The following is a 72089-nucleotide window of genomic DNA, read 5'->3' on the forward strand; positions in this document are numbered from 1 at the left end:
CCGGAAGAATCCTGATCAGGATTATCCTAATGCATTCTGAATGGAGAGAAATCCGTTCAGGATGCATCAGGATGTCTTCAGTTCCGGAACGGAACGTTATTTGGCGGAGAAAATACCGCAGCATGCTGCGCTTTTTGCTCCGGCCCAAAAAACTGAAGACTTGCCGTAAGGCCGGATCTGGAATGAATGCCCATTTAAAGGCATTGATCCGGATCCGGCCTTAAGCTAAACGTCGTTTCGGCGCATTGCCGGATACGACATTTAGCTTTTTTAGAGTGGTTACCATGGCTGCCGGGACGCTAAAGTCCCGGCAGCCATGGTAAAGTGTAGTGGGGAGCAGGGGAGCAGCATACTTACCGTCCGTGCGGCTCCCGGGGCGCTCCAGAGTGACGTCAGGGCGCCCCCAGGCGCATGGATGACGTGATCGCATGGCACGTCATCCATGCGCATGGGGCGCTCTGACGTCATTCTGGAGCGCCCCGGGAGCCGCACAGACTGTAAGTATACCGCTCCCCCGCTCCTACTATGGCAACCAGGACTTTAATAGCGTCATGGGTGCCATAGTAACACTGAAAGCATTTTGAAGACGGATCCCTCTTCAAATGCTTTAAGTACACTTGCGTTTTTCCGGATCCGGCGTGTAATTCCGGCAAGTGGAGTACACGCCGGATCCGGACAACGCAAGTGTGAAAGAGGCATAAGCCATAATCATCCAAATTATAACAAATAAAGGCTTGAAATATCTCGCTTTGCATGTAATGAGTCTATCTCATATATTAGTTTCACCTTTTTAAGTTGCATTACTGAAGTAAATGAACTTTGCCTGATATTCTAATTTTTCGAGTTTCACCTGTATTTGAATGCTATAGTTGATGATTTGCTGTTCTGGTTTGTTTAAATGGTTTGATTAATTAGCAAATCTGAATTTTAATAATAAATTGATAAATACATTCGTAAATGGCTTATTATTTCTAATGCATAGTTAAAAATAACAGGCCATCCCCTTTGGTAAAGTAGGATTGTATAATTACATTAAACTGATTGTATAAACCTATTGTATAAGTACATAATAATAATAATAACCTATCAGTGCACATGACTACATAAAGCAGGATGATCATGTAATAAGTCACCGCTCCTATGTAACCAGTCACCTAATTCTTTCTTAACCTGACAACAGATTGCATAAAGCTGCCCTAGTCTCAGCCTCAAATGAAACCAGAAACTCCTGCTCTGAAGTTCAAATCTCATTAAAAATGAGAAGATTAACTTTCAAAGGGGCGGGCCACCTTTTGCCAAAACCCCCCTCCTGACCAGACCTGCATAACGAAGCATACTTGCCTATGTCAGTGCTATAAGGGCTCATGCACACAAACGTACTTTCTTTCCGTGTCTGTTCCGGGGGGGTTTTGTGGACCGTATTTGGAACCATTCACTTCAATGGGTCCGCAAAAAAATGGAAGTTACTCCGTGTGCATTCCGTTTCCGTATGTCTGTATTTCCGTTCCACAAAAAAATAGAACATGTCCTATTATTGTCCGAATTATGGACAAAGATAGTACTGTTCTATGAAGGGCCAGCTGTTTTGTTCCGCAAAATACGGAATGCATACGGATGTCATCTGTATTTTTTGCAGATCCGGTTTTTATGGTTGTGTGCATGAGCCCTAAAAGTGAGTAAAGAAGGTCACCGTGTTAAAGCGGATGTTGACAACTAAGGACCCGAACGAGGCAGCCGAGGCCGGGAAGCAAAGAAGCCAGGACCCAGCGGTGAGGAGCAGGTAAGTATGCTTTCTTTGCAGGTCTTCCCAGGAGGTAGCATTCCCCAACCCCTTTTCGGTCACCAACTTTCACACCAGCGGTTTACCTTTCCGCTATTGAGATACGTCATATGATGTCTTGTCGTAATGTGTACAGGTGTGCTGGGGGTGTGTGTCTCGCCAGGTTTTTCAGTTTAACTGGGTGAGATAACTGAAATCCAGAAATGGTGCTGCTTCAGCAAGGCATAGCTTGCTGGAGATCGTTTTGTTTAAAGTTGTATGGGCTGGATTTCTTTGGACTGGGAGACAGGTTGGTAGTGGGAGTCTCTCAGCCCACACCCCCTAGTCCATTACAGGTTCCCTAGCCCCAGGTGAGACCAGCTGGGTTAATCAAGGAGGGATAAAACAACCCTCTGGGTAGGAGTCTGGGGAGAAAGAGGACTTGGAAGGAAGCGACCCTACAGAGAGGGAAGCCTGAGAGGCTTGTTGGGCAGCTAGACTGTACGGCTTAGTAAAGCCGGATCTCACCCCTGGACTTATGTTTGGTGAGCTGACCTGCTAAGGTTTGAAGCCTGAGACCTTGTGGATAAACTGCGCTTTAGAGGTTAGAGTCGGGGAGAAGACCTCTGTATTAGCTAGGGCCCAGATGGGCAGGTGTTTATTTTGGTTTGGATTTATTTACGATGATTTTTGATGGGTTTTTGTAAGGTTGATCGAATACAGAAATTCACTGTACATTTATGTCTTCCAAAAATCAGAACATTGTATCATATTTTGATAGTAACAATTCTGAATACCAATGTATAGGGAGTAATACATATGCACCGGACACAGTCCAACACTAAGGTACCACTCCTTTCATATGGAGCTATTTATGTATGTACCAATAAAACAAAAGGTAACCTCAACCATATAAAACAGAACATTCACGCTCAGCGTTTTAGTGAACTCTACTTGCTGCAAATGGGCGCAGAAGGAGAGGATAACCACACCTGCCATGCGGTTTCAAATCGAAGGTAAGTATGATTCATGTATGCAATAATTTTTCATAAACACAAGAGGTATTTACCATGTCCACGACTTCTTGTAGTTTTGGAATATTTGGGGTTTTCCAGTATCTTGTTAAGAATAGTTTCGTGGACAACAGGATGTGAGCTATAACGATACGGATATTGCTTGGGTAGCCTGCATATTGAGAAAAAGTAAGGCAATGTCTGGGGAGGGAGACATTTTGGATCGTTGTGCAGGACCAGAGAATGTAGAACAAAGTTCTTCTACCCCTACATCCTCTTCAACATAGATGGGGAGTTCCCGGCACCGCTCCGTTCTCCTGGTATAGGTTCCGGTATCTTCAGATTTTCGGCTCAACTGGGAGGAGCCTGCTCTAGCTCTCCTGCGCGTCTACTTCTCCGAGGCTGTAGCGCTGGCCAACTGCAGCGCTCAGATCATAGCCTGAGAGGTTTTTTTCTCCCTCAGGCTATGAGCTGAGCGCTGCGATTGGCCAGCGCTACAGCCTGGGAGAAGGAGACACCCAGGAGAACAAGAGCAGTCTCCTCCCAGTTGAGCCGAAAATCTGAAGATACCGGAGCCTATACCGGGAGAACGGAGCGGCGCCCAGGGATAATGGTAAGTGCAGGGAGATCCCTGGGCGCCGCTCTACATGTCTGTATACTTAGTTTAGATTTTTTATTGTAATGAAAGGTCCTCTTTAAGTCTGTAAAGAATTTAATCTTACTGATAACTTTTGTGCCTAAGTATTGGACACTCTCTTTTCGCAAATCTAAGTAAAATCTTGCTTGTAGATTCAGCAGTATATTAAAAGGCAAGGCTTGGGACTTTTTCTCATTCACTTTGTAGAGAGAGAAGTTGCCGAAGTATCACGTCATCCGCGTATAGTGATAGTTTATGTTCTCTGTCTCCAATTTTGATCCCTTTTACTTGGTCTGAGAGGTGAATGGCTTGGGCAAGGGGTTCAATTGACAGAACGAATATAAGAGAGGAAAGGGGACACCCTTGTCGGGTGCCATTAGTAATTGTGAATGCGGAGGATAGGGTGTTATTTATAAATACTTTTGCTGAGGGGTTACTATATAATGCTTTTATTGCTCCCAGGAAAGGACCGCATATTCCCATTTTCTGCATCACTGAGATGGCAAACGACCAATTAATACGGTCAAAAGCTTTTTCTGCGTCAAGAGTAACTAACACCGCCTCTACTTTGGACTTCTCTAGATAATCAACTACTGTATATTCATGACTCTACTAGTATTGCAAATGATTTGTCTTCCCTTGATAAAGCCTGATTGATCACAATCTATTAAAGTGGGTATGATGTGAGCTAAACGATTGGCCAATATTTTAGCATAAACTTTCAGGTCCGTATTAAGTAGCGAGATAGGCCTGAAATTTTGAGGAGAGTCTGGAGGTTTCCCTGGTTTTGGGATAGTGACAGTAATTGCTGAGAGCATCTCGGTTGGGACGGGAGGAGGATATTCTGAAATGTTCTAAAGTAGCAGTTTGATAGGCCGTTAGGTCCAAGAGCTTTGTGATTGGGAAGGGCTTTTATAATGTTTTGAAGTTCTATATTAGTGAGAGGGGCACTCAGTATCTGTAATTATTCTGCAGATATAGCCAGAAGGTGAAAGTTTCCTAGATATGAGTTGATTGCTTCTTTGGGATCGGGGGAGAGTCATGGGAAGGGTTTAAGTTATATAGTGAAGAATAATATTTCATGAAGCTATCTGCTATCCCTTGAGGGTCCATGATCTTGAAATTATCTTTAGATGATACAAACCGGATTCCAAAAAAGTTGGGACAAATCGTGAATAAAAACTGAATGCAATGATGTGGAGGTGCCAACTTCTAATATTTTATTCAGAATAGAACATAAATCATGGAACAAAAGTTTAAACTGAGACAATGTACCATTTTAAGGGGAAAATATGTTGAATCAGAATTTCATAGTGTCAACAAATCCCCAAAAAGTTGGGACAAGGCCATTTTCACCACTGTGTGGCATCTCCCCTTCTTCTTACAACACTCAACAGACGTCTGGGGACCGAGGAGACCAGTTTCTCAAGTTTAGAAATAGGAATGCTCTCCCATTCTTGTCTAATACAGGCCGCTAACTGTTCAATCGTCATGGGCCTTCTTTGTTGCACCTTCCTCTTTATGATGCGCCAAATGTTCTCTATAGGTGAAAGATCTGGACTGCAGACTGGCCATTTCAGTACCCGGATCCTTCTCCTACGCAGCCATGATGTTGTGATTGATGCAGAATGTGGTCTGGCATTATCTTGTTGAAAAATGCAGGGTCTTCCATGAAAGAGATGACGTCTGGATGGGAGCATATGTTGTTCTAGAACCTGAATATATTTTTCTGCATTGATGGTGCCTTTCCAGACATGCAAGCTGCCCATGCCACATGCACTCATGCAACCCCATACCATCAGAGATGCAGGCTTCTGAACTGAGCGTTGATAACAACTTGGGTTGTCCTTGTCCTCTTTGGTCCGGATGACATCGCGTCCCAGATTTCCAAAAAGAACTTTGAATCGTGACTCATCTGACCACAGAACAGTCTTCCATTTTGCCACACTCCATTTTAAATGATCCCTGGCCCAGTGAAAACGCCTGAGCTTGTGGATCTGGCTTAGAAATGGCTTCTTTGCACTGTAGAGTTTCAGCTGGCAACGGCGGATGGCACGGTGGATTGTGTTCACTGACAATGGTTTCTGGAAGTATTCCTGAGCCCATTCTGGGATTTCCTTTACAGTAGCATTCCTGTTTGTGGTGCAGTGTCGTTTAAGGGCCCGGAGATCACGGGCATCCAGTATGGTTTTACGGTCTTGACCCTTACGCACAGAGATTGTTCCAGATTCTCTGAATCTTCGGATGATGTTATGCACAGTTGATGATGATAGATGCAAAGTCTTTGCAATTTTTCACTGGGTAACACCTTTCTGATATTGCTCCACTATCTTTCTGCGCAACATTGTAGGAATTGGTGATCCTCTACCCATCTTGGCTTCTGAGAGACACTGCCACTCTGAGAAGCTCTTTTTATACCCAATCATGTTGCCAATTGACCTAATTAGTGTTAATTGGTCTTCCAGCTCTTCGTTATGCTCAAATTTACTTTTTCCAGCCTCTTATTGCTACTTGTCCCAACTTTTTTGGGATTTGTTGACACCGTGAAAATTTGAATGAACGTATTTTTCCATAAAAATTATACATTTACTCAGATTAAACGCTTGATCTGTCATCTACGTTCTATTACAAATAAAATATTGACATTTGCCATCTCCACATCATTGCATTCAGTTTTTATTCACAATTTGTTTAGTGTCCCAACTTTTTGGGAATCCGGTTTGTAGTATATAGGGTATTCTGGATTTTGTCCTCGGAGTCTTCACTCGTTGTTTCAGTAATTTGCCTACTTTATTGTTCTGGGAAAAATATTTTGCCTTAGTTTTTGGTAGATTTTGTTCATAGCTATAGAGAATGCAGTCTTTTAGTTGGAGCCTAAGGTCATTTGGTTGATCTGTATATAGAGGGGTAATCTTACCTATTGAGGCCAGCAGCTCTGAGATCCTCTTATCTCTTGCTTTCTGTGTCCCCATGTCCTAATTTTATTAAGATCCCCCCAATAAATGCTTTGTGGGCAGACCAAAGCGTGAATGGACAAGAAACTGATCCCTCATTCTGTTGGAAATATTCTCGAAGTGCTGATTCAAGCTCAGCTTTATATGTCGGGTGTAACATCAGGAAAGTATTGTTACGCCACAAGGAGGGCTGTGTGGGTGCATGGGATTGTTGAAATTATATTGTAATAGCTGCGTGGTCAGACCATTTAATCAAGCCTATGGTGGTTTCGGTAATTAAGGGAAGGAGGGACCTGGAGAGCAAAAACAGGTCTATACGGGAATAGGAGTGGTGTGCAGCGGATGGGGATGTTGAATTTGCCACACGTCAAACAACTCTTCCTCATGTGCCCATTTCCGAAGGGAGGGGACCGCATATCTAGGAGGGGATGAGGAGTCCAAGTCTGGGTTAGGGAGCAGGTTAAAGTCTTTGCTAAAAAACTGCTGGCCTTGTTTCACCTTATTAACCTTTTATTAGAAATTTTCTTCAAAAAGCTTAACTGGTGCGAGTTAGCAACATACAATGCCACAATGGTATAGTGAACATTATTAATAGAGTAAATCTGAATAATATACTTGCCTGTTACATCAACAATGCTCGATATAGAAGTAAAAGCAAGTGTGTCTCTGAATGCTAAAAGCACCCCTTTCTGTTTTTTTATTAAAATGTGATACAATAGCCGGGAATTTGGGGTGGTGAATTCTATGATTACCCTTTGCTAGTAAATTAGTTTCTTGTGCGCATACAATATCGCAATTGAGATCTAGAGCTTCTTTCCAAAGGAAAGCTCTTTTTTGAGGGCTTTTAAGTCCCCTCACATTCAGAGACACAAATTTAAGAATCATTGGAAACACAAAAGAGTGCTGAACGTTACTTAATCATTCTGCTTATAGCGAGCATTTTGTGACCACGTGCAGAAGTGAAGGATCATTTGGAGATTGCAAGTATTATCATACATTTGAGAGTTAGTGGGTATAAACTGAAAAGCAAAAAAAGGAACATAAAAGGAACTGGTAAAATCAGCAAAAACTGTAGAACCTAAGCAGCACACTGGGCTGCCGCAACCTATTGCGTAAAGTCAACTCTGAAATGCTAAGGAGCATGGCAGAATTTTCAATATTGCAGAATCTTCAATTACTACTACTACTAGCACCCTAGATGTGGGATTTGTAATCTTCAATGCTTAGTGCCTCTCCTAGATTCCATCAGATGCCAATCTTGGGAAAGGTGTTGTGGAATCAATTCCACCGAGCTAATGACATGCCTATTTCTATCTTAATTAATATATTCACCGGGAATCCCCAGCGGTAGGCAATTTTGTGATCTCGTAGAGCTAGAGTGACTGGAGCCATCTGGCGTTGTTGTTTCAGATTAGTAGCAGAGAGATCAGCGAATAACTTAATGGAATGGTATGGAGCTGGGAGAGTTCCCCTTTTTCTGGATGTCTCCAGAATTAGCTCTTTAACATGGAAGAAGTGTATCTGCGCCAGAACATCTCTTGAAACGGTGGTGGGAAAATGCAATGGCCTAGGATCTCTGAGCTCAATCAATGGTCCTATCTTGAGCTGTAAGAGATGGCAGCAGGGCTTGGAAAAGTGAACAGATATATTGCTTGAGGTCTCCATTAGGAATGTCTTCAGGAATACTCCTAAATTTAATATTATTCCCGCGGGATCTGTCCTCAAGGTCGTTTAGTTTAGCCTTCATTTTCTTTAGTTCTTCTAATTGAGCGTTGTGGGCATCATTATTGTGGGAAGATGCAAATTCTCCCATTTTTTTCTCTCAATGTGGGAGATCCTGTGAATAAGACCTTGTATGGTGGACTGTATAGGGGATATCATGGATTGTATGTCTGCATGGAAGGACTTGCTAACCTCTAGCCGCTTTTCTTTAAGTAAAGTACCTAAAGTAGGTTGACTAGATGTCTGAAACTGCTCCAGGTTTGGGGCTGGGTGAGGTGGTTTCGCGGAGACAGCATTTCCACTTACTATTATAAAAGGAACTGAGGATTCCTGAAGCCGCGGCCTCCATTTCTCCGGGCTATGGGTAGAGGGCAAAGATGGCGTCGACCACGTGGGTGAATTCGGTGACGCGGTACTTCTTTGCCTACCCGGACGAGATGCGCTGTGCTCGGGGAACCTTTGCTGTTGTCCTTATTTAGTCTGCGGGGAAGGCAGTAGGTCCGTCTCCGGTGTTGTAATCAGACTTCCAGCCATTGCCGGGGATCTGTTGTGTTACAGGGAGGCTGAGCTCTAGAAACTCGACATGGACGCCGGGGATAGAGGGTCCGAGACTTTGTTTTGCTTCTCCCTTTCAAAATAGAAATCCAGTTTGCTCTGCTGCTGCTGCTGGGATCTCTTCTCCCTGGTCATCATGTGGCTAGGTGGTTGTCTGTATCTTTGTATACTTCTCCTGAGAAGATTAGGGATAGTTTTAATGTCGCTGGGTGCTGGAGCTCTTACTTCAAGCAGCCATGCACCTCGGCTACCCTTGATTTGAATTTATGTTTGTGCTGGTGCTAAAGTGCCAAAATAAAGCACCATTTGGACTGTGGAGGAAGTCTGTGATTGTGACCCCCTGTGATAGAGCGATCCCTTACAGTCTTTAGAGGAGGAAAACGCTTCAGTTTTGTCCCCATTCATTGTCAATGGGAATAAAACTGAACTGAAGGGACCGGAGTGCACCAGAATGCATTGAATGAACGTTTCATTGTGTTCCCATGACGCACACAAAAGCACAGCAGGCAGCGTCCTGTGGGTCCTGGGATGCGGAGCAAGACGGATCTGTCATGACTCACAATGTAAGTCAATGGAGACAGATCAGTTTTCTCTTACACAAAAGAAAACTGATCTGTCCCCCATTGACGTACAATGGTTTTACAGGCGGATCTGTCATTGCTATGTTAAAGATAATAGAACCGGATCCGTTCATAACGGATGCAGACGGTTGTATTATCATGACTAAAGATAAGCGAAATTTGATTCGCAACTAATGCGAATTTCCTCGCCCTTGTAACAAATCACATTTTTCCTAAAATGGCGGCTGCACGTGTGAGGACTGAGGACATGGGGCAAGGAACTCTGGGAAGGCGAGATCACCCAGATTGATATGCATGCATGCAGCCACTATGTCATGTTTGTTTAATAACTGAATATGGCAGCAGTATATAACCCTGGAATTTCAAACGTCAAGATGCTGCAAGGCCTGAAATATTGTGTATTTTGCCCCAAAAAGGGTGTTTTATTAATAGAAGAATATAAGCCCTATATATACAGGGTGTATCTCACAAGGCCTGACCCACACTAGGCCTCAATTAAATTTGTTTGCCCAAAATGGCTGTATGGCTGTATTTCAAATACCTGAATAGAAGCCCTGTATTTACAGGGTGTATCTCGCATGCCCTGAAACAGACCAGACCTCAATTAAAGGGTTTCTACCACTTGCATATCACATATTTGGTGATCAGACACTAGCGATCCGCTAGTGTCTGATGTAGCTTACAAGCTAATTATTACCTTAATCCGTTCGGCCCATACCTCAAAAAAAGCACTTATATCTTTATGCAAATGAGCCTCTAGGTGCTATGCAGGCGTTTTTCCAGCACCTAGAGGCTCCGTCTACCTTGCAGTTTGCCGCCCATCGCCTCGCTCCAGCACGCCCATCTCTTACCGTATTCGATCCTCCCCCTGCTTCAGCCTTCAGAAATCCCGCGCCTGCGCCGTTCGTCGCGGCATTCGGAGGCATTCGGCGCAGGCGCAGTCAATGTCTGACCGCTCCGTGCTCAGACATTTCCACTGCGCCTGCGCCGATGTCATCGGCGCAGGCGCAGTGGAAAGTGTCTGAGCACGGAGCGGTCAGACATTGACTGCGCCTGCGCCGAATGCCGCGACGAACGGCGCAGGCGCAAGATTTCGGGAGGCAGAAGCAGGGGGAGGATCGAATAGAGTTGAAGATGGGCGTGCTGGAGCGAGGCGCTGGGCGGCAAACTGCAAGGTAGACGGAGCCTCTAGGTGCTGGAAAAACGCCTGCATAGCACCTAGAGGCTCATTTGCATAAAGATATAAGTGCTTTTTTTGAGGTATGGGCCGAACGGATTAAGGTAATAATTAGCTTGTAAGCTACATCAGACACTAGCGGATCGCTAGTGTCTGATCACCAAATATGTGATCTGCAAGTGGTAGAAACCCTTTAAAGATTTGTGCACCAAATGGCGGTATTTCAAATATCTGAATAAAACCCAAATATATAAAGGGTATATCTTACAATGACATATGCAGCAAAGGCTGCTTAATAATTTTTTTTTGCCCAAACGGGTGTTTGTTTAATAACTTAATTTGACAGCAATATATAACCCAGGAATTTCACACGTGCTGATGCTGCAAGGCCAGAAAAATAGTGGAATCTGGCTAAAAAGTGTGTTTTTAAAAACACAGAAAATGATGGCTGTATTTCTAGCTTAAATTGCACACGGACTAAGCCTACAAATGCACCAGGTGTTGTAAATTGCAAAAAAAAAATATTTTCAATGTCACAAAAGCTCAGATGCAGTGCTGGTACACTGAGCTTGCATAAAATGGCCCACCTAACTGACTTATAAAAGTTTTTTTTTTTTCTGTCACCGGGCTCAGGGCAGGATAAAAAAATTGTGTCCTGCACCCACACAACACAATGTATGTAGATGCTGTGTTAGATTCACGTTTTGAGCAAAGATTCTCTCCCTGAAATCGCCAGCAGCATCCTCTCCCTATACTAAGCACAGCAGAGTGATGGGCAGCGCTACGTGACTCCAGCTTATATAGAGGCTGGGTCACGTGCTACACTGGCCAATCACAGCCATGCCATTAGTAGGCATGGCTGTGATGGCTTCTAATGGCACAGAGTTAAAGGGGTTCTGCACTTTCAATTAACTGATGATCTATCCTCTGGATAGATCATCAGCTTCTGATCGGCCGGGGTCCGACACCCGGGACCCCTGCCGATCAGCTGTTTGAGAAGGCAGCGGCGCTCCAGGAGCCTTCTCACTGTTTACCGCCGGACCGCCCGCCCACTGACGTCACGACTTGTATCAACTAGAGTGGGCGCGGCTAAGCTCTGTTCACTTGAATGGAGCTTAGCCGCGCCCACTCTAGTTGATACAAGTCGTGACGTCAGTGGGCGGGCGGTCCGGCGGTAAACAGTGAGAAGGCAGCGGCGCTGCTGGAGCGCCGCTGCCTTCTCAAACAGCTGATCGGCGGGGGTCCCGGGTGTCGGACCCCCGCCGATCAGAAGCTGATGATCTATCCAGAGGATAGATCATCAGTTAATTGAAAGTGCAGAACCCCTTTAAACGCTTGTTGATTGGCTGCTCTGCAGCCTTTCAAAAAGCGCCAAGATATCACCGAACCCGAACTTTTACTGAAATGTTCGGGTTCCAAAAATCCTAAAGTTCGGTACGAAGGAAGGCTGCTTAGGCACTCCTCACAGCCGGCCAGTGGAAGTTTTTGTGGATGTATTTTGTGCAGCTTTTTGTGATGAACTGTGGTATTTGGCTCTGTTGGGGTGGTATAATGTGCCACAATATGGTATTGCTGGCTCTGCCTTCCATCAATTTCTACCTGACTACAAAACGGGGTCACTTTTAGTATTTTTTTCCAGGGCCACTTTAAGTTCCCAGTCCGCCCCTGTTCCCACCACATTGTATGCTACTGTAAATGGTGCCATTAGAAAGTGCATCTTGTCCCACAAACAACAAGCCCTCATATGGCTATGTCAGTGATGACTAACCTCTGCCACTCCAGTTGTGGTGAAACTACGACTCCCAGTATATCTGCATCTTGGGAGTTGTAGTTTTACCCAGCTGAAGTGTGAGAGGTTAGCCATCACAGGGCTATGTGAATGAAAATATAAAAAAAAGTTACACTAAACAAGCTACTAACCGTCACACAGGCGTTTTGGCTTTCCGTTTGTGAGATCCGTTCAAGGCTGTCACAAGCGGTCCAGAACGGATCAGTTTGCATTCTAATGTACTGTATTCTGAATGGAAAAGGATCCGCTCTGACTGCATCAGTTTGCCTCAGTTCCGTATCCATTCCGCTTTGGAGGCGGACACCACAACGCTGCTTGGTGTCCGTCTGATGAAACTGACACAATAGAAAACGGATCCTGACTTTCAATGGTGTTCAAGACGGATCCATCTTGGCTATGTTACAGATAATACAAATGGATCAGTTCTGAATGGATGCAGATGGTTGTATTATCTGAACGGATCAGCACAAAACGAGTGTGAAAGTAGCTTTAGATGAGCTCTTATAATGAAGTGGAACTGTTTGTGGGATGCTGGAAGATTTCAGCTCTGGAGCCTACCTAATTGTTAAGGCTACTTTCGCATTCAAAAAAATTATGAATGGAGATCGCATATTCGAAAAATACATCTATTTGTGCACTTCTATTAATTATTTATTGGCTGCAAATATGAGCTGAAGGTTTTTCAGGTTCGCCTGCCATTAAAATAAATGGGACCCGCCGCGAACTTGCGGTTCGCGAACATTTGATCAAGTTCGCGCGATCGCATTGATGAACCGTCCCGGCATATGTTCGTCCATCACTATCTGAAAATAAGCTATGATAAAGAGAGAGAAGCTGAGCTTATTAATATATAGGTTTATGTGATTTGGAGCAAGATATGTGAGTAAATACTTGCAGGACTCCTAGGAGAGACATTAAGGTTGGTTTCACACAGGCGTTGCGGGAAAAGGTGCAGGTGCGTTGCGGGAACATGCGCGTGAGAAAAATCGGCATGTTTGGTACCCAAACCCGAACTTCTTCACAGAAGTTCGGGTTTGGGATCGGTGTTCTGTAGATTGTATTATTTTCCCTTATAACATGGTTATAAGGGAAAATAATAGCATTCTGACTACAGGGGGAGGAGGGGATAAAAATACAGGGGTGCTGGAGCGGATAAAAAATATTAATAATTTAACTCACCTTAATCCACTTGCTCGCGCAGCCCAGCTTCTCTTCTGTCTTCTTGTTTGCTGTGTACAGGAAAAGGACCTGTGGTGACATCACTCCGGTCATCACATGGTTATTCACATGATCTTTTACCATGGTGATGGATCATGTGATGACCAGAGTAACGTCACCACAGGTCCTTTTAACCCCTCCAGCCCTATTGTACTATGCATTCTGTATTAAGAATGCTATTATTTTCCCTTATAACCATGTTATAAGGGAAAATAATACAATCTACACAACCCTGATCCCAAACCCGAACTTCTGTGAAGAAGTTCGGGTTTGGGTACCAAACATGCCGATTTTTCTCATGCGTGTGCAAAATGCATTACAATGTTTTGCAATTGCGCATGTTCCCGCAACGCACCCGCACCTTTTCCCGCAACGCCCGTGTGAAACCAGCCTAAGGCCTCTTTCAGACAGGTGTCCCAGAATTTGCTTCGGATGCGTTCCAGATGCATTGCAGGAAACTGGCGCGAGTGTGCACACAATTTCAGTCGGTTTTGACTTCGATTGCGTTGCGTTGTTCAATTTTTATCGCGCGGGTGCAATGCGTTTTAACATGGTTATAAATAATAGCATTCTTAAAGAGGACCTTTCACTAGAATAAAAAATCTAAACTAACTATACAGACATGGAGAGCGGCGCCCAGGGATCTCCCTGCACTTACTATTATCCCTGGGCACTGCTCCGTTCTCCCGGTATAGGCTCCGGTATCTTCAGATTTTCGGGTCAACTGGGAGGAGCCTGCGTCTCCTTCTCCCATGCTGCAGCGCTGGCCAATCGCAGCACTCAGCTCATAGCCTGAGAGGTTTTTTCTCCCTCAGGCTATGAGTTGAGCGCTGCGATTGGCCAGCGTTACAGCATGGGAGAAAAAGACGCCGGCAGGTTCAACTGGGTGTAGCCTAACATATAAAGATACCGGAGGCTATACCGGGAGAACGGAGCGGCGCCCAGGTATAACAGTAAGTGCAGGGGGATCCCTGGGTCGCCGCTCTCCATGTCTATATAGTTAGTTTCGATTTTTTATTCTAGTGAAAGGTCCTCTTTAATACAGAATACTTAGTAAAATGTTGCTTGAGGGGTTAAAAAATATAACAAATTAACTCACTTCATCCACTTGATCGCACAGCCGGATCTTCTTCTTTCTTCTTCTTTGAGGACCGGCAAAATGATTTGCTTCATTCAGCAGAACCTGTGCTGACCTCACCGCGCTCAACACGTGATACTTTAAAATTTAAAAATCTAAGGTCTTGTTCATATCTGTGTTGGAGGTTCCATCATGGCCTTAAAAAAAGCACATCATGCTGTGCCATTTTTTTTTCTGGTAAAGCACTGGGTTACCTGATGGAAACCCAACAAACCCCATTATAAGACTGGGCTGGAAAGGTAGTATGTGGGATTATGCTTCCCTTACTGCAAATTATAATAATATAACTAGTCACCAAGGAGGTCTTTTACCTGATAAAGGACTAAGACGGAAGCCAAGTGCATCTATACCGTTTACAGAGCTCCCTGCTGACCTCTATTATTTTTATATGTATAATATATATATATATATATATATATATATATATATATATATATGTATATATAATTCATAGTCGATTTCGTTTTGATGCTGTATGGAGAACTGGAGGCTACATTCATTTCACCTGAAGTCGGAATCCGCACGACTATGTTCTGAAGTCTCTCAACACAAATTATACTACATATCCTACAAGGCTGTGAGGTATATTATACAGGTCCTTCTCCAAAAATTAGCATATTGTGATAAAGTTCATTATTTTCTGTACTGTACTGATAAACATTAGACTTTCATATATTTTAGATTCATTACACACCAACTGAAGTAGTTCAAGCCTTTTATTGTTTTAATATTGATGATTTTGGCATACAGCTCATGAAAACCCAAATTTCCTATCTCAAAAAATTAGCATATTTCATCCGACCAATAAAAGAAAAGTGTTTTTAATACAAAAAAAGTCAACCTTCAAATAATTATGTTCAGTTATGCACTCAATACTTGGTCGGGAATCCTTTTGCAGAAATAACTGCTTCAATGCGGCGTGGCATGGAGGCAATCAGCCTGTGGCACTGCTGAGGTGTTATGGAGGCCCAGGATGCTTCGATAGCGGCCTTAAGCTCATCCAGAGTGTTGGGTCTTGCGTCTCTCAACTTTCTCTTCCCAATATCCCACAGATTCTCTATGGGGTTCAGGTCAGGAGAGTTGGCAGGCCAATTGAGCACAGTAATACCATGGTCAGTAAACCATTTACCAGTGGTTTTGGCACTGTGAGCAGGTGCCAGGTCGTGCTGAAAAATGACATCTTCATCTCCATAAAGCTTTTCAGCAGATGGAAGCATGAAGTGCTCCAAAATCTCCTGATAGCTAGCTGCATTGACCCTGCCCTTGATAAAACACAGTGGACCAACACCATCACTGACTGTGGGTACTTGACACTGGACTTCAGGCATTTTGGCATTTCCCTCTTCCCAGTCTTCCTCCAGACTCTGGCACCTTGATTTCCAAATGACATGCAAAATTTGCTTTCATCCGAAAAAAGAACTTTGGACCACTGAGCAACAGTCCAGTGCTGCTTCTCTGTAGCCCAGGTCAGGCGCTTCTGCCGCTGTTTCTGGTTCAAAAGTGGCTTGACCTGGGGAATGCGGCACCTGTAGCCCATTTCCTGCACACGCCTGTACACGGTGGCTCTGGATGTTTCTACTCCAGACTCAGTCCACTGCTTCCGCAGGTCCCCCAAGGTCTGGAATCGGTCCTTCTCCACAATCTTCCTCAGGGTCCGGTCACCTCTTCTCGTTGTGTAGCGTTTTCTGCCACACTTTTTCCTTCCCACAGACTTCCCACTGAGGTGCCTTGATACAGCACTCTGGGAACAGCCTATTCGTTCAGAAATTTCTTTCTGTGTCTTACCCTCTTGCTTGAGGGTGTCAATGATGGCCTTCTGGACAGCAGTCAGGTCGGCAGTCTTACCCATGATTGCGGTTTTGAGTAATGAACCAGGCTGGGAGTTTTTAAAAGCCTCAGGAATCTTTTGCAGGTGTTTAGAGTTAATTAGTTTATTCAGATGATTAGGTTAATAGCTCATTTAGAGAACCTTTTCATGATATGCTAATTTTTTGAGATAGGAAATTTGGGTTTTCATGAGCTGTATGCCAAAATCATCAATATTAAAACAATAAAAGGCTTGAACTACTTCAGTTGGTGTGTAATGAATCTAAAATATATGAAAGTCTAATGTTTATCAGTACATTACAGAAAATAATGAACTTTATCACAATATGCTAATTTTTTTAGAAGGACCTGTATATGAAGTACCAGACTGTGAGGTATATTATATATGAAGTACCAGGCTGTGAGGTATATTATATATGAAGTACCAGACTGTGAGGTATATTATATATGAAGTACCAGGCTGTGAGGTATATTATATATGAAGTACCAGACTGTGAGGTATATTATATATGAAGTACCAGGCTGTGAGGTATATTATATATGAAGTACCAGACTGTGAGGTATATTATATATGAAGTCTACCAGGCTGTGAGGTATATTATATATGAAGTACCAGCCTGTGAGGTATATTATATATGAAGTCTACCAGGCTGTAAGGTATATTATATATGAAGTACCAGACTGTGAGGTATATTATATATGAAGTACCAGACTGTGAGGTATATTATATATGAAGTCTAACGGGCTGTGAGGTATATTATATATGAAGTATCAGGCTGTGAGGTATATTATATATGAAGTCTACCAGCCTGTGAGGTATATTATATATGAAGTCTACCAGGCTGTGAGGTATATTATATATGAAGTACCAGACTGTGAGGTATATTATTTATGAAGTCTACCAGACTGTGAGGTATATTATATATGAAGTACCAGACTGTGAGGTATATTATGTATGAAGTACCAGACTGTGAGGTATATTATATATGAAGTCTACCGGGCTGTGAGGTATATTATATATGAAGTATCAGGCTGTGAGGTATATTATATATGAAGTCTACCAGCCTGTGAGGTATATTATATATGAAGTATCAGGCTGTGAGGTATATTATATATGAAGTACCAGACTGTGAGGTATATTATATATGAAGTCTACCAGCCTGTGAGGTATATTATATATGAAGTACCAGGCTGTGAGGTATATTATATATGAAGTCTACCAGACTGTGAGGTATATTATATATGAAGTACCAGGCTGTGAGGTATATTATATATGAAGTACCAGACTGTGAGGTATATTATATATGAAGTATCAGGCTGTGAGGTATATTATATATGAAGTACCAGGCTGTGAGGTATATTATATATGAAGTATCAGGCTGTGAGGTATAGTATATATGAAGTCTACCAGACTGTGAGGTATATTATATATGAAGTATCAGGCTGTGAGGTATATTATATATGAAGTACCAGGCTGTGAGGTATATTATATATGAAGTACCAGGCTGTGAGGTATATTATATATGAAGTATCAGGCTGTGAGGTATATTATATATGAAGTCTACCAGACTGTGAGGTATATTATATATGAAGTATCAGGCTGTGAGGTATATTATATATGAAGTATCAGACTGTGAGGTATATTATATATGAAGTCTACCAGGCTGGGAGGTATATTATATATGAAGTACCAGGCTGTGAGGTATATTATATATGAAGTATCAGACTGTGAGGTATATTATATATGAAGTATCAGGCTGTGAGGTATATTATATATGAAGTACCAGGCTGTGAGGTATATTATATATGAAGTACCAGGCTGTGAGGTATATTATATATGAAGTATCAGGCTGTGAGGTATATTATATATGAAGTCTACCAGACTGTGAGGTATATTATAAATGAAGTATCAGGCTGTGAGGTATATTATATATGAAGTATCAGACTGTGAGGTATATTATATATGAAGTCTACCAGGCTGGGAGGTATATTATATATGAAGTAGCAGGCTGTGAGGTATATTATATATGAAGTATCAGACTGTGAGGTATATTATATATGAAGTCTACCAGGCTGTGAGGTATATTATATATGAAGTATCAGGCTGTGAGGTATATTATATATGAAGTCTACCAGCCTGTGAGGTATATTATATATGAAGTATCAGGCTGTGAGGTATATTATATATGAAGTCTACCAGGCTGTGAGGGCTTCATCATCAGTTTTCTTTCACATTCGGTCATTGACAATGACAACTCCAACCTTGTTACAAAACCCAGTGAGGTTTTATAACAAGTTGAAGACGAGCGGCCAATGGGAGGCGCTGCTGGGCGTCACGTGACGGGCTTTTTATATAACGCTTGGCTGGGAGAATTCTTATTAGCCGTATTGCAGGAATGGAGCGAGTGGAGAGCCCGGGGGTGAAGTGAGAGTCCGGCCAGGGGGCAGCATGGGCACCCAGGAGGGAGGCAGTGCCAGCCTGATGCTGGAGTTTGCCGCACAAGCCTTTCAAACCAAAAACTTCCAGCTGGCGTGTGAGATCTATGAGAGGCAGCTGCAGGGGCAGCAGTTGGGGGTGGCGGACTGGGGGCTGCTGCTCAGGAGGGCAGACTGCCTGGCATGCTCGGGGAAACTGCAGGACGCTCTCCCTCTGTATCAGGAAGCGGCTGCCCACAAGAAGCTGTGTGTGGAGCAGCTGGAGCCCCTGGTATCCTGCCTGGCAGACCAGCTGAGAGGAAGAGAAGCGCTGCCCCTGAGTCCGCAGTGGGGGATCGTGACCTGTTTGGAGTGCCAAGGCTTCCTGTACCAGCCTGTGACCCTGCCATGTGGGCACACCTTCTGTAAGAAGTGCCTGGAGAACCAGAGGGGTAGGAGCCAGTGTAAAATGTGCCCGGTGACCCAGGAGGGCACCCAGCATCATCACAGAGTCAATGTGCTCCTCAGTAACATCATGGCAAAGGGGTTCCCCTGTGAGGTCCAAGCTGCCAAGCTCAGGCACGAAGGCAATGCCCTCCTTGGAGACGGCAAGTTACAAGATGCACTGGCCAGATACAACGAAGCAATCTCCTTAGGTAAGAAGAGGGTATTGTGGTGTGCTGATCGAACACGGTGAGCGTGGCGGTTCTCAGTGATAGCCTGGCATGAACCCAGCGAGCCAAAACCGGGTGCGGGTCCAAACACAGAACAGGTACCGATCTCTCCATTATACCTTATCTCTGTGGAGGCTCCGCTTCCGGTTTTGGCTCACAATCACTTTAACACGTCCGCAATTTCATTCCGCATTTTACGATGTGCTGCCCAGATACGGAATTGTTGACCTGCTCTTCCGGGTCCGCAATTCCGTTCCCGAAAAATATAGAACATGTCCTATTCTTGTCCGCAATTGCGGACAAGAATAGGCATATTCTATTAGTGCCAGCGATGTGCGGTCCGCAAAATGCGGAACGCACATTGCCGTGTCCGTATTTTGCGGATACATGGATTCGCAAAACACGTTACGGACGTGTGAATGGACCCTAAAGGTATGTGCTCAGATGCGGCAGCCTGTTGGAGTTACCGGATGCGGAATTGCTGGATTCTACCATTTACCGCCGGACCATAATGGGACCCGGACGTTTTCTGGTATAAATTCCTGGTTTCTGCCTCATTTAGAAATGCAACTGTAAACGTACCCTAGAGATGCCTCTGACCATTTTCCCTTGTCATACCGTGGGGTATCTCCATCCTGACACAAATTATAGAGTATTGACTAAAACGGTGACCTTTGTTGTCCATCTGTGCCACTGAAATTTTGCCATACAGTTAAAGGGGTTGTCTGGGTTCAGAGCTGAACCCAGACATATCCCCTTCTTCCCCCACTCAGCCCCTCTGACATGAGCATCGGACTGTTTCATGCTCCGACGCTCTCCCTTGCCCTGCGCTGTATCGTGCAAGGGCTTTTTCTGGAGATCCGGTGACGTACCGGGCTCTCCATGGGTAAGCTAGGTGGAGGCTTCCACCTAACAGTATTCCCAGTGCCGTCACCGGCACTAATGGGCTGTCCGCCCATTAGTGCCGGTGCCGTCACCGGGCTCACTGCTAGGTGGAAGCCCATGGAGAGCCCGGTCCGTCACCGAATCTCCAGAAAAAGCGCATCGGAGCATGAAACATGGGAAAAAAGGGGATAGAAATGTCCAGGTTCAGAGCTTTAAAAGGGTTTTCCAAGATTTTTTTTAACTGATGAGCATTTGATCAGTGGGGGTCCGATCAGCTGTTTGAGAAGGCACCGGCGTCTGCAGTAGCGCCGCGGCCTTCTCTCAGCTTACCAAGCCCAGCACTGTACATTGTATAGCGGGTGTTCTTGGTATCGCAGCTCAGCCCGGTTTTCTTCAGGTCATCAGTTAAAAAAAAATCTAAGAAAACCCCTTTGACTGTGACACCACTGACATCTTTGTCAACCAAAAAGGTTAATGAATGTGGATGTTCCAAAGGTACTGTAACTCATTTTTGGTGTACATAAGTGTTGTCAGGGGTAATCCCATGGTAGGACCTATGACCAATAGGTACATGTCCGATTATAGAGAGAGCATCTGTATAATATTAACAGTCCTCACAGTCAGAAACCTTTCACCGTGATACAGAGCGTCTGGAAACAAACGACCCGGAGCGCGGTTATATAACCTGAGTGCAATGATCTGCCGTAGCCTTGCTAACACTTGCAGCTTTCTAGTAACGGTACTGTGTATGAGATTTTATGCTTTAGGTAAGAAGGACTATTGTGTATCTACCATATAGCAGTGTGATATATAACGCTTGGCTGGGAGAATTCTTATTAGCCGTATTGCAGGAATGTAGCGAGTGGAGAGTCCGGGGGTGAAGTGAGAGTTCGGCCAGGGGGCAGCATGGGCACCCAGGAGGGAGGCAGTGCCAGCCTGATGCTGGAGTTTGCCACACAAGCCTTTCAAACCAAAAACTTCCAGCTGGCGTGTGAGATCTATGAGAGGCAGCAGTTGGGGGTGGCGGACTGGGGGCTGCTGCTCAGGAGGGCAGACTGCCTGGCATGCTCGGGGAAACTGCAGGACGCTCTCCCTCTGTATCAGGAAGCGGCTGCCCACAAGAAGCTGTGTGTGGAGCAGCTGGAGCCCCTGGTATCCTGCCTGGCAGACCAGCTGAGAGGAAGAGAAGCGCTGCCCCTGAGTCCACAGTGGGGGATCGTGACCTGTTTGGAGTGCCAAGGCTTCCAGGTTGCAGGTAAAGCCTTGTGCCCACATAGTAATGCATCAGCCATGCTTAGGCCTCTTTCACACGTCTCGGATTTGCTCCGTATGCGTCACGTGTGCATTTCGGGAAACCCGGGCGAGTCGGCACGCAATTGAAGTCAGTTTTGACTGCAATTCCGTTCCGATGTTCTTTTTTTTCCGCGCGAGTGCAATGCGTTTTGTATGCGCGTGAGAAAAAAATGAATGTGGTACCCAGACCCGAACCCAGACTTCTTCACTGAAACATGGTCCTAAAGGAAAATAATAGCATTCTTAAAACAGAATGCTTACTAAAATGTGGCTTGAGGGGTTAAAAAAAAATTAAAAAAATAACTCGCCTCATCCTCTTGTTCGTGCAGCCGGCATCATTTTCTTATTTTTTTCTTCTTTCAGGACCTGCCAAAAGACCTTTGATGATGTAATCGCGCTCACCACGTGGTGATCGCGGTGACGTCAGCGCAGGTCCTGCTGAATGAAGATAGAAGATCATAGAACAGGCAGTATTCATAGCTTTCAGATTTTTTTTACATTCATTATCCAAATGAATAAGGCCATGTTCACATCGGGAATATGGTGTAAATATTTCCCACCAATACCCATTCCAAACTGATTTTATAAAGTATTGCAGATTTTACCCATTGCAATTAAAGTTGAAACTCTGCACATAAAAAAGCCATTCAGATCCAGGCCTCATGTACACCGCCGTGTCCATTTTGAGATCAGGAAAATACAGAAGTGGTCTGTGTGCCGGCCACATTTTTTATTTTTTTTTGCAAGACCATTGAGTTTAATGGGTCCGTGGTCCACATTTTGTGACACTTTTCTTTTTGTGGAACAGACATACGGATGTGGAAAGCACACGGATGATCTGTCATAGAACGTCCCATACTTGGCTGCAAAATGTGGACCATGGACCCATTAAAGTTGGTGGGTCCACAAAAAGTATCTGTATTTTGCGGATCCGCAATTTGCAGGCCGCAAGGTACTTATGGTTGTGTGCCTGAGTCCTTACAATGAGGATAGTATGCTGGCAGAATTTGTCATCAAATAACTGTAGCACGTGAACATATTCTTAGGGGTACTTTCACACTTGCGTTTTTCTTTTCCGGCATAGAGTTCCGTCACAGGGGCTCTATACCGGAAAAGAACTGATCAGTTTTATCCCCATGCATTCTGAAAGGAGAGTAATCCGTTCAGTTTGCATCAGGATGTCTTCAGTTCAGTCGTTTTGACTGATCAGGCAAAAGAGAAAACCGTAGCATGCTACGGTTTTCTCTCCGGCGAAAAAAACTGAAGACATGCCTGAACGCCGGATCCGGCATTTTTTCCCATAGAAATGTATTAGCGCCGGATCTGAATCCGTCGTTTCGGCATGCGCATGTGCAGATCGGTAAAAATGAGAAAAATGTACAAGACGGATCCATCGGTCCGCATGACAAGCGGAGAGACGGATCCGTCCTTGCAATGCATTTGTGAGACGGATCCGCATCCGGATCCGTCTCACAAATGCTTTCAGTCAGCGGCAGATCGGCGGATCCGGCGGCCAGTTCTGACGACGGAACTGCCCGCCCGGATCACACTGCCACAAGTGTGAAAGTAGCCTTAGATACAGCAGCTAAGGGTACTTTCACACTTGCGTTGTTTGATTCCGGCAGGCAGTTCCGTTGCCTGAACTGACTGCCTGATCAGGCAAACTGTATGCAAACGCATGTCATTTTTTCTGACTGATCAGGCATTTTTCAGACTGATCAGGATCCTGATCAGTCAGAAAATGCCTGATCAGTCAGAAAAATGCATTGCAATACCGGATCCGTTTTTCCGGTGTCATCAGGCAAAACGGATCCGTTTTTTTCATTTTTAAAGGTCTGCGCATGCGCAGACCGGAAGGACGGATCCGGCATTCCGGTATTTTGAATGGCGGATCCGGCACTAATACATTCCTATGGGAAAAAATGCCGTATCCGGCATTCAGGCAAGTCTTCAGTTTTTTTCGACGACTGAACTGAAGACATCCTGATGCAAACTGAACGGATTACTCTCCATTCAGAATGTATGGGGATAAAACTGATCAGTTCTTTTCCGGTATTGAGCCCCTGTGACTGAACTCTATGCCGGTAAAGAAAAAAACGCAAGTGTGAAAGTACCCTAAATATATAGGGGAACTGCGTGTCGGATATAACTTGCTAGTAAAATTCGACTCTGTAGACATTTATGGCATAGAATCGCCTACTGGTATATAAGACATCGGGCATTAAACACCCTGACACGTCTGTTTTAATAACTACTTGCATTCTCCATGTAATAACTTCCAGAACATTTATTCTTATAATGATGTGCCATCCCTCTGTTATTCCCACTAGTAGTTTATTAAGGCATTTCCAGCAGTCTGCAATAAATATCCATTTGGTGGGGACTCCCTATACTGTCTGACACTATCCAATCAGTGCTGCCAGTGTTAGACTGTGCAGGGACAGCACACTGCTGACAATCCATTCATCTACCTCTCGCAGGAATAATTTAGGAATGGCTCAACAGTCGAAGTCACAAGCATAGATGAGTGCTCCAGAATTGTTACTGCGGAGGACTTGAGTGTTGACTTTCGCCTGGTTAGTACTGCATGTTGTTGAGCTGGCACGTGTGCCGCAGACTCGCTGGTGCACCACAGGCTCTTCATAAGAAGCATGACCGGTTTGTTCTTTGGAAGTGGAGCTATGTTGAGAAAGTAGGGCAGGAGAGCAGCGTTACATAACCATGAAGAATCTACTGTCTGCCAGCTCTCCCTGCCCCTCCTCTCTCTTCTCTGCTTGCATAACCTGTGAGGTAACAAAGAACTGGGTCAAACATTTTCAACCTTTTCCAACAATAAGTGTAATTTAACTCGATTGCTGAGTTACTGTGTACATATTGTACAATAGAACTATCAGGATGGACTTAGATTGTGTAAAACCGAGTGTGCGACGTTATTGAGCTTATCTGGAGCTGGAACAGACAATGCAGCCGACTGGCAGCCCTCACAGGAGCCTCCGAAACTGAGCAATGTGAGCAATCCAGGCCTGATATTATACAGTGACATCCCTGCCATTCTGTCTATAATTCACAGTGGTGCCTCCATCAATGGGGTCTTCCGAGACTTTTCTACTGATGACCTATGCTCTGGATAGGTTATCAATATGTCATCGGCGGGGGTTCCTCTTTTTAGATTCTTTAAAAAACATGATTTATACTATGTCATTTTCTGATGACACTTTCCCTTTAAGGCCGGACACACACGAGCGAGTTAAATGTGAAGAACGCACAGTGTGTCAGTGAGGTCCCATTCTGGCCCCTTCCTGTCAGGATCGCACAGCATTAGGGCTCATGCATATGACTTTTGTATTTTGCGGTCCGCAAATCATGGATCCGCAAAAAAAAAAAAAAGAGGGGGACGTCCATGTTACATCCGTTTTGCACATGTTCTATTATTTTGCGGAAATACATACGTTTTTTTTGCGGCACCATTGAAATTAATGGCTCCACATATGGGCCGCAAAAAAAACTGAACAGACACAGACAAATAATCCGTTTGTGTGCATGAGTCTTTATAATGCTGTTAAAACTACTGAATTACACTGACCTAACGCTGTTAGTGTAAGGGCTCGTTCACATGACCAGTGCCATTTTTTTTGCAGTCCGCAAATTGCGGATCCGCAAAACACTGATGGCGCCCGTGTGCCTTCCGCAATTTGCGGAACGGAACAGGAGGCCTATTATAGAAATGCCTATTCTTGTCCGCAAAACGGACAAGAATAGGAAAAAAAATCATAATTTTTGCGGGGCCACAGAACGGAGCAACTGATGCGGACAGCACACAGAGTGCTGTCCGCATCTTTTGCGGACCTATTGAAATGAATAGTTCCGTATACGGACCGTATGCGGAACGCAGAAAACAGCCCATATACGGAACGCAAAATACGTTCGTGTGAACGAGCCCTAATGCAGTGTATTCCAGGACTCTCGAGGTCACACAGCATTATAATTCGTTACAATACTGTGCAACCCTGTCTGAGGAGCAGAGGTCAGAACGGGACCTCACTTTGACACACGCTGTAAGTTTATCGAGTTTATCACATTCAACTCGCTGGTGTGTCTGGCCTGAGGGTCCATTTCCACATTCAGGATTTAAAGGGTATTCCCATCTGAACATTTATGGCATATTGCTAGGGAATGCCACAAATGTCAGGTACATGTGAATCCTACCTTTGGGACCCACTCCTGTCTCCAGAATGGGGCCCGTGATATGAAGAAGAGCACTCCGCACATGTGTGGTACTCTTTCTTTCACTGCTACTGGACTTCCGAATACAGCTGAGCAAACGGGAATGGTTGTTTTTGGAAATCCCACAGCGGTGAATGGAGAGCAAGCTATGAAAGCAAAACTACCTCCCCATTCACTGCTATGGGACTGCAGTGCTCCATACTAAAAAAAAATACCTAGTAGCCATTGGCTCCTGAACTGAAAAATTTAGGAGCCAAATTAAATTTTTAGTTGCCAAATCGAAACCAAATCAAATTTTGGTATTGTGATAGGGTTGTTTCGATACCAAAATTTTGATTCGGTTTCGACACCATAAAAAAGTATTGCGATACTCAATACCACGCGAAAAACAAACAAAAAAAAAAACACAGAAAAAAGCCATGTGCATTCCGTGTTTTATGAAATGTTCGGCACATAATAGAACAGTCCGATCCTATTTTTTGGGGTGACAAGGTGACGAAAAAATGGCAAATCGCATGGTTTTTATTTATTCATTTCTGTTACGGCATTCACCGCATAGGAGATATTTGGCCTTTTCGGACGCAGCGCTATGTAATATGTTTATTTATTTATTGTTTATATATTTTATATGTAAAATTGGGAAAGGGGGGGATTTAAACTTAATATTTTAGTGTTTGTGTGTTTTTTTGTTTTTTTTACTTACTATTAGCCCCCTTAGGGGCTGGAACCCTTGTCCTATTCACCCTAATAGAGCTCTATCAGGGTGAATAGGACTTCACACTCTCCCTGCTGCCCTGTGCATAGTACACACAGCAGCAGGGAGCTGACTATGGCAGCCAGAGCTTCAGTAGCGTCCTGGCTGCCATGGTAACCGATCGGAGCCCCAGGATTACACTGCTGGGGCTCCGATCAGAACTGCCACTGAACCACCAATGAAGAGGGGGAGGGGAACCTGTGGCCACTGCCACCATTGACTTTAATACTGAGGGGTTGGGGAGCGCACTGCGCCACCAATGTTTATTATACTGGGGCGTTGGGGGTGGGGGGCGCACCTGAGGGGTTAACTACCGCTGATCGCAGCTCCCTGTCATAGAGGTTGGGTCCTGGCTATGTGATTCCGGCACCCGCCTCCTGTATTTGTATTAACAGGTCAGTTATCTTCATTGGTGGCGCAGTGGCCACAGCCCCTCCCCTCCTCCTCCAGTCTCTATTCTTACTGGCGGCGGCGGCAGCAGCAGCACAGTGGGGAGGGAGCGACTCCTTCTCCACTGCGCTGTTGAGAAGAACATCGGCGGTGGGGCAGAGAACTATCATCTCCTGTGCTCCGCCACAGCTCTGCAGTTGACTAAAAAGTCTTGTCGCCATTTGTAAATTCTAAGTCGCATTGGCAACCATTTTGGTCGCCATCTGGAGCACTGGACTACCGAAAGTAGCTGAGCTCAGGTATTTTGAGAACTCTCATAGCGATGAATGGAGAGTGGCTGTGCATGCACGGCTGCTCTCTGTTCACTTGGGGGCCCTGTTCTTGAGACAGGAGCGGGTCCCAGAGCTGAGACTGGACCTATCTTACATTTGTGGCATATCCTATCGATACACCATAAACGCTGAGATGCGACAACCCCTTTAATAAGTATTTCGGACCAAAATCCTTATCAAATCTGTTTACATTACACATCCAGTGTAAGCACATGTTACAGAATCTGTGGGAAGCCGCACATTAGCCCCATTGAAGAAGGCTAATGCTCATGCAGATCCAGTGCCTTATCAGCGTCGATCTGGGAAATCTGATACTTGTGAACATACCATCGGCCCATGATTCAGAAAGTGATAAATCAGATAGTCTAGTATATGTAGTATATGATATACTTTCTCTGATGAGTAGCAGTAATACATCTACCTTGGGTGCTGGTCCCATGTTCACATGTACCAGCACTACTCAGAAAAATGATGGCTTATTATATGCAAATGGACCTCTAGAAGCAACAGTTGTGTTGTCATTACACCTAGAGGCTCCGCTTTCTCTGTAACTGCCGCCCCCTCTACACTTTGACAGGGCCTGGCATGATGACTGCCTACATGATGGGTGGATTCCAAGGTGTTAGAAATATGACTACAAGCTCCTGTAAATATTGGTTTAAGGAGTTGTCCCATTAAAAATATTCTGTATTTTTAAAAACTGAACTTGCATCTGAATAGTTTTGTAATTGCATGTAATTAAAAATTTATTATAGCTCCAGTCTGTCAGTATATTGTCTGTCAGTATATTGCCACCTGCTGTTTGTTCTTTTTCTAACTTCTTTGTCCGCCTCATTGAGGTGGACACACATGCTCAGTTTCATCCTTCAACTGCCACCAGCCGCAGCAGAAAGGACACACCCACTGAGCTGTCCGCTTGAAATATATTTAGCAGAGCAGTTGCAGGAATGAATGGGGAGATCTCTGCATCCATGTGGGGTACAGGACTGATTTTAGATTCGTAAGAAAGAAATTGTCATGTTCTACATCCAATCTGATTAAAATTGTTTGCATTAATCATGGGATAATCCTTTTAAGATAATATCATCCATATATCGGACCCTCGCGATTTAAGACAAGGCTAGTATAGTTGCAATACTTCGGCTTTTTGGGAATCCTCCAAAAGGCTGAGGAAACATCTGTCTAGTACAGATGTGAGCTAAGTCCAGTTTAGCAGAATTGTGGGGTGGTGGAACTGATGGGCCCAGGTGTAATATACACTGTAAAGTGTGCCTATATTATGGTCTAGGCCGTCATGCACAAGGCCGTGTCAGATTTTCAGTCCGGAGACAAGGGATCTGTAAAATATAGATAACTTCTGCGTGCATTCTGCATTTTTCTCAGTCCCATCAATTGAAATAACTATTATTGTCTGCAATAAGGACCAGATTCGGGCATGTTCTATAATTTGGAGAACAGCCACATGCAGGGTTGCCAACCAGAATTTTTGTTTGTTCTGGAGAACTTATCCCAAAATCACAGACAGCCAATGTTTTTTATGGACAAATTGGAAAACCATAATGAAAGATAAAGATTGATACATGTCTGTAGCTCACTATACTGGCGAGCTATAAAATGATGATCACCACCACCAAAATAAGCCAGTTAAGTACCACCAGCCTCAAAAAAATCACACACATCTTTTTCTTTTCATGGACAGAGGAAAAAAGTCACTTATTTTTACGGACTGTCCCAAAATTTCTGGACAGTTGACAACCCTGGCCACATGGGTGCACAAATAAATGGGACCGTGTGCTATCCCCCAAAAAATGCAGATGGCACATGGATGAAAAATACCTATTCTTGTGCCATTTTGCGGACAAGGATAGGACATTTCTGAAGGAGTAAAAAAAAAAAAAAGGCAGCATCTTGGTTGGTGTCAGTGTTTTGCGGATCCGCGATTTGCAAATGTCTGTGTTCCCTGCAGCTACAGGGACGTTGATCCCCCTGAATCATTTCTGTCATAAATTGAGTCTTTCAGATTTTAGATGGTAAATGAGGGAATTATTAAAGATGTTACAGCCTCCCATACAAGCACAGATTCAGTAAAAGCCGGCACTCTCTCGCGTATTGTTTGGTTAATGATTCAAAAGAGAATAAGATCGCACATCCACAAGCTTAGCTTTTATTCTGTAACTGCTTCTCAGCAAAATTCACATCGCTTCTCAGCGCAATAATTAGCGTACGGCCCCCTATACTGCATACTATATAAGAGGCATTAGTGTACTTTTTGATCAAAAGGCATAAGCCACTCACCGCGCCAAGGTTGCCTCTTGGAGTCGGACCTACTCTAAATTTGACAACTGTTCACGCGGTGCTGGGTGGCGGCTGTTGTTGCTGTGGCGCTGCGCTGGTGGGTTGGTGGGACCCGGTGCGAGGGTGGGATTGCCAGGCAGCAGGGGTGCTGTTTGGCAGCTGTATCCCGCCGCCTGCTGGTGCAGAGCTGTGGTGCCGGCGGTCGCCAGGCAGTGCCGCACCAAATTTTTAGTAGGTCCCACTCCAAGAGGCAACCTTGGCGCGGTGAGTGGCTTATGCCTTTTAATCAAAAAGTACACTAATGCCTCTTATATAGTATGCAGTATAGGGGGCCGTACAGTGATTATTGTGCTGAGAAGCGATGTGAATTTTGTTGAGAAGCAGTTATAGATCAAAAGCTAAGCTTGTGGATGTGCGATCTAATTCTCTTTTTTGAATTATTGTTTGGTTTATGTTTCCATTCCTATGAATGAACGTAGTGACAGCGCAATGTGAGGAAGAACCGGTTGAATACTTTACTATTAGGTTTCATCTATTCCGATCCGGTTGCCGCGGAAACACACTTTGTTGACTTCTGTTAGTGTGAAAAGGCACTTAACAAACAGTTATTTTCCAGCCGGAGCTAATTTCACATTGAAGTGACAAATGATGCCACAGAGAGCTACTATATAGAAACCATTGGCAATATTAGGAGAGTGCCATAGCGAGTAATCATTCAGAGGAACGATCTTACTGCCCAGGGGCTATCAGTGTACACTGAGCAGTTTTCCTGGACCATCAGTCCATTCTGAGAACATGGCAGCCTGCACCCTTCTGCTCCGAATTTACCACAAGACTCATTCATTCAAGTGTGAGAAAAATGGACTGCACGCAGACGCCGTCCATAGATAGTCCGTTTAAAACCCATCTGGAACACGGACTGGTGTCCATCTGAATTCTGCCTTATAGCTTAGGCTTCTTATCAGCATATACCCTAAAGCTATCTAGCAGGCTGTAACAGTAAAGTAACAGTCTGGCGGAGTTCACCATATCCAGCCCAGTCAGATAGAGCCGTGCACTGTCAGAGCCCATTGACTATAATGGGATCCAGCGGGAATTTAGCCTGTTTCCAGCATGAGCACCAGGGTTTAGCCAGACGAAAACCAGTGCGTGCAACAGTGTACGCTGCTCCCATGTTCATCAGCCTAGAACCAGGCTGCTGTTCATTCCTATACCAAGGATTTGTATTCTGGCCGCAGAGCATCCAGAGCTCCGGGGAGGGCTGCAAGTAATAAACTATGTACATAGTAAGGGTCAATTCACACGTCCGTAGTGTATTGCGGATCCTCAAATTGTGGATCCGCAATACACCCCCCCCGGCACCCCGATAGAACTACCTATTCTTGTCCGCAATTGCGGACAAGAATAGAACATGTTCTATTTTTTTCGGGAGCCATGGACCGGAAGATCAGGGCCGCGCTCCGGAAATGCAGATGCGGACAGCACACTGTGTGCTGTTCACATCTCTTCCGGCCCCATAGAGAATGAATATGTCCGGATTCGTTACGCAATATAGCGGAATGAATTCGGACCCATTCTACGGACGTGTAAATGGACCCTAAAACTGCCTGTGTGTAAAGACAATCATGAGAGCAACTTACCTCTTCTTTCCCCTGCCACAACGACTTGGTTCAGTGGTGACTTGACTGCAGCATGACTTGACCAGCTTTTTATCACAGCCCAACCATTGAGGAGAGTACCGTCCAACCCTTCACAGATATTTCCTAAAGGGAACCTCTTTCTGCTTCTCGGTTAGGGCTCATGCAAATGGCATAGGCATTTTTGCGGTCCACAAAACACTGATACTGGCTGTGTGCAGTCCGCTTTTTGCAGAACGGAACGTCCTACCGTCTGTAAAACTGCCCTATCCTTGTCTGCAAATGGAATAGACATACAGATGCGGACAGCACACAGCATGCTGCCCACATTTTTTTGCGGCCCCATTGAAGTGAATGGGTCCGCATCCAATCCGCAAAAAAGTGGACCAAAACCACAGTCATGTGCATGAGCCCTTAGGCCTCATGCAGACGACCGTATTTTGTTTCCGTGTCCATTCCGTTTTTGTTTTTTTTTGCGGATAGGATGCGGACCCATTCATTTCAACACCGTGTGCTGTCCACATCAGTATGTCCGTTCCGTTGCCCCGCAAAAAAAAAATAGTGCATGTCCTATTTTTTTTGTAGTTTGCGGACGAGGATAGGCATTATTACAATGGATCCGCAAAAAAAAAAGTTGTAAAAACACATGCAGCTTTTCCAGCGCATTTTTTCTGATGACTCAAAACTGCTTCAGAAATTCTCCATGTAAACCCAGCCTTGGGTGTTACTTTTGGAAGCGCCATCCAAGAGGGAACATTGGGCTAGCACTGAGAAGATGGCTCATTTTTAAAAGTTCCAGGTTAGCACTGCGCCGTAAGTTATATAAAGAATACAAGTTTAATTCACTCCTGTCCTGTCTTGCTGTTCAATGAAAAAGGTTTTAAATCCAAACTTTTGCCCTACTTTGAGTTCTCATCCATGCATACTGAGAACATAACTTCCTTGAGGATAAAGAAGGTTGAGATTTAAGGAGCCCCAGTGTGGACCAATTCCTGTCCTCTGACTAGAGTTCACTTTGCTTGTTCTGAGACACATGTCTCATGGCATAGACACAATGAAGACCCACTTAATTTTATAAATTGTAAATGGACTTTCCTTCCCAAATGACTACTCTGCTGGAACATATACTGTAATGGAAAAATGCTAATTGGAACTTAATGAGCTTCCATTCTGTTAACATCGTTACTGACCTAGCCACTTTGATATACTTGGGTATGTATATGAAATCTTCCGACCACCTGAGGGCACTTATTCTGGTTAACAGATTATTAAAATGCGCTAGAGAATTCTTAGCAATTAAACCATGATGGCCTTCCATTTAAATCTGGTCCAAGATGTAAATCTGTTATTGGGCATTTGATAATAGCTAATCGCTGAGCGTTTTTGCAGAAACATTCATATACAGTAAGCGAATGATATCAGCAACTCTCATTATAATCTTTCAACTATTAGTTTTTTTTGCTTTTGAAGTGCTAAATGTCCTGGAAAAAGTGATCAGCCAGCACTTCTCGATGCCGCCAGCAAAGACTATGTGAGCAATCTATCTAATGCTGAACAGAAAAACTTTGTATAGAGTTGACCATGCAAATCTTGTTGGTCAGGAGGTAAAGACAGGTTGAAGTGGATGTCTATTATGGACAACCTTATTTGTTAGGAGGATCATAAAATTCTAAACCGAACATAATTTATCCTGCCTACAGGTCAAGTCGGAGAACTTTTTGGAGAGCAGGAGTCCAGTGCCATAAATGCTTATTACTTGAATGCAGAATTCTCTAATAGGGTATTTAAGAATTGTTTTTTCCAAACCAGACCAATCGAAGTCTATTAATCCACATTTTTCTGTCTGGTGGCCTTGTGTTTTAGCATGAGTATGGTTAACAGTTGGGTTTTATCAGCTTTCGAGATGATTGTACTCAATGTTAGGACATGCAAGAATAACTCATTTAAATAATAAAATCTTATATACAATTATTCTAATAGTGCAGCAACTCCTGTGTTCGCTCCCATTAATGTCAGATTTTGCTGTTGCTTTTTGTTGCAGTTTCACTTGACCATTTACTGTATAGCAACCGTTCTATGATTCACCTCAGTCTGAAGTCCTATGAGCTGGCACTCACTGATGCTGAAATTGCTTGCAAGCTGCAGCCACATTGGCTAAAAGTAAGTACTCAGGAAACTTCATTTCTATAATCACATGCATACTATTAAGGGCAGAAACTGATAATTTCTACTACTAAACAACATTAGAACGTATCAAGGTTTGGTATACAATACAACATAATACTGGGGGCTAACACTTAATTTTTAAAGGGGGTTTCTAAGTGCAATGGTGCCAGGAAGATGGAAAATTGATTATACTCACTTGGCCAACTTCTTTCATGTCCCCCAACATTTTTGAGTAGGCAGGTGGATAGTACTCCTGTAATATGCCTAGGGTCAGAGTGACTTAGAGGTTAATATGTGTGATCTTTGGTGGTCTAGAGTGGTGAAGGTTATTAGTGTTGATATTCATGATACATGGTGGTCTAGGATAGATAGACTGCATAACAAGAGCTGCCCCTCATTAGCCACATCCCCACCTCCTCTCTGTACTTCATGTCTCCTCATGAACTCCATTCCTACAGAGATTCAGCTAAAGGTCTTATCATCTGTATTCAGGATCATAATCCCTGACGAGCAGAGAGGAGGAGGAGACAGCTCCCTAGCTCAGTGCTGTGAAGTAACTTGTCCTCATGTGTGATCAAGACAGGTTGTGTGTACTAAAAGGATGGCGGCCATTTTATTTTCCCTGATGATTGCTCCCTAGAAGAAATGAACCATTATATCTAATGGAAGATATTTAGGAATATATTTATAATAAAGTAATATTTAAGTATTTTCATTTTCTTAATTCCTGGAGAACCCCTTTAAAGTGGCCTGTAGCCTGTGAGATAGAATGGGAGAGCAAGAATCTGACGGCACCCTGCTCCACCATACTATCCAACTGTATCCAGCAGCATCTGCATCCAGGGACGGACTGGGAACTTAAAGTGGCCCTGGACAAAAAAAACTAAAAGTTGCCTCATGTTGTAGCGGGGTCCAAATTGACAAAAGGCAGGGCAAAATTCTGTCCCATCTGTCTCCTCCTTCTCCTCCAGTTGTCTGAATAAGATATGGAGAAGTGGGCTTCGGAGGTGAGATGCAGATCACAGCAGTTTGGGCGACCTCCTGGGCATTGGCCCACCAGGACATTTCCCTGTAAGGTCTATGGCCAATCCGCCCCTGTCTGCATCCTGAGGACACAGATTTAGTTGAAAGAGGCGGTTGCCCGGAAATCCGAGGTGCTGGGCTTGTTCACCTGTTGCCCAGCGTTAGCGATGACCCTGCATAGCCATAGTCAGTAAAATCCTGGCTGCCTCCAGCTGCCAGTAGAGAGAGGTCATGCATGTGATCCTTTTGATCCTTCTCTCTGCAAAATAAGCTGATTTCTGGAATTGCTAGGAGCGGGACCTTGGTAAATTGGATCTCTGATTAGACCACCTCTTTACATTTAGCTCTGAACTGCAGTGAGTTTCAGGGTATGTTCACATGGCTGAAATCTTCCACTAATCTGCCACTGATTCAGCAGCGGAAAACGGGTTTTGCAGCCGCTAAATCCAGAATTCAAAACTCCCCAACAGTTTCCCCATTGACTTTAGTGTTAAAAACTCCACCTTGTGCACAATGTGTGAAATGGTAAAGGATTTTTCAGTAGCTGATTTTAAACACTTGAGAAAAGTCATGCTTGGAAGCAGATTTGATTGAGGATTTCATAGGAGTCAATGACTAAGCAGAGGAACCTCAACCTAATACTCTTCTAATACTCTTGTAAAAACTCCTCTAAGACCGTCTGCACACGTTGTGGAATACATGCAGTTTTCCCATGCAAAAAAAACACAGTATAGTACAGTACGATCAAAGTCTATGACATAACGCTAATTTCCAAATCCGCAGCATGTCCTTTATGGTTGTGATTATAGCTGTGGATTTCACCCGTTTCAATAGAGTGAGATCTGCGGCCAAACCACATCTAATCCGCACGGAAATTTGTGCCGATCTTATGTGCACTGACCTGCAGGTGGCCTAAAACCTCCACCAAATTAGAAATCTGCCACTAAAACCAACCAGTTTTCAGCTAGTAATCTGCTAGTGATCGTTCTGCCTCTGAATTTGCCTTGTGGACATACCATCAGGGTGCTAGGAACCCCCTTTAAATTTTCTCATGAGTGCAGTGATAGCATGTACTTTCACATAGATCTGCTAAATTGTAATCCATAGTTCTTTCTTTCTTTATTTTTTTTTATTTTTTATTTTTTATTAAATATAGGGGCATCTGAGGAAAGCACAAGCACTGGTCAACCTGGGAAAACCTGAAGATGCTTTAAAAGAATTCCTTTATTGTCTCGTACTTGATTCTGGGAACAAGAGGGCGAAATTAGAAGCACAGAAGGTAATGTAAGAATGATGTTTCTACCCATACACATTGTCAGTAAACCCCACTAATAATATGATAGGCCATCGCTATCTTGTCTTTGGGAGTCCGACATCCTGCACCCCCACCAATCAGCTCTTCTGCAGTATCTCTGCCACCATTTAGCTCTATTCAGTGGGTCTGCAAAACCGGAGGGATTTCCACCGCGGAATATGTGACGGATTTGTGTGAATGGTGCCTAATAAGAGATTACTGCTGTATCCTACATTCCAAATAGGTGCACACATATTTATGTAAATGTTCATTTTAATAAATGCATTATTATCCAATCCTTCCCACAGCTGCTGCTTAACATGTTAAGTCCTGGACACAGTCAGGGAGACTTTCCAGATATCCTGCAGATGATGCCACATCCATCACGGACGAAGGGAAGTCTTATGAATTCACAAAGCACCTCAGACTACAGCAGTAACACCCAGAGTTTATATAGGGTGAGTAACAAGATTTGCATTCATTATGATTTTTTTTTCATATGTTGTTTCTTACAGAATATTATGTTATTAATCTATATACACATAGCGCCAACACCTTCTGTAGCGCTGTAGATCAGTAAGTGGGAGATTACAGGCTCAGGACTAGGGTTTTCTCTCTCTACTGCACCCAGTCTTCTATTATTATTATTAGCCGGTGAGATCATTGGTATATCCCAGAGGTTTTATATCACCCACTGGCAGATCAACAAGACATCCACAGCAGCAGAGACTGTAAGGAGATGAGCTCACTGAGCTAGGAAAAGCAATGAGTCACAATGTGACAATTCATCTCATTATGCTGAGATCATGTCCTTACAGCCCAGGAGAACCAGCACATTACATGCAGCGTAAAGTCTGAAAGATTGAAAGAAGGTTCTTCCAAAAGCAGCAGGCATTGTTCTGTCACTCTGACATCCAGGGGTGCCCACCGCTTTCTAAGTAAAGGCTTAGAAAGCACCTTGGATTTCAAAGAGTGACAGAACAATGCCGGCTATATTACACTACCCAACATACTGGCAGTGATTACACAGGATGATGCAAACAATGCGGGAAGACTGGTCCCCCCCCCCCTTCATTCATCTATCGATGTGCTGCCGATAATTGGGCATCTTTTATCCTTATGGAAGATGCCCATCACCTGGTGAATAAGCGTTTGCTTGTTGATCAGGTGATTGGCTGCCAATTATTGGGAACGGGCACTCATATGAACGCTAGTCCCCAATAATTGGCCCGGAAATCGGGCAGTCAAATAGAGCCTTAACAGTCCAAATAAAACAAGTTTGATGGTAGAAGGGTTGTCCCATCTAGACATTTGTGGCATATCGATAAGATGCGTGGTGTGCTCCCCATTCAAGGTGGGGCACTGTTCTCCAGCAGTCCCATAGAGTTGAATGGAGAGGCAGTGCACACAGAGCCCTCGTTCTTGTGATTATTAGGGTCTCCAGCGGTCAGACATCCACTGATCAGACACCTATCCGCTATCCAGTGATAGCCAGGTGTGAAGGGACTGATTTCCCGAGTTCTAGTGATTGGCGGTGATCGAGAAAACCCTTTGAACATGAAATGGTAATGTTGCATGTGTGTTGAAGCCAAATAAATTAATAATTTACCTCTTTATGACCAGGCTAATGTGGAGTATAAAAAGTCCATAATATTTCCAGAAGAAGTTGGCCCAACTGGATGTAAAACCTCATGGAAGTTAATGCAGCCTCCAGAACATAAAACTGATGTAGAGAACAAGAAGACCTCATCAACAGAAACGTCTCTAAAGCTGCCTCTAATGTCCAATACGTTAAAGAGGAAGCTGTCTTCAGATGATGCAAGTGAGGGTAAAATAACAGAGGGGCCCTGCAAGATTCTGAAAAAAGGTGAGGCCTTCATAATGTATAGCACCCAAAAAAAATTACATAGCACGATATACATTTTTTTTCAATTAATAGGTGTCTATAGTTAAGATTTTGGGGTTTGTAATGTTTTTTAGTTTTTTTTTTCCTATGGTCAATGTCAGAAGTATATGTGGGAGAGTCCTCCCAACTCATGCCTCCAACATACACTGCAACTGCAGTATAAATAGACCTTAAGACACCTGTCCGGAGGCACACAGCTCTCCCATAGCTCTGCATTATAAAGCTGTTGGCACTCGGGGTGCCGCTGTATGCTTCTAGGGGAGGATGCCTCAGTGATATGTGGCTGAAGAGAGAAAGGCGCTCATAGGGTGAATACAGTAGGATGTGCTCCTCACAGGAGGATGTAGTGTGCTCACCTGTTTGCATTGTGCTGTCCTGGGCACAACACCAGTAAGAGCGAAAGAAGGAAAAGTTGCTGGTCGGTGCAGCCGGAACTATCGAGAACCCATGGGGCAGGAGCCAAACCGCCGGGGGGGGGTAAAGAATAATATTGGAAGTTAGCTCGACTGGAATTGTCGAGCTAATTGTAGAAAGTAAAATGTAGGTATCAAGTAAAATCATTTTTTTATTTTTAGTTCAAATGCATTTCGGGGTACAAGGGACCCCTTTATCAAGTCTGTGTACAGTATCTGGCTTGGACGCCAGAGGATAAGCTGCTGGTGGGCAGCTGAGCGCTGACAATCCCGGACGCTGCATGTGCTTCTGCACCTTAGCCGGATTGTGCCCTCCAGCAGCTCATCCTCTGGCGTCCGTGCCAGATACACAGACTTCATAAAGGGGTCCCGTGTACCCTGAAACTCATTTGAACTAGACTTAAAACTGATTTTACTTGATACCTACATCTAGTTGTGTACTGCGCCGCTTGCTATCTACGATTAGCGCGACAATTCCTGTTGAGTCAACTTTTAATATTATGCCTCAGTGATATGGCATCTCAAGGAGCATACATCAACTTTTCCGATTGATACCAATACAAGTACTTATTTTTATGAATCATGGATAGAATCAGCACTACCTGAGAATGAAGAGGGCATACATCAAGCTAGTGCGGAAGTTAACTAAATTCAGGTTTTTATTTCATTCTTTCTAGATGTAACAACGTCTGCTAATAGTGGGGACCAAGACTCGTCTGTCTTTTACATTGACCTATCAGATCTGGACTGTTCTCTCTGTATGAGGTAAGGTGTCTTTCTTATGGCAATGTTCCAAAAATGACCTCCTGGGATGACAATTTATTACTGAGTTCAATGTATAACAGTATGCAGTAAGCTCCCTCTAGTGGCTGCTGCATGATTCTAAAGATGCCCGTGTAAGATATACCTGATGAAACTTACCTAAGAAAAAGACATTGTGGTGTGCTAATTTGCTGAGGAATGTCCAGTTGGCATAGCCACAGTTCTTCAATCAGTCCCTAAACACACCCTTCTGGGTTTGATTGGCATGTGTCATTCCATGCTACATCCAGTCAAGTCTGGTTCAGATGCTCTGTACACCCTACTCCCAGCACCTGCGCAGTGAACTCTACTATTCACCGGCTTCATCTCGCATGTGCCTGTTCTTGTGGGCCTGTCAAGCAATAGTACGGTTCACTTCTACTTCACAAGTGCCAGGAGTATAGCAAACAGAACCAGATTTTGAGCAGGCTTGTTTAGGGACTGGAGTGAAGGACTCTTCTGCATTGTGGCTACTCCCAGCTGCCAATTTGCATACAATGCGCAAAACATTAAAACTTATTTTTTCAATGGCCCCCATACACATTAGTGTATTGTTGTCCAAACCTGCAGAGAACAGCATGTTTGGCCAACACTCCAATGTGCATGGGGAGCTCTCAGCTCTCCCCAACAGATGATGTCTGGGAGAGAAGGATCAGGCAAAATGAATATAGTTCTCCCCGGAAATAGCAGCAGCTTTCTCCACCTCCCTACTGAATACACGTTTGGCCAAGCTGAAACTGTATGTGTACGGGGGAGCTGGTAGGGAGTCGGGAGAGCTGTTCGAAGACAGCTATTGCATGTGTATGGAGGCCTTAAAGTAGGGTTAATGACTTATATCCTACATGGACATCTTTAGAATCACCTACATGTCAAGTATAGCAGTCAGGGGGCAGTTGATGGGAGTGAAAACTAATGACAGGTTCCCATTAAATCTAGGTCTATGCAGCCACAATGTTAATTTCACAGGGATCTGTCCAAATATATGCCAGTGACACGTGGGGCTGAGAGTGGGCAGATTTCTTACTGACTGGTGAGTGCTTGTGAGAAATTTGCCCATGTAAAGCCACCCTTACTTATATTATTTAACAGTAAAAGATGATGATATAATTGAACTATGGACAGTCATCATGATCAGTAATGAGTACACATGTATTTCTGTTTAACACCTCATATATATATATATATATATATATATATATATATATATATATGTTATAGCATTTAGGGGTTTTAATATCTTTATTACAGGTATTTGGAAAGTCCACAAACACTTCAGTTAAAATATAGACGTTTATGAAAGTAGAGCAGAGAGGAGCTTCTATGTTCGTGGCACACTCAGACACTGGGAGTCTGCCTTATTCACAGACAGTTTATGTAATCTTACTTATCATAGGCTGTTTCCTCTATTAAAAAGGGCAGATTGTGCTCTTTTTCCCTGGATTAACCAATGCCCCAGTGTCCAGTCCACAAACCAAGCTGGAATTAACCCAGTTCTACTTTTCAGGCAACAAAAAAAACTTTCACATTCAGACCAAGAAGAGTTTTAAGGTAAAATGGTTACCGATGCTGTCTGTGCTGTAGTCGTGACTATGACCCCTTTAATAGCACCTAACATTGCCATAGATGTACTTGATATTCAGTTCGGAGTATATGGTGTATATGTTCTTGGCTTTCCTGCCAGAGCAAGGTTCTAGGACTGATCCATAGGAATCCCTTTCAGTAAAGACCTATACTTTGCTGCAGAGAAGACACACACCTATCATATTGCTGCAAGATATTGTTGTTTTCTCTTTTGATTTCAGGTTGGTATATGAACCAGTTACTACTCCGTGTGGACACACATATTGCCTCAAGTGTCTTGAGCGATGCCTTGACCACAACCCCAAGTGTCCATTGTGTAAAGAAGACCTGTGTGAGGTTCGTTGCTTTGAACTTTTAAGCATTGTGAATGCTAAACAACTGGCAAATGTCACATTACTAAACCAAATAGATAGAGTTATGAGCAGTCAGACATAGTGACTACATGGGGAAGTGCACAGGACTGGTGCAAGTCAGAAAAGAAGAAGTAATGATTACCTTATTTCAGTGTGGAACCTGATCACTATAGCTCTGATTATAAACAACCTATTATAAACAAATAGTACAAGCAACTATAAGAAACTTTGTAATATATCTTATTAGAGAAAATGCCTCTTTCTCCACTTATCAGGCTCTTGGCCTCGTAAAGTGTTAATTCACTCTGAGTTTATTGATAAAATAATTATTCAGCGTCACTGAGTGATCAGGCAACATGCTGCCAATAGAAGGCTATGGGGAGGGAGGGGAGCAGAAGGCAGAGAGAGCCACAGAAGTACTGCTCAAGGTTCTAGTAAGTTTTCGATTGCACCCCTTCTCTAGATTAACCGCTACACTGCTTAGTGCTGCTGTGTTTCATACTGCTGCTTTTTTTAAGTGAGGGTTGAGGGGGAAGGTGTGGACCCTGATGAGTGGAGAAAGAGGCTTTTTCAACACGGGAATGTTTTGTGTATTTTCAAGTGAATTTGTTGCTTAAGGCTGGGTTCACATCTAAGATGGAGGTTCCATTAGAAGCTTCAGTTAAAGAGTCTGGCAACTCTGCGCTGAACTATTTTCTCTGTCAGAAAGATGGAAACTATGGTGGACGCCATAATGAAAGCCTGACAACCTTAATATATTGGGCACAGTTGATCTTTTGCCTTATCCAGTGCTCCTCACTTTTCTCTTCCTAGACTGGAACAGAAGAACATAAAATATGCCACAGGTGTGAACATAAACTCCTTTATAGGAATTTCTGTTGTAGTAATGTTCCATTAAACCAGATTGAAGACATGCTCGAGTGCTCCTTCAGTATTTCTCAAATTCACTACTTTTGCAGATTACAAATCATTTCCATTTCTTTTGATATTTCCTTGTTCATTTTCAGTACCTGGCCGTAAGAACGTTTTGTAAAACAGACCTGATAGAAGAGCTCATTGCCAAATACTTTCCTGAAGAACTCAAAGAGCGGAAGATGGTCTATGAAGAGGAAATAGCAGAACTTTCCAAGTAAGTCCATGAAGAAAGAAAGCCATATTTCCACGAAACTGTGCGCTAGCTGGTGTGAACTAATTATGTGCGCCTTTGCCTTTACAGCTTACATAAGCTGAGTGATCATGGTAAATACATTAGATACAACCTGCAGAGATGTACTGCTGCTCAAGGGTGCACTATGCTATTTGCATAGCACGGCAGTCCAATACTAAGTGAATAGAGTAGAGCACCGTTTGTGTGGATGGCGCTTGCTACATCTGTATTATACAAATTATCATTACAAGTTGCATTCAAAATTTTCAACCTTTTAAGGTGAAATCTCCCATCGGGTTGTGTCTGCCTATAATACATAGCTCATTATTACTTTCCACCAGGGTAATCCACCTTTTTGTAGCCTTTTAGATTTTATGGTGATTTCATCTGACCTCAATTGTCCCTGTCTTGTTCTCTTCAAGCTTGAACACAAATGTGCCCATATTTGTGTGTACCATGGCCTACCCTACAGTCCCATGTCCTCTGCACATATTTGAACCTTGTTATCGTCTGATGATTCGAAGGTGCATGGAAACTGGTACCAAGCAGTTTGGCATGTGTATTGGAGACTCTATTAAAGGGTAAGCAAATGGATTTTAGGTTTTCAACTGTCTTTTTATCAGCTATACCTGCTACTATTGTGTAATAGGCTGCATGTTAAGTGTCATGATTCCATTACAAAGAAGTAAAGTGTAACCGGTGTATCATGCCTGCTTTTGTGAATCCAGTATCTATTTCCTTAGGCCCCTTTCACACGGGCGAGTATTCTGCGCGGATGCGATGCGTGAGTTGAACGCATTGCACCCGTACTGAATACCGACCCATTAATTTCTATGGGGCTGTTCACATGAGCGGTGATTTTCACGCATCACTTATGCGTTGCGTATAAATCGCAGCATGCTCTATTTTGTGCGTTTTTCACGTAACGCAGGCCCCATAGAAATGAATGGGGTTGCGTGAAAATCGTGTAGCCCTTGATTGCGTAGCCCGGCATCTCGTCTGTTTCCTTTGCTGAACAGGACCTGTGGTGACGTCACGCCGGTCATCACATGTTCCATCACATGATCTTTTACCATGTGATGGATCATGTGATGACCGGAGTGACGTCACCACAGGTCCTGTTCAGCAAAGGAGACAGAAGAGATGCCGGGCTACGCGATCAAGTGGACTAAGGTGAGTTAAATTATTTTTTATTTTTTTTAACCCCTCCAGCGCTATTGTACTCAGATACTATACTATTGTATTCAGAATGCTATTATTTTCCCTTATAACCATGTTATAAAGGAAAATAATACAATCTACAGAACACCGATCCCAAGCCCGAACTTCTGTGAAGAAGTTCGGGTTTGGGTACCAAACATGCGTGATTTTTCTCACGCGAGTGCAAAACGCATTACAATGTTTTGAACTCGCGTGGAAAAATCGCGGGTGTTCCCGCAATGCACCCGCACATTGTCCCGCAACGCCTGTCTGAAAGAGGCCTTAGGCTCTGTGTAAATCTGTGTTGTATGGATCTGTATTATGACATCTATGGGCAGATACTGTACTTCTGTGCAATTTCGTGGAGACATTCTCCCCCAGAAGAATTGCTTAAAGGAGAGGATACGGTACCGAGCTGTACTGTGAGGTTGTAGGGACACTGTGTGACTCCACAGACGCTCCATGCACATAGCTTTGCCTAAACAAAATCCAAAAACCTATGGATGAGCTTCTGGGTGTCAGATTTTACCCATCACATCTATTTTTGGGAAACTGTGCTGCTTTTGGGTTGTAGTCTGATATTTATAGTCAGCACTTGAACTCTATGCAGCTTGCCATTTGTATGTGCAGCCTGTGGTAGGAGAAATTTGCAGTACACAAAGTGACTATCCTCTGTGGTATCTAAGTGCTAAGTTTTAAAGGAGTACACTGTAGTAGTTCTCGTTTTACCAGATTAGTAAATCCAGTGCCCTTTTCATCTCCAATAGCGGTGTCAGAAATCCTAAATCTGTTGCACTGTCCTTAAAAACAGAGAGTGAGCATGTGCTGTTTCATCATTCAGCCCCATGATACAGCCCTGTGCCTTGTCGGTAGCCTCAGTCTTCAATGCAGACACTGCATTCTTAAATTTGCACTGCAGGAGATATTCCATTCCCTCCAATATAAACCATGTTCACACTCTTCCTCTTTCTTTCCCCCATGGCTTTCCATTGCAAAAACTAAGAGGTGCAGTGTGCACCTGGGAAACGCCCATTTGGGCGTCAGAAACCTGGACATAGGATGGAACCAATCTTGGAACAGAAATCATATATAAGATAATGGTGATGGCGCAGTTGGTGTAGTGCAGGGATAGTACAGCTGCATGGAAATTTCAACAAATAATGCCACACACATGCGCATCTTGTCTGCTCTGCCCGCCATGGCCAATGACGAATGGCATTGTTGGTTTCTGTTCCTGCCACTCCTGTCTCCACAGCTCATGCAGCTGATGCAGCCAATCGCTGTCCTCAGAAGGTCACTTGTGCATGAATGCAACATGACTGCTGAGGCCAGTGATTGGCTGCAGTGGCCACATGAATAATGAACAGCACTTGACCACTGCGGGCCCAGCAGGGATCAATGCGGGGGGCAAGAGTGGTGGGACATTTAAGTGGTGATCAAGTGTTTTTTTGTTTTGTTTTTTTATTTTATATATACAGTCCCCTGCCCTCTATCCATTTTTAAAAACACACTGGAGAACCCCTGTAATAGACCTGCTGCCTTTTGAATCAGCTCAAGAATATTTATTCTGATTCACCAGAAATCTGATATTTCTGACCAGTGGTTTTTGGCAAAGTATATGTTGGTCTAGCTTATAAAACCAAAACTAGTGCGGAGCAGTAATTGCAGCATTGCTTAATATGTAATAGAGGAGCAGGACTAAGAAGCGGGCAGCAAGAGGTGGTGGCAGCACCAGTACTACTAAACCTAAGGCTGTCTGGTACTGTGTCCTGTCTGCAGCCATCCTGGACGCTCCCTCAGTACTCCATTGTAGACTTAAAGGAGTTGTAAAATGTATACAGATAAGATTCTTATATCTGAACAGTAAAATGCCACTATGAGTACAACAATCCAACAATGTGGCCCTCGAACCAAAAAACACAAAGGTTGTGCACCTCCGCTTCCATTAAATGTTAGCACCTTATTCATAAGAATTTATAATTTATTTCTATTGCTGCATAAAGTGTAACTGTCATCCCTTTTTTTTTTTTGTAATGTATAGGGGTAATAATATTAACCATTTTTGTAATATACTTTAATTACTGGAATTTTCTAATTTCTATTCGAAAAATAGCTCTAAAGTGACCCATTTTGAGCCTTAGCAACAGCCCTCTGTCTTCTGTTTACATAACACAGTCAGTGTTAAGGAAGTCTCCATATGTAAACAGAAGACAGAGGAGCGTTGCTAAGGCTCAAAAAGGGTCACTTTTAGAGCTATTTTTCTGACAGAAATGTACGATTTCAGTAATTAAAGTATATTTTAAAAAAAGGGTTAGTATTACTGCCCCTATATATATAAAGAAAAAAAGAAAAAGAATGATGGTTACACTTTAAAAGGTTTGCTCCAGAATAACAACCTATACAGTGTCTGATCAGTGGAAGTCCAACTCCTAAGACCAGCCCCGTGGTCCCCACTTGAATAGAGTGACGGTTGAGCTTGTGCATTGCAGCTCCATTCAAAGTCCATGGGACTGTAGAAAGTAGCCAAGCTCGGCTACCTCCAGAAATCCTATAGACTTGGAATGGGGCAGCAATGCACATGCTCGATCGTTGCTTCACTCAAGTAGGGGAACAAAAACCTCCTCTTGTGAACTATGGAGATGTTTGTGATTGGTAAAGATGTCAGCAGTAACACACTTATCACCTTTCCTGTGACGTAGAAAGATGATAAGTTGTCATTCTGGGAAGTAAAGTGCTGAGCATCTGTTCCTTCTAGTTTGCCATTATGTGGTTATACCCAACTTACATCTGTGTTACAGTAGCTGTGAGTACAGTATACTCCTGGCCTAGCTGAATAAGGCTAAATAACTTTTATTTTTTCACCCCCTCCTCCAATCTCGTCTACTCCAATTGGTCTCAAAGCATCCTTTTGACATTTTTGCTTTTTCCAGCAATTTTCCCATTGTGCTAAACACATGGCATTGGCAGCTACAAGACAATGCCCCTATATTACAACACATTTGTCTCCTCTGTGACCCTGCCCTGCTCACTATGTCACTTAAATGTATATAGAGTATGACATAATCATCAGTGCTCACAAAATGTGGATGGCATGGCTTCACGCTAAAATTTTACGTATATCTGGTAATGAATTTTCAAGACACTTTGGGGGAGATTCTTCAAAGACCCACATTTCACAATGGTCTTTGATATCCCCTCCGCTACCTGAGGAGGTAACTAATTTATGATGGGGCACAGGCCTTGTCATAGATTAGGCACATCCTCTGGCTGTCCTTGCTCCAGGATGACATTTAAGGAAGCTCAGAGCTGCTGTAGCTGCTGAAAACAGGTGCAAGTGAGGATAAATGTGATGGCCCCACTGGCCCTGCCCTTACCCCCTTTTCAAAAAGCAGCAAGGGCAGAGCAGAAACGCCACTTGCGACAAAATTTGTCACAAGTGGTGTTTAAAAAGTCAAACACAAGGTTTGCAACTTTTTTTTATGCCAGGGACAGGGAGATTATAAATCCAACCCCGTAGTCAAGAGTCTTGAAATACTGAGCAAGGCATTTGACCATAATCAGTTCCTTAGAAATATAATCTACAACACTGTGGTGCAAGCAGTTGTCACTTTTATTTGTCTAGGATCGATATTACAGTTATTAATCTGTTGTTTAAAGGGGTTTTCTGAGACTTTTCTAGGGGTCGACCTATCCTTTGGATAGGTCATCCGTATCTGATCGGTGGGGGTCCGATACCTGGGACCCCCTTCGATCAGTGGTTGGAGAAGGCACTGGTGCTCACAGCAGTGTTGTGGTCTTTTCGCAGCTTTCCTTAGGCCATGTGACATCACTTTCATCAGTCACATAGCCTTAACACAGCTCAGTGAATGGGGCTGAGCGTGATACCAAGCACACTCACTATACAATGTACGGCGCTGTGCCGGGTGAGCTGAGAGAAGGCCATGGCGCTACTGCGAGCACCAGTGCCTTCTCAAACAGTGGTCTCACACCAATCAGATACTGATGACCTGTCTAGCGCAAAGGTCATCAGTATAAAAGTCTCAGAAGACCCCTTCTTTAACTATTAGGCTAAGGCTTCATTCTTAGAGGTGTATAAGCATCTCCCCTGCTGCTCTGTGATGTGAACTGTTTATACGGCTATACAATGGAGCACAACACTTTCTAGAGACACTTTTCATTACTGTGTTATTCTTCCCGTTTATAGGTTTGCGGATTATGGCTGCATGTTGGAGATCAGAAATGTAGAGTTCTTTGCTGATGGCCGTTCTGTAGTGGATAGTATTGGTAAAAGGAGATTTAAGGTCATTCGACACAGTCAACGAGATGGATATAACACAGCTGACATAGAGTATATAGAAGATGAAAAAGTAAGTACTGTATATACCTTTAGACATAGGGCAGCAAGTGTATTTTATACATTTAAGGGATTTTCTAGTGGGGGAAAAAATTGGTGGCCTGGATCCCCTCTTGTCTTTACTTCCTTTCTTGACAGACAGGAAATGCCTGCTCGGCCAATCACTGGCTGTGGTGGGTCACCACTTGTATTTCACATCTTGTCACAAGTTCTCCTTAATTTGTCTCTTACTCGGATGCGGTTGTATAAAAAAAAGGGATCCAGTCTCCCTTAGGGACTTTGACATGCGATCATCTGACTGCTTCTCCCACAGATTGCCAAAATTTACCATTGCAGTCTGGCAGGGCTCCATAGGAACATTGCTGTGGCAGGCTGCTTCAGAGGGACCAAGGCTGCCACAGCAACCGAACAGCTCCCCCCGATCTTGGTGCAAAGAGGCTGATCGGAGCGGGCTCCTGTCTGTGCCTGTGCTCCTCTCAGCTCAAAGCTCTCTATACCACATTGGTATGAGAGCCTTGAGCTGAGAGGAATGCACGCACAGACAGGAGCCCACAGCTAAAACCTGGCAGAGCACATTGGTACAGGGCACAGGGTACCGATGTGCTGTGACAGATTTAGCTTGGGGGGAGCACAGGCAGGACAGCGATCTGTGCTCCCTCCTGTGCAGAGTTTTCCACTAGCAGCAGAAATCTGTACACCGTACAGTGCTGACAAGCCAGTGCTGTACGGGAATGATGATTTTAAGAAGCGGTATTATCAACTTAAACTTTTAAAGTTGCAAAACAACATAGTTCATCAATAAAGTATATTACAAAATGTATCAATTTAGAAGAGTTTAAAAACCACTTGTATAAAAGTTAAAGGGGTTATCCCATCTTAGACAATGGGGGCATATCGCTAGGATGCACCTACAACGAGAACGGAGCCGGGGAGAGTTGTGGCTGGAGGACCCCGGGTTTCCCAGGGTCCGTCCACCACCAGGCACAGCTCCCCGCCTCTCCCATTGAAGTGAATGGGAGCGCACCGCACTCGGCTATTTTCGGCGGCTCCATAGAAATGAACGGAGGGAGGCTGCGCATGCGCAGTGCGCCCTCCTCCACTTTCTCTGCTCCATTCTCCTTGTAGGTGCGGGTCCCAGCGGTGGGACCCGCACCTATCAGACAATGGGGGCATATCCTAGCGATATGCCCCCATTGTCTAAGATGGGATAACCCCTTTAAGTTACTCTTTAAAGGGAATCTGTCACCTCATTTGACCATATTAAGCGCTCACCATTGGAAAGTTTAATAAAATACTTCATCTCCTGCAGTGGTTTTCTTTCTTATATTCGTGCTTTCATTTTGCTAAAAAAGCGATCTTTGTATTATGCTAATGAACCCTGAAGGTGCCCAGAGGGGCGTTATTCTTCACGCTCTGGGACCAGTAACGCCCCCCTGCAGTGCCTAGACCTCCTTTAATTAGAGCCCAAGCACGCCTCCTCGCTATGCAGTATCGTCCCACACCCTAGTTTAACGGTGCCGCACCCTCTGCTACATCAGCTAATTCATTCAAGCCACGCACCTGGAATCTTCAGTTCGTTCGGCTGAAATCTCATGCAGGCGCAGTTCCGCCTACTGCCTGCGCCTGTGCAATCCAACCGCTCCTGAAGGCAGCAGCGATAAGAAAATGTCACTGGGCTTGGCGCATGCCCAGTGACACTTTTGAGCAATTGGATCGCACAGGCAGTAGACGGTACTGCGCCTGCGTGAGAATTCAGCCGGACAAACTGAAGATTCCAGGTGCGTGGCTTGAATGAATTAGCTGACGTAGCAGAGGGGGTGCCGCCGTTAAACTAGGGTGTGGGACGATATTGCATAGCGAGGAGGCGTGCTTGGGCTCTAAATAAAGGCGGTGTAGGCACTGCAGGGGGGCATTACTGGGCTCAAAGGGTTAAGAATAACGCCCCTCTGGGCACCTTCAGGGTTCATTGGCATAACACAAAGATCGCTTTTTTAGCAAAATGAAAGCATGAATATAAGAAACAAAACCACTGCAGGAAATAAGGTATTTTATTAAACATGGCAATGGTGAGAGCTTAATATGGTCAAACCTGGTGACAGATTCCCTTTAACATCTCAGAAAACCCCTTTAACTTTGCCTACAAGATACATTTCATTTGCTGAAGTCAGACAACGCCTTTAAAACAATTTTCTCGCACTTTCTCTAACAATATCTGCTGCTTCACTTTGTGTCTAAAACACACCAAAAAAATCTCCACTTGTAAAAAATCTATACTACACAGTAAGCTTTTACAGAAAATAACCCTATGTGGGAAATCACATGTTGAAATGACTCTCCTTTGGCACAAGCCGAATATGTTTGGCATAGCTGCCGAGAGCTTTCCAGCACATGCGCTGAATGTATTCATATAATACCTCGTGATAAGAGCCTTTTTTAATTGTGCATGTACATTTGATCTTTTGCCTGCTTTTTGAATGACCTAGAGTGTGAAGGTTTTACATTTGCATTGCCCATCTAATTTTACACAAATGGGTGTACTGGAGATTTTTTCTTTTGCAAGCCTAGTTGAGTTTAAGGCATCATGCACACAATGCAAAATACGCGTGTGATCTGTGTGCCATCCTCATTTTATTATTTGCAAAACTGGAGTAGATTCTGTAGACAAAAGTGTCAGGTTTAAGGATAAACAACATGTGGCATTTGATAATTGTGGCATAAAGTACGACAACACAGACTCAAGCAAAACTTACTTCAAATATTCCCCTAATGATAAATCCCCCCCCCCCCATAGTCTATCTTTTTGCGGAACAGACATACGGATACGGAAAGCACACGGATGATCCGCATGCTTTCCGCATCCGTATGTCCATTCCGCAAAAGGATAGACAATTTCCTATACCTCCCCTCAAAATGGGGACCCAATAAAGTCAATGGCTACGCAAAAAATGCGGATGCAACATGGACTGCTTCTGTATTTCGCTGATCTGCGTTTTGCGGACTGCAAAACTAATATGGTCGTGTGCATGGGGCCTTATGCTACATAAAAGCCTATTAATTCATCAGTAATCGATGTTCATGACTTGGTGATGATGCTAGTTCATACCAGTGCTTTGGGAACACCGTTTTTAAGCTTTTCTCTCTATGCGGGGGAGGTTCGTAACAAGATAGGGAACAACAGCTATTCCTAGGGAAACACAGATTCTGTTACCAGCTAACTATTTGTTACTGACTATTAGTATCCAAAACGGTCCTATGTTCATATTTTTGTTACACTATTTTGTGATCTACCATGATTAATGCTCCTATACTTCATATCTTGCAGGTACAGGGAGAACATTATGCAGAATTGCTTGCGTTGCATAATTCTGTGTACGATCAAGCTTACACTTGGTTTACTACACTGAAACCAGCACTAACTAGTCGCATTTTGAGTCATTTTGGTCCTATACCTGCTAAGGAAAATGATTTACAGGTAAACGGGTAAAATAAGATGCTGATACTTTCTCAGCGTAAAACAGTTTCTAAGTGAATGAGATATGAAAAATGCATCATCTGTGCCCCAGCAGCAATACACAAGTAGGGAAGCCTATTACTTCCATTTTATTTGGTATGGCACTGGCTGGCATGGCTTCTCAGCCTATATTTCTATTTCACAGCCAGGTGTCCACTGACCATCTGGGTTCTGTGTGGGCTGGTCAGGGGCAACATAGAAGACCGCATCAACTGTTATTGTTGCTGATCCGCGTTATTTGCAGATTGCACTCTGGCTTATTAATTTCTGCGGGGCCTCAAAAAATGCAGACAGAACATGTTCATCAGGTGATCTGTGGCACCTTTAGACAGGCCGATTATCAGGAATGAGTGTTTGTAGGAACGTTCCTTCCCAATAATCAGCCCGACATCCAGGCTGTCTTAATCCACCCTTTGAAAATTTTAAAGGGATCTGTTACCAAGAAATTTACTGTTAAACCAGACACAATGCCTTGTAATACTTTTCAGTTAGGGATTCGTTGCTTCATTTTGGAAACAAAAAGTCCCCTCAATCCATAGGTAAATGAACAGTTAAAGAGGACCTTTCATCGGTCCAAACATTGTGAACTGTCATAATATATACAGCGGCGCCCAGAGATCTCACTGCACTTACTATTATCCCTGGGCGCCGCTCCGTTCTCCTGCTATGCCCTCCGGTATGTTCGCTCACTTGGTTATACTGGGCAGAGACTGGTGTCTCCTTCTCCCAGGCTGTGAGCTCTGCGCTGCGATTGGCCAACGCTACAGCCTGGGAGAAGGAGACGCCCAGGAGAACAAGGGCAGTCTCCGCCTACTATAACCAAGTCCCCTAAGTCTCCGCCTACTATAACCAAGTGAGCGAACATACCGGAGGGCATAGCAGGAGAACTGAGCGGCGCCCAGCGATAATGGTAAGTGCAGTGAGATCCCTGGGCGCCGCTATACAGATCGTGATACTTAGTTCACAATGTTTGGACCGATGAAAGGTCCTCTTTAAGTGCCCTGAGGGTGGGTCCAAGCCACTCTATGTACTCTTGCTCCTCCTGCTTCCTCAGCCAGTCCTCAACTCTCCTTCTTGATTTAGAGGGCCAGACGACCTGACTATGCAGGAACCTGGACTACAATATTGATGACTTGTCCTCAGGATAGGTCATCAATATCTTATCTTGCGTGTCACAACTGCTGATAAGCTGTATGAAGAGGCTCCGCTGAGTAATTTTGCCTCCTCACAGCCTGCCAATCACAGCGCGTACATTGTATAGCAGCTGTGCTTAGTATGTCAGGCTAGAACCATTTAACTAAATGGGACTGAGCTGCACATAGGCCATTTGACCAATAATTGTGACGTAACTGGCTTAGAAAGAGTCTGCAGTGCTCACCGGAGCACCGCAGCCTCTTCAAACACACTGTTGATTGGCAGGGGAGCCAGGAGTCAGACCCCCAACCAATCAGATATTGATGACCTATCCTGAGGATAAGTCAGCAATATTTTACTCCCAGAAAACCCCCTTTAAAAACTTTTGATCTAGAACAATTCACAAGTGCTGGGGTTCTCCTTCTGCCTGCTCCAGAGCTTCACCCTCAAGTCATTCCATGGTCAGTTAGGTCACGTTATTTCCCCATTATGTGTCATATTAAAAGGGTTATCTAGGAATTAATATTAATTACTTATCGTGAGGATAGGTCATTAGTATCAGATCAGTGAGAATCCGACTCCAGGGACCACCACCGATCAGCTGTTAGAAGAGGCCAGCGGTCCATGAGCGCTGCGGCCTCTTTCTAGGCCATGTGATGTCACTGTACTTCTGTCACATGGCTTAATCAAGTCAGCTGAGCTGCAATACCAAGCACAGCCGCTATATGATGTACAGCGCTGTACTTGGTACGTGTCCCGGAGGCTGCCACACTTACAAGAGCTACAGTGAGAGCTGTAGCTGCCCGAAGCAGCTGATCAGCAGGAGTGCTGGGACTCGGGCCCCTGCTCAAGTTATATTGATACCAATATTATTTCTCAGATAACCTCTTTTAAACACTCTGGTAATTGCAGAATGGTCACACATTAACTTTTTTTTTATACCTCTCAGCAATCTGAGTAATCTGTGTTATAACCAGTTGACTTAAACTGATCACAGAATGTTTGGTTTCAGATATTACCAGCTGGGAAAGTGGTCATTTAATACCATAGTGCAGGGCTGGCCAACCTGCAGCTCTCCAGCTGTTGCAAAACTACAACTCCCAGCATGCCAAGACAGCCTACAGCAGGGCATGGTGGGAATTGTAGTTTTACAACAGCTGGAGAGTCGCAGTTTGGTCAGCCCTGCCATAGTTAATATTATGTAGATTGCAGAACATAATCACATTCATATCTTTTCATATCCTTGTCTTTTCCAGGCAAACCCCAATGGTCCTGCATGGTGCTGGTGGATTCTGGCTGTTCTTCCTCTTGAGAGCAGAGCACAGCTCCCTTTTCTAGCTATGACATCACTGAAGGATCGCTTAACCAGCATCCGGCGTGTCCTACTCTTTATGTGTCGTACACGAACACGATAACCCATTGTATTTAATTACATTCCATCAAGTGCATACATATTGTACATGCCGGAAAATGTATGTCACGTTACAAATTGCAAGGACTTCAGACCATCAAGTTAACTTATTTGCAATTTTTTTTCCAACTGATGAATGAGAACAGTGCTAAACCTGGACGCCTTTTATATCAAATGCAGTATACAGATATTTTCTTTGGAACTCCAAATTTTGATAAAGTTTTGTTATACAAAATCAAAGTTTTTACAGAGATGTACAGATTTGTGATCATCATTATGTTTAATAATTTATTTTTTCATTACCATTTCTCCTGCTTGATGTGCTTCATTAACGGTGAAAAATGTTAATCGCTATATTTATTTCCTGTTGTTGGAGATTTGTTATAATTTAAGAAAAGAACAAAAAAAAAAAAGAAACACTTCTCCAGTTACATTGACTTTGTGCGCTTTAAATGTATTTATTTTGTAAGGAAGGACATTGCAAGAAGTCAGGATAGGTCTATGGTCCTGTCTGAATATTTACGCTAGAATAACTCGCCGCAGAAAAAAGTGGTCAATTGATTTTTGGAACGAGTATCAATCCTTCAATCATTATTATTATTTTTTTACACCTTTCTGAACATTTTACGAAAAATATTTCCCCTCTGGACAACCCCTTTAAAAAAAAAAAAAAAAAAAGACAAAGCACTAATCAATCTCTGCTGTGATCTGTGTCCTGGTCTGGACTTCCAGCTACAATACATGAGAGTAACCAAAGCAATCAATAAACCCGAGAGATTACCATATTTTTCGCTTTATAAGACGCACCTGCTGATAAGGCTACATTCACACTTGCGTTTGGTGCGGATCCATCATAGATTTGCACAGACGGATCCGTTCAGATAATACAACCGTTGTCATCTGTTCAGAACAGATCCGTTTGAATTATCTTTAACATAGCCAAGACAGATCCGTCTTGAACACCATTGAAAATCAATGGAGGACGTATCCGTTTTCTGTTGTGTCAGTGAAAACTGATTCGTCCCCATTGGCTTACATTGTGTGTCAGAACGGATCAGTTTGGTTCGGTTTCGTCAGACGGACACCAAAACGCTGAAAGCAGCGTTTTGATGTCTGCCTCCAAAGCAGAATGGAGACGGAACGGAGGCAAACTGATGCATTCTGAGCGGATCCTTTTCCATTCAGAATGCATTAGGGCAAAACTGATCCGTTTTGGACCGCTTGTGAGAGCCCTGAACGGATCTCGCAAACGGAAAGCCAAAACGCCAGTGTGAAAGTAGCCTAAGACGCACCCCAGGTTTTAAAGGAGGGAAATAAGACATTACATCACACCCCCATAACAGGACATTACATGAGACCTTTATATAAGACCCTCTTCAGACCTCATATCAGCCCTCCATTTCAGACCCCCATCAGACCTCAGATCAGACCCGAAAATAAAAAAACTTCTCTTACCTCTCCTGCGCCGCGGCTCCACTTTGAGTCCGGCGGTCTATTTAGAAGTCGCACTCACCTGTCTTCTCTGGTCGGTGCTGCACAGTCACCTGACTTCATGCAGTGTCGGGTCATAGTGTGCTCACTAGGTCCTGGCGCTGTATGCGGTCAGAACAGTGCGCCCGTGGCCCCAGGGAGGGTGAGTACAGGAAGTGCTCGCAGCACTTCACTCCCCTCTCCCGACACCTAATGTATACTAGTGAACGCTTCCATAATTGAAGGGCTCACTAGTATTTGCTTTATAAGACGCACAACCATTTCCCCCCACACTTTTGGGAGGGGGGAAAGTGTGTCTTATAAAGTGAAAAATACGGTAACTTTCTAAAATTATCTGAACATGGGCAAACTCCATTGTTATAACAACTCCCCATGCCTATTACAGAATCCAATGATGAAAGCCACAGTGGTACCTTAAAGGCTATGAACACCTTTGGGGGCATTTTTTTTTTGTGATTGATTTGCATTTTACCCATTTTGAGCTAAGAATCTTTTTTTTTTCTTCTTCAATTTATCTATATATAACAAAAATTGTCACAAAGATCTAAGTTTTAGCCTAGCTATGAGCATCTTCCCTTCACTTTCACTTTGTGCCATCATCTGATAACTTTTATCTCTGAACTACTAACAGCTTATGAACACTCATTATAGTGTAGAGGCAGAAGTAGAATGAAATAAAGGGGGTAAGAAGGGAGAGATTGGTCAGTTCAGGAGGGGAAGAGGTAATGTAGGCGGCACCAGGTGAAATAGATCAGGTAGCTTCTCATAAGAGATTCTTGTACTCTGAAGACTGTTAAACTTTCCTTCAATAGTATTTCACGTGAATGTGTTTCTGGGAGGCAGTATGGAGAGGAAATGGCACAAAGGGCAAAATCTCTAGTCTCCAAGGGGATTGGGTTTACCTATGGACTAAAGTGACTCTGAGGAGGTCCAGTTATCACATTCCCTGAAGTGAAAGGCTCTAGACCAGGGATCAGCAACCTTTAGCACTCCAACTGCTGTGAAACTACAATTCTCAGTATGCACACTTACACATATCTGTAAAGAATAAATCAAGGCAACTGGACGTATTGTAGATTTCTTGAAAACGTTTCACTCGTTCTTCCAACGAGCTTTCTCAATTCTGAGTGACTGTACAAGAATTCTCTGGGAATAAATATGTAACTGAATCAACAGCTGGTAATTATACCCAGCATGGGGTATAATTACCCATGCTGGGTATAATGACCTCTGACCCCATGCTGTATATCAGATATTTACCATTAGATAAAAAATACCATTTTATAGAATCAGAAATAAACCTGAGACAGCAACTTTTTGATTCTGCCAGAAAACTAAATCTTGGTGACAGAATTTGTGAACCCATTCGTAACTCTGAAATGTTTCTTTATCTGCATCCTTGATCAACAGACCTACATCTGTTTATAGACTTAGAGCTGAACCCGGACATACCTCCATTTTCACCCCGGCAGCTCCCCTGACTTCTTTGCCCTGCGCTAAATTGCACAGGGCAAAGGCATTTCTTGGAGATCCGATGACGTACCGGGGCTCTCCATGGAGCTGCCAGGAGGCCGGTGATGTCACCGGCACTGATGGGCGGGCTTTAGTGCTGCCCTAGCCAGTAAAACGCCTAGGGCACCGCTAAAGCATGCCCATCCGAGCCGGTGATGTCACCGAACACACTGCCGGGTGGAAGTTTCCGCCTGGCAGTGTGTTATGATAAACAAAAGAGCCTGTGCCCTGCGTGATTTAGAGCAGGGCAAGGGAGCGCATCGAAGCATGAGATGCTCCGATGCTAGTCTCAGGGGGTCTGCCGGTCTGAAAATAAGGGTATGGGCGGGTTTAGCTCTCAACCCGGACAACCCATTTAAATACTTAATTAGAGGAAGAATAAATTGTCTTATTAGACATCGCCCATAAAAAGGATGCCCTTTACCTCTAAGCCTAGTCTATATGGTAAGTACCATTGTGTAAAAGTTACTCGCTCTAAACCAGATAAATTTATTGTAACATCATATATAACCACTACACTGAGTAAAAATCTACTGTAGACCCCCATTGCAGTTTATTCCCAAGAGCTTTATTGTTATAATATGATAAACAACTAACTCCGGAATGTCTACAAGGTATATGTAAGAAACTGAGCCAAGCTGACAGCACTGGCACACGGCAAGCATGGACATCAAAGATGAGCTAACCGAAACTGTACCATTCATTTCATACCGATCCAGGACAAGCTTGGGATCCTGAACCAGGAGGTGTTGGTATGAACTCAAGGAAGAAGAAAGGAGAAAAAAACTTCCAGACGAAACCAGGCCAACCGAGAACCCACCTGCCCGCATAGCTTCAAGGTCAGAGGCAGTCTTGAGGGTTTCACAAGATCTTTACATGGCACTAGTCAGGAGACACAGGAACTGAGGAGTGGCAAAGGGTTACAGGATCTGTGCAGCGTACATAGCCGCAGCTTATATGTGTGAGCATGGCTGTGAATGTGGACAGAGGAATGCACAGTTTCTATTGCTGATTTGTAGCTCCCTTGGTTGGCTTGAGGGTAGTCTCCTTCCCGGAGTGGACAGAGGTGCCCTTGAGGTTATGGGTATTAGGTGCAATGAAGGCAGGGTCCCTAATGTTTGTGACATCAGCACCCTTAGGTGCAAATAGATAGAATAACATATAGAATAGTTTAGATGGGCATAAGTTGACATTTACTGAAAATCACTAGTCTTGAGGTAGATATACCAATTTATTGCCATAGAAGGGATAGCTGTAATCTATACAAAAAGAATTCCCAGCCAGGATGGTGATGCCTCCCATTATAACAGGTCTGGCTAGGATCTTTACTAAATTTCTCTGGTCACACTAATGTTCCTTTAACTTCAGGCTGACCCATACTATCTCCAGGTGTAGAGTATACTATACCCTAGAAATCGCATTGCCAGTACACATATATGTCTTGCACTCCTTGAATTACATACCATTTATTTTAATATTGTCCACGGAGGAATGTGGCTCCAAATACAGCTTGCACTGAACTGTAGATCGTGAATGGGCACTGTAGGCTACTCCACTCACCAAACGCTAGTAGAGTCCATGGATTGAACTACCACTCCTCTCCATTAGGCTTTCCCTAATCTTTCTGTCACACTGGGTCCTTACCTGAGGTCTTCACCTTAGGACCCCTTTAGCTTTAATTTAACTTCCTGCCTCCTACCTTGTTACTTTTATGTGTGAGTGCACCAGTAGTAGGCAAGTGGCAGCAGGCCATACACGGAGGCAGCAAGTGGCAGCAGGTCCTACAAGGAGGCAGCAAGTGGCAGCAGGCCCTATACGAAGGCAGTAAGTGGCAGCAAGTGGCAGCAGGCCCTGCATGGAGGCAGCAAGTGGCAGCAGGCCATACACGGAGGCAGCAAGTGGCAGCAGGCCATACACAGAGGCATAGTCATAGCCAATTGATCGCATAGCTGCCGGTCTCCTGTTCTTTCTTCAGGACCTGTCAAAGGACCTGTGGTGACGTCACTGAGCTCATCACATGGTCCAATCACATGGTCCATCACCACTGTGATGGACCATGTGATGTGACATCACCATAGGTCCTTTAGCCCTGCAGCTCATGATTAAAGAAGTAAGAAGAGATCGGCAACTACACGATCAAGAGGAGGAGGTGAGTTAATTTTTTGTATTAAAGAATGCTATTATTTTCCCTTATAACCATGTTATAAGGGAAAATAATACAGTGAATAGACTGTCATCTTAGCAACCCTGCGTGAAAATCGCACCGCATTCGCACTTGCTTGCGATTTTCACGCAGCCCCATTCACTTCTATGGGGCCTGCGTTGCGTGGAAAACGCACAATAAAGAGCATGCTGCGATTTTCATGCAACGCACAAGTGATGCGTGACAATCACTGCTCATGTGCACAGCCCCATAGAAATGAATGGGTCCGGAATCAGTGCGGGTGCAATGCGTTCACCTCACGCATTGCACCCGCGCTGAAAACTCGCCTTTGTGAAAGGGGCCTTAAAGAAACAGTTGATGCTACTATCGTCTGAGTTCTCATTTAGATCCACACACAGATTCTCTATAAAAGTAATTAGAACTGTTGAGGCAATCCAGCTGGTTAAACAAATGCATTATTTACTTATCTGACAAATTGTTTGCATGATTTACTTACCAATATTGGAGTATGTGCTGCCAAAGCAAGCACCAAAATTGTCATGCGGCTTCTGCCAACACTTGCATACGGAGCATTGATAAGGAGAGGAGAGAAGCCTTGGAAGGCGGATACTACTTCCAAACACAATCTTTGCGCCATAGTGTATGAACCGGCAGACTGTTTGGAACAGACCTGGACCAAATAATGGAGGGACTGTCAGACAAGAAGGGAAAATCCCTTCCCCAACAGTCCTTTCGTGGTCGGGGAAAGAGGTATGGGTCCAGTTTGGGACCTCAGCCTAGAGCCCAAAAAGATTGGGGTTCCCGTAGAGGGGGAAGATCCTACAGAGTCTCTAAGCCTCCCAAGAAGTCCTCAACGCTCTGATTGCGGGCCTCCTCGAGGCTCTTGGTACCTTGCCGGTCTGACTGGATTTCCAGAACTCCCTGCTCCCCCTACTCCTGTAGGCGGCCGTCTACAACATTTTTTAGGGCCTTGGCAGACTCATATGGGTTCTCTGTATTATAGCTAAGGGATACCTGGTAGACTTGGACAGTCCCCCTTTAGACAAGTTTGTTCAAACAAAATTGCTTCCTTCCAGCAAAATTTGGAGAACTACGTTCTGGAGTATCTTCAGAAAGGGGCACTAGAGGAGGTGCCTCTTCAAGATCAGGGAGCAGGTATCTATTCCCCAGTTTTTCTGGTACCCAAGGTGACCGGAGACTGGCGGATCATAGATCTGAGATACTTCAATCAGTTCATCAGATGCAAGTGTTTCCGTATGGAAACTATCCAGTCAGTGACCAATCTTCTCTTGCCAGGGGATTTCCTGGCAACCTTAGACCTCAAGGATGCCTACCTCCATATTCCCATCCATCCTGGGTCCAGAAGATTCTTAAGGATCGCAGATCAGGGGAGTCCTAAAACACTTTCAGTTTGTGGCCCTTCCGTTTGGAATTTCTTCGGTCCACACACATTTACCAAGGTGGTGGTTTCCGTGGTGGCAGATCTAAGACTTCGGGGTCTGAGCATTATTCCATACTTGGACGACTGGCTCTTCAGAGCCCCTTCCCAAGCGATCTTGTCCTAACACATTCAGCGGGCTGTAGCCTTCCTCCACCAGCTAGGGTGAATAATCAACTGGGACAAGTCCCAGCTCCTACCAGCTACCTCAGTGAAGTTCCTAGGATTTCTGGTAGATTCAGTGGAAATTACTATTCATCTTACTCCCAAAAGAAGGCTATATGTTCAGAATTCAGCCCGCTCTCTCTCAGTACCTCAGAAGGTAACCATTCGTACTTTGATGAGAATGTTGGGACTAATGTCATCAACCGCAGAGGCGATTCCTTGGGCATTATGGCACCTACGTCCTTCTACAATCGGAGGTACTAGCCAAGTGGAATCACAGTCCGTTGGGACTAAATTCCGTGCACTCCTTGTCTTATCAGGCCCGGTCCTCCCTAAGATGGTGGACCCATCTCGAGGAGGGCAAGTCCCTGATCCAACCCTCTTGTATCATACTTACCACAGATGGGCATACCTGTACGCCCTGTGTCCTGAAGAGGTTAAAGGAAATCATATGGCAAAATTGCAAAAAGGTTTTTACCAGCATTTCTGTGGTATGTGAATCGTTAATTTCTAACGATAATTTGTTTTCCTTTAGTCCTAACAGTGGCACAGATGGGGTATTCTGCCCCGTGGACTGGTTAGGACAGGTGGAAATTTTATTGACAAGAGAAAGTAATTAAGCAATTAACAGGACCCTCCCACCCCAATAAAGAGGCGGATCAACACAAAGAGGCGGATCAAAAGGCAACACTAAAGCAACTAAGGGGGGATATTTGTGTGCCACTGTTAGGACTAAGGGAAAACAAATTATCATTAGAAATTAACGATTCCCTTACGTCCTAACTAGTGGCACAGATGGGGATTAGCAAGTAGAAACCCCCATGGGAGAGCTCTCATGCCTGGCGGAAGATAATACTGTCCAGCCAAATAAGGAATAGCTATCTATCCTAGAATCCACTCTATAGCGTGAGATAAAAGTGGAGTGAGAACTCCAAGAAGCTGTCTTACAGATGACATCCAGCGGAATCGAGCTTCTTTCTGCAAAGGAAGTAGCCACCACTCGAGTACAGTGGGCCTTCACAAACTCAGGTGGTTCCGAACCTTGAGACACATAAGACTCCCGAAGACTTCCGGTTCCGGCGCGCACATGTAAGGAGGTGTGCAGAAAGAGCTCCGTGCCCCCGGACATTAACAGCGGGTGTTGCCGAGACCAGGGGCTTCATCACCCCGACTATACATCTCCCTGACACGTAGGGAGGCAGATGGAAAAGTTTGTAGTGCGCAGTGGCACCCCGCTGGCCGGTTCGCCTCTCCCGCCACGCGACCTGGCTGAACCCCAGAAGGGCAAGATGGCGGACGCTAGGAAGATGACAACGCGCTCGTCCTCCCAAACTTCCCAGCCGCAAGAAGCGGAGGAACTAATACTCACACAGCTGGAAGGGGCTCAGCAGGCGGGCGATTTGGAGTCTTCCTGCAGAGAAATGGCTATAGCAGTGGCGAAACTATTGGCGCCAGACATCAAGGCCACTCTGGAAGCAACGATCACGACTTCCCTACAGCAGCTACAAGCCACTGTAAACCAGCACTCGGAACAAGTGCAGGAACTCGAGCAAAGAATGGGCATTGTGGAGGACGAGCTGGAAAGGGTTCATACCCAGCTCAGGGATGTTACACAGACTAACAAGGTGCTCCGGGATAAAGTCGAGGACTTGGAAAATAGATCCCGCAGAAGTAATCTGCGTATTCTCGGTTTACCGGAAAGTATCCCAGTGCACCTGCTATCCCGGATCTGCTCTGACGAGTTACCGCAAGCGTTGGGAATCCAGACCCCTGCATTGGTCGAGAGGGCGCACAGAATTGGCCCACCGCAAGACACTGGCGGAACTGAACCGCAGAGGAGGCCTAGGACGACTATAGTAAAATACCTGAAGTACACAGATAAGGAGGCCATCCTATTTAAATATAGAAGGCTCAAGCAGCCTCTGAAACTGCGAGGCCATCAGATCCTAATTTTTGGGGACTATTCCATGGAGGTCTCCAAGAAAAGGAGAGCTTTTTCTCAAATATGTACCCAGCTAGTGAACAAGAAAGTTAAGTTTGCTCTGATTTACCTGGACACTTACCTCACACCTTCGGATGCAGCAGAGGCCCTGGAGGACTGCGACGTTCCAAGGGACTTAATCTCAAGATCGCCTATCAGTGGCAGTGATTCGCCGAAAAGGGGCCGCTTCGGTAATGAGAGAAGCACGTGGTCCACCACATCATCTGGAATATCTCCGAGAAGAAGAGGAAACCCCGCTTCCAGCTCGGACTGGGGATAACTGCATTACACGTCTTTTAGTAAGCGGGGAGCCGCAATTCAATGCTGCGGTCGGCGGCCTATGTTTGTAATGGACTCGGTAAGTTGGGTGCATGGGGTTTTTCTTGTGGGGTGCTGCCAAGGTCTAGTGTTGGGGAGGTTAGTAGACAGGTTTAATGTCATGTATATGCTTTGTCCGGGGGGAGGAGTTTGGAGATGGAATAAGTGATTTAAAGAAATGGACTCTGGGCTGGAGACGTACAGCAGTCTGACCCAGGTCGGTGCGAAAAAAGAGGAGTCTGCAGAAGATTTGCTGTTTTGTTTAAACACTCTCAGAGTTTTCAGGGATGAGAATGTTTACATGTTTTTCGGGGTTATGTTGGGAGGGGGGATTGTGTTTGTCATGTCATTTTGTATCTTGAATTGCAATGTCACTAAAGGGCTTTCTGGGGGGGTTGTTCGCCGGGAACCGGCCTCCCAAGGGTGCTTCTACCTCATTATATCACATATCCAGCCCAAATGCTTAAGTTAGTGACCTGGAATGTTAGAGGGCTGAGGTCCCCTTGTAAAAGGATAATGGTCCTACGTCACCTAAAGAGATTACAGGCCGATATAGCCCTGCTCCAGGAGACGCACCTTGGGGAGGCTGATTTTTGGCGGATGCGGCGCATGTGGGTGGGACAAATATACGGTTCTCCCTCGGACGGAAGGAGAGCGGGTGTGATGATCTTAATCCACAAAAGGCTTAGATGTGAGGTTTTGTCGACGGGTGGAGATGATAAAGGTAGACTATTAAGGCTTGATTTAGATACCGATGTAGGTAAATTGACACTGTTTAACATCTATGGGCCCAATGCAATGCAAGCTAGTTTTTTTTCAGAGTTGGAGTTGACGGTTGCGCAGGACAGTGGTGGTAGTACGATACTGATGGGTGACCTTAATGTAGTGCATAACACACAGGAGGACTGCAGGAGGGTTGGGGCAGCGGATGTGCAGAGACGAGGGACAACTGTTCAGAGAATGACACTTGACTCCTTTTTGCAATCTACTGCCCTGATAGACATTTGGAGGCACCTAAACCCGACGGAACGTGAGTTCACTCATTTCTCGCCTGCTCACCAGTCATGGTCTAGAATTGACTATGCACTTATCTCGCCAGGACTGGTGGGGAAGGTGAAGGGAGCGGAAATACTGGATATGCTAATATCTGACCATGCCCCAGTATCTCTTTCCCTCCTGGAAAATATACCCAGAGGTACGGATTATATATGGCGCATGCCCAGTTATTTAGCCACAGATGAGGAATTTCTCCTACAATTGAAAGGGTGGTGGTGGGAGTTTTCGGATACTAATAGCGAACACCGAGATAATTATACCTTATTTTGGGACACAGCTAAGGCAGTTATTAGGGGACGAATAATTGCATACGCCACGGCTAAAAAAAAGGAAGTTGGCCCAGAAACTGAATGCAGCAACAGAGGAGGTGAGACGTACATATACGGCTTTCCTGAATAATCCAACAGATAGTAATAAAACTCAATGGGTCACGGCCAAACATAGTTATGACTTTTATGTAGAACAAAATACAAAATTGTCCGGGGATTATAAAAAGTCGCATCTTTTCAAATATGGAAACAAGGCAGGAAAGTTGCTGTCTAATCTAGCCAGGCCTTATACGCCCCACACTAGTATTAAAAGCTTGATAAATGCGTCGGGACACAGGGTTACGGACCCGAAAGGGATAGTAGACTGCTTTGGGCAATTCTACGCTGCTTTGTACGGGCAGGCAGAATATGATGATACATTGGCGGAGGAACTCTTATCTAAAATCTCGCTACCGCGTCTTACAGAAGAAATGCGCACCCACCTTAATGCTCGGATAACGGAAGAGGAGGTCAAAACTACCATAAAATCTCTAGTAAGCGGGAAAGCTCCGGGTCCGGACGGGTTTGGGGCGGACTTCTATAAAGGTCTCCAAGACGAAATTGCCCCTTTTTTGACAATGTTGTTTAATAGTTGCCTAGAAGGTCAGGGGATTATGCAATCTGGAAATATGGCGCATATCAAGCTTATCCCCAAACTAGGCAAAGATATGGAACAGCCTGCCTCATATCGTCCGATTTCTTTGATCAATCAGGACCTTAAAATACTGACCAAATTGTTAACCAATAGATTGGCGCAACATATGCCATACCTTATAGGTCCGCATCAGGTGGGGTTTGTAAAAAACAGAGCGGCGGTGACCAACATCAGATCGGTCTTAGTGGCACAGGACTATGTCCATCATGGTCCTGAGCGTATGGGAGGGAGCCCTGCCTTGTTGTCTGTCGATGCAGAGAAAGCTTTTGACACGGTAAACTGGAACTGGTTGTGGAGATCCATGACCGCTTTCGGAGTGGAGGGATCCTTCAAGTCATTAGTTGAGAGCATCTATCAAAGCCCGCAGGCTCAGGTTAGTCTGCCCGGCTTTTTGTCGACTCCTTTCCGGCTCGGCAGAGGTACAAGGCAGGGCTGCCCATTATCTCCCCTCCTGTTCAATTTGGCTTTGGAGCCGCTGGTTCAACACCTGCTTCAGTCGGATATCTTCAAGGGGATCCAGATAGGTATGAAGGAACTGAAACTAGTTTGCTTTGCAGACGACATACTGCTCTTTATAGATTCTCCACATCTCTGCCTAAAAAAGGTACTGGACACCTTTGAATACTTTGGGGGGACTACGGGGTATAAAATAAACGTTACTAAGAGCCAATTGTTATTCTTAGATAAAAGGGGATCCCAAGCCCAGCCGGAACGAAACCTTTGCAATGTTGAAGTGGTACCACAGTATCTGACCTATCTGGGTATCAAGGTGGGGCGACACCCATCTTCGCTATATAAATTGAACTATGATCCCCTAATCAGGAAGATTGAAACAGAGTTAGGCAACTGGGCTAAACTACCGCTTTCGCTGTTTGGGAGGGCTTACCTATTGAAAATGGTAAGTTTTGCGAGGTTGCTTTATCCTATTCAGACTATACCACTCTTACTGACGCATATTGACGTTAATAGGATCCAAAAAGCGTTTGTGCGGTTCCTTTGGCAAGGAAAGCGGCCCAGGATAGCGTATGAAAAACTTTGCCTCACCAAATGGGAGGGAGGACTTCAAATGCCGTCCATTAGAAGATATAATTTGGCCTCATTATTTAGACATGCTAGGGACTGGCTGACAGGCTCCTCGTATTTTTCTAATACCCCCCTAGAAAGTGAGTTGGTCGCACCTTGGGACCTAGTTGCCTTATTACACACAAGAGTCCGAGATCTCCCTAAACCGTTCAGAGAATTTGTAGTTTTGAGGGATACTCTAGCTGCATGGCGGAGCATACGGAGATTATATAGACTACCCATGTACATTACCCCATACATGCCTTTGTGGAGTCTCCCAGCGTTTCCGGAGGGTAGGCATTCCGGTCTTTTCAGAGTGTGGAGGAGTAAAGAGATTCTTATATTGCGACATTTGCTGAATGGGGAAGGCACTGGGCTTTTAACATGGCCTGAGGTGCAGTCCAAGTATCAGATCCCAGCCTCCCATTTTCTGTCTTATAGACAGCTACACTCGTACTGCATGGCTCAATCTGTGAACCTGGGAGATCCTGAGAGGTTGAACTGGTTTGGGGCCCTGGTGGGAGCCCAGGAACACTCACTGTCTGATCTCTATAGGAAGATGCAGAACATTCTCTCTACCCCGCTAGGAGATAGAGTGTTTAAGAAGTGGGAGGACGAGCTAGGTGAGGATACAGTCACTCCTAAATTGAGGGAGGGAATGGAGAAAGTGAGACAGGTGATAATGAGTGAAACGTGGAGAGAGATGCATTTTAGGATTCTTCATAAAGCTACGTACGCCTTTGACTTATCATACAGAGATGCGCCTGCGCATTATTTGAGATGGTGCCCCAAATGTCTGCTACAAAAGGCTAACCTATTACATGGACTTTGGCACTGTCCTAACCTGAAGTCTTTGTGGGAGGAGACTGTCGAATATATCCAACAAGTGTGGGGGATAAAACCACAATTGTCACCTTTGCATTGCATCTTTCATTATATACCACTGGATGAGAGAGGGGAAATATCCCATACTACTCATATCAAAGGAGTACACCTGTTCCTCCTGGCAGTGGTAAAGACCATACTTAGGCACTGGATTTATCCCACAGTCCCCACAATCCAGGAGGTTTTGGGGGTGATGAAATATGTCATGTACCTGGACAGGCTAGATGTAGAACGTAGCAAAGAGAAATCTGCAAAGCAATTCTTTCACACTTGGGAAAGGTTTATCATTCATTCATTGACATCGGCAGAAGTATCAGAAGTGGTTATGCCTTTTGTACATACTAGGTGGTATTTAGAGGGAAAGCTGAAGGGTACCTTAGATAGGTTAGAGGTGGTCTAGGGGGGGGAGAAGGTTAACGTGAGACTCCTACTGCTTATGACGGAGAGGCACTCTACCTGGAAGTCCTAATAGGTGATATTGACATGACATTGCAAGTTGGGTAACAGTTGGGAGGGAGGGGGGGGTTTTGTTTGGGGGGGGAGAAAATGGAAAAGTTTTCGGAAAAGACACATTCTTAATATACGCTGGACGGCTGTCTAATATGTATATGATCCTACATAATGTACTGTATACTGTGCAAGTGCCTGCGAGCATGAGAATTTACTGTAATCTATGTACTTGCTTACTGGCTATATGTCTTCCGAATAAAAATTGTTTTAAAAAAAAAAAAAAAATAAGACTCCCGAATTGCCTCTTTGATTCATCGACTGATGGAGGGTTTAGAGGCTTTCCTACCCTTGTGGGTACCGGAAGTACACAGTACCGGAAGTACACAGTACAACAGCAAGCGATCAAAAAGGCGTACGCCCACCAACATAGGACCAATCTAACCGTCACCTCATCCCTAAAAAAATGAGCCCCTACCTGAGACAATCGGCCCAAAAATAAAAAAAAATATGGCTCAGAATATGGAGACACTAAAACATCTTGTTTTAAAAAAGCTGTTATTGTGTAAAACTTACATAAATAAAAAAAGTATACATATTTTGTATCGCCGCGTCCGTATCGACCGGCTCTATAAAAATATCACATGACCTAACTCCTGAGATGAACACCGTAAAAAATTTAAAATAAAAACTGTGCTAAATAAACCATTTTTTGTCACTTTACATCACAAAAAGTGTAATAGCAAGCGATCAAAAAGTCATATGCACCCCAAAATAGTGCCATTCAAACCGTCATCTCATCCGACAAAAAATTAGCCCCTACCTGAGACAATCACCCAAAAAAAACTATGGCTCAGAATATGGAGACACTAAAACATCTTTTTTTTTTGTTTTAAAAAAGCTGTTATTGTGTAAAACTTACATAAATAAATAACAAGTATACATATTTGGTATTGCCGCATCTGTATCGACCGGCTCTATAAAAATATCACATGACCTAACCCCTCAGATGAACACCGTAAAAAAATAAAAATAAAAACTGTGCTAAATAAAAAAAAAATTGTCACCTTACATTACAAAGAGTGTAATAGCAAGCGATCAAAAAGTCATATGCACCCCAAAATGCCAATCAAACTGTCATCTCATCCCGCAAAAATCATACCCTACCCAAAATAATCGCCCAAAAACTGAAAAAACTATGGATCTCAGACTATGGAAACACTAAAACATGTTTTAAAAATAAATAAATAATTTATACATATTAGGTATTGCCGCGTCCGTGACAACCTGCCCTATAAAAATATGATCTAACCTGTCAGATAAATGTTGTAAATAACAAAAAAAAAAACGGTGCCAAAACAGCTGTTTCTTGTTACCTTGCCTCACAAAAAGTGTAATATAGAGCAACCAAAAATCATATGTACCCTAAACTAGTACCAACAAAACTTCCACCCTATCCTGTCGTTTCTAAAATGGGGTCACTTTTTTGGAGTTTCTACCTAAAGGGTTAACAACGTTTGTAAAGTCAGTTTTGAATACCTTGAGGGGTGTAGTTTCTTAGTTGGGGGTCACTTTTTGGAGTTTCTGCCAAAAAAGTGAAATTTTGAAATTGTATCTCTATTTTCCATTAATTCTTGTGGAACAACTAAAGGGTTAACGACGTTTGTAAAAATCAGTTTTGAATACCTTGAGGGGTTTTGTTTCTTAGATGGGGTCACTTTTATGGAGTTTCTACTCTAGGGGTGCATCAGGCGGGTTTCAAATGGGACATGGTATCAAAAAAACCAGTCTAGCAAAATCTGCCTTCCAAAAACCGTATGGCATTTCTTTCCTTCTGCGCCCTGCCGTGTGCCCATACAGCAGTTTAAGACCACATATGGGGTGTTACTGTAAACTACAGAATCAGGGCCATTAATATTAAGTTTTGTTCGGCTGTTAACCCTTGCTTTGTAACTGGAAAAAAATTGAAAATCTGCCAAAAAAAGTGAAATTTTGAAATTGTATCTCTATTTTCCATTAATTCTTGTGGAACACCTAAAGGGTTAACAACGTTTGTAAAAATCAGTTTTGAAAACCTTGAGAGGTGTAGTTTCTAGAATGGGGTCATTTTTGGGTGGTTTCTATTATGTAAGCCTCACAAAGTGACTTCAGACCTAAACTGGTCCTTAAAAAGTTGGTTTTTGAAAATGTCTGAGAAATTTCAAGATTTACTTCTAAACTTCTAAGCCTTGTAACGTCCCCCAAAAATAAAATGTCATTCCCAAAATGATCCTAACATGATGTAGACATATGGGGAATGTAAAGTAATAGCTATTTTTGCAGGTATTACTATGTATTATAGAAGTAGAGAAATTGAAACTTGGAAATTTGCTAATTTTCCAAAATTTTGGGCAAATTTGGTATTTATTTATAAATAAAAATTATATTTTTTTACTCCATTTTACCACTGTCATGAAGTACTATATGTGACGAAAAAACTACCTCAGAATGGCCTGGATAGGTCAAAGCGTTTTAAAGTTGTCACCACTTAAAGTGAGACTGGTCAGATTTGCAAAAAATGGCCTGGTCCTTAAGGTGAAATAAGGCTGTGTCCTTAAGGAGTTAAAGGCATTTTCTCATGATTAACCCCTTAAGGACACAGCCCTATTTCACCTTAAGGACCAGGCCATTTTTTGCAAATCTGACCACTGTCACTTTAAGTGCTGATAACTTTAAAACGCTTTGACTTACCCAGGCCGTTCTGAGATTGTTTTTTCGTCGCATATTGTACTTCATGACACTGCTAAAATTGGGTCAAAAAAGTAAATTTTTTTGCATAAAAAATACCATATTTACCAAAAATTTTGAAAAATTTGCACTTTACATTCCCCATATGTCTACTTCATGTTTGCAGCATTTTGGGAATGATATTTTATTTTTTGGGGATGTTACAAGGCTTAGAAGTTTAGAAGCAAATTTTGAAATTTTCAGAAATCTTCAAAATCCCACTTTTTATGGACCAGTTCAGGTTTGAAGTCACTTTGTGAGGCTTACATAATAGAAACCACCCAAAAATGACCCCATTCTAGAAACTACACCCCTCAAGGTATTCAAAACTGTTTTTACAAACTTTGTTAACCCTTTAGGTCTTCCACAACACTTCATGGCAAATGGACATACATTTTTAGAATTTAGATTTTTTGGAAAATTTTCCAATATAATAAATTTTTTCCAGGAAAAAAACAAGGGTTAACTGCCAAACAAAACTCAAAATGGGTTGCCCTGATTCTGTAGTTTGCAGAAACACCCCATATGTGGTCGTAAACTACTGTTTGGCCAAACGGGAGCACGTAGAAAGAGGGGAACGCCATATGGGTTTTGGAAGGCAGATTTTGCAGGACTGGTTTTGTTTATACCATGTCCCATTTGAAGCCCCCTGTTGCACCCCTAGAATAGAAATTTCAAAAAAGTGACTCCATCTAAGAAAGTACACCCCTCAAGGTATTCAAAACTGGGTTTACAAACTTTGTTAACCCTTTAGGTGTTCCACAAGAGTTATTGGCAGATGGAGAAACAATTTAGAAATTTCTATTTTTTGGAAAATTTTCCAATATAATCAATTTTTTCCAGGAGTAAAACAAGGGTTAACTGCCAAACAAAACTCAAAATGGGTTGCCCTGATTCTGTAGTTTGCAAAGACACCCCATATCTGGTCGTAAACTACTGTTTGGCCGAACGGGAGGACATAGAAGGAGGGGAACACCATATAGGTTTTGGAAGGCAGATTTGGCACGACTGGTTTTGTTTATACCATGTCCCATTTGAAGCCCCCTGTTGTACCCCTAGAATAAAAATTTCAAAAAAGTGACTCCATCTAAGAAAGTACACCCCTCAAGGTATTCAAAACTGGGTTTACAAACTTTGTTAACCCTTTAGGTGTTCCACAAGAGTTAATGGCAGATGGAGAAACAATTTAGAAATTTCAATTTTTTGGAAAATTTTCCATTTTAACCCATTTTTTCCAGCAATAAAATAAGGGTTAACAGCCAAACAAAACTCAATATGGGTTGCCCTGATTCTGTAGTTTGCAAAAACACCCCATATGTGGTCGTAAACTACTGTTTGGCCAAACGGGAGCACGTAGAAAGAGGGGAACGCCATATGGGTTTTGGAAGGCAGATTTTGCAGGACTGGTTTTGTTTATACCATGTCCCATTTGAAGCCCCCTGTTGCACCCCATGAATAGAAATTTCAAAAAAGTGACTCCATCTAAGAAAGTACACCCCTCAAGGTATTCAAAACTGGGTTTACAAACTTTGTTAACCCTTTAGGTGTTCCACAAGAGTTATTGGCAGATGGAGAAACAATTTAGAAATTTCTATTTTTTGGAAAATTTTCCAATATAATAAATTTTTTCCAGGAGTAAAACAAGGGTTAACTGCCAAACAAAACTCAAAATGGGTTGCCCTGATTCTGTAGTTTGCAAAAACACCCCATATGTGGTCGTAAACTACTGTTTGGCCGAACGGGAGGACATAGAAGGAGGGGAACACCATATGGGTTTTGGAAGGCAGATTTGGCACGACTGGTTTTGTTTATACCATGTCCCATTTGAAGCCCCCTGTTGTACCCCTAGAATAAAAATTTCAAAAAAGTGACTCCATCTAAGAAAGTACACCCCTCAAGGTATTCAAAACTGGGTTTACAAACTTTGTTAACCCTTTAGGTGTTCCACAAGAGTTAATGGCAGATGGAGAAACAATTTAGAAATTTCTATTTTTTGGAAAATTTTCCATTTTAACCCTTACTTTATTACTGAAAAAAATGGGTTAACAGCCAAACAAAACTCAAAATGGGTTGCCCTGATTCTGTAGTTTGCAGAAACACCCCAAATGTGGTCGTAAACTACTATTTGGCTAAACGGCAGGACATAGAAGAAGGGGAACGCCATACGGTTTTTGGAAGGCAGATTTTGCTGGACTGGTTTATTTACACCATGTACCCTTTTCAAGCCCCCTGATGCTCCCCTAGAGTAGAAACTCCATAAAAGTGACCCCATCTAGGA

At 43.8% G+C, this 72089-nt stretch overlaps 1 protein-coding gene across 1 annotated transcript; it reads left to right on the plus strand.

The window, feature by feature from the left end:
* The first annotated feature begins 18734 nt into the window (after positions 1-18734).
* On the plus strand, positions 18735-53871 carry LONRF3 (LON peptidase N-terminal domain and ring finger 3). The gene is made up of 12 exons (XM_044306020.1): positions 18735-19441; positions 33311-33429; positions 35615-35737; positions 36061-36210; positions 37376-37619; positions 38749-38836; positions 40675-40789; positions 41814-41935; positions 42376-42534; positions 47358-47520; positions 50830-50979; positions 53409-53871. Exons 1-12 carry the CDS (start codon positions 18820-18822, stop codon positions 53565-53567), a joined length of 2214 nt encoding a protein of 737 aa, XP_044161955.1. The 5' UTR covers positions 18735-18819; the 3' UTR covers positions 53568-53871.
* The last annotated feature ends 18218 nt before the right edge of the window (positions 53872-72089 follow it).

This window comes from Bufo gargarizans, chromosome 9, assembly GCF_014858855.1.
Source record: "Bufo gargarizans isolate SCDJY-AF-19 chromosome 9, ASM1485885v1, whole genome shotgun sequence".
In the NCBI taxonomy this organism is placed as follows: Eukaryota; Metazoa; Chordata; class Amphibia; order Anura; family Bufonidae; genus Bufo; species Bufo gargarizans.

What these genes read in the sequence shown, in the direction of transcription:
- LONRF3 (XM_044306020.1), top strand. Translation starts at nt 18,820, where the DNA reads ATGGGCACCCAGGAGGGAGGCAGTGCCAGCCTGATGCTGGAGTTTGCC. An exon ending in TGCAGCCACATTGGCTAAAA is followed by an intron (nt 33,430 to 35,614) that starts GTAAGTACTCAG and finishes TATTAAATATAG; the next exon opens with GGGCATCTGAGGAAAGCACA. An exon ending in GACTGTTCTCTCTGTATGAG is followed by an intron (nt 38,837 to 40,674) that starts GTAAGGTGTCTT and finishes TTTTGATTTCAG; the next exon opens with GTTGGTATATGAACCAGTTA.